Below are 63150 nucleotides of genomic sequence, written 5' to 3'. Positions count from 1 at the left end.
AGTTGGAGAGTTAAATAAGTCATTATGTCATAAAAATTTATTATTATTTTATCACATCAAATATATTTAAATTGCATGGGCATTTTGAATATAACGTTTTAAAAAATCATCATTATTTTTTTATTTCATCAAATATATTTATGCAATTTGTAAGCGTCTATTTATTATTTGATCTATATGGTTTATATCATATTTAAATTAACATTTAACTCCTAAATTAATAGTTAGGCCAATAGACTGATTTAATTAATATAATATTCTATTTTGAATTTAAATTTTCAATGATAGTTTGGTGTGGTAATTTGATTTAATAAATACTCCACACCCACGGCAGAAAATCCGGTTCATCAAAGTTCGGTCCTTCGGAGTTTGCTGCAGAACAAAGATCCGCAGCCCATTAAGTCGCCGCTACCAAATAAGCCACCGCAGCAAAGGTATCCATCCCCTCCGAAGCCAAACTAAACCACCGCAGATGAGAGCTACTTTCTGCATCAAAAGAAAATCTGAGTTTACAAGCATTTTTCATTATTATTTCTTCCCTCTGTCTGTCATTAATTATTAATTTATTAATTTGCCATTGGTCTTTTTTGAAAAAATAATAAAATTCTTGAGTGGCATGTAATTTCTTTTAGTATTATCATTAAAATATAGGATAATATAATTTTTTCTATCTATACTTTTTTTTTTTTTGCTTACTTTGGTGTTTGAACTTAACAACTAGATCCATTGGTTCCTAAAATTAGATTGTTTCAAAAGTTGATGATGTGAACAGAGTTTTTGAAACATTACTAGATTAGTTGGTTGAACTGATTAGATCGAGAATGAATCGGTATGCTAATCCAAATAAAAGGGTTAAATTGAAGAAATTATTCAAAACCGGTGAAAATCAAAAATTGGTATAAAAAATAGTAGTTGGACCGGTTTAATTTTTTTTAATTATGAATTTTTAATCATTTATTTAATTTTCGTTGCTTTAGCAATAGAATCGATCAAACCAATTGAATTGAGAATCAATAGTCTGATCGGTTCAACCACCGATCCAATTATTAGAACACTACACGTGACACTCTAAGATTGTACCAAGTCATCACCTAAAAATTTATATATATTTTTTAATTTTTCAAATGATGATGTGGGACACGGTCTTCACATCGTCAAACTTTTATATTTTTCATGTTCAGTGATTAAAATGAATCTAGTTGTCAAGTTTAGGTACCAAATTGAATAAAAAATAAAGGTACTAAAGTGAACGTAATTGCTAAGTTTAAGGAAAAAAATTATATTATACCTTAAAATAAATATACAAGTATATTATAATGAGAGGTTAACTTGAACCATAAATGATTTATGTTATTTGGAACTTTTTAATAGTTTTTTTTATAACATTAATATCATTATAAATTGTTATTATATGATCTGCTCTTTTTGATACAATGCCTAAAACTACACATAACCTCTCCCAACAACCCTTAAATAGGAGGATAATACGTTTCAACGCACTCGAACCCATGTCCTCCTGTATTGACAACAATGCCAATATTAGAGGTGCTCATGGGCCAGGCGGCCCGGCCCGGCCCGACGGCCCGCCCGAAATATGGGAGGGTTTGGGTAAAAATATAGGCCCGACATATGGGCTTGGGCAAAAAAATGAGGCCCGATTAAAAAAACGGGCCGGGCCTCGGGCACCACTTTTGTGGCCCGGGCCCGGCCCGGCCCAAATATAATAAATTTTTTTATTTTTTATATTTTAAAATACTTTTTAAAATTTTTTTAAAATACTTTTTTTAATTTTTTTTAATTTTAAAATATTTTTAAAATACTTTTTTTAATTTTTGTTTTAATTTTTAAAATAAATTTTTGGTATTTATTTAAAAACGGGCCGGGCCGGGCCGGGCTTATGAATTTTTTTCCTGGGCCGGGCCTAGGCAAAATTCTAGGCCCATATTTCGGGCCGGATCAAAATTTTTTCCCGGCCCGGCCCATGAGCACCTCTAGCCAATATCAATCAAACTAAAACTTTTTAATAGTTTAAATCATGTATTTGTGTTGAAAATAATCTAAGTACAAAAGCATGATTTATACTCACATGTTTTAAAATTAAACCTTTAACAAAAATTATAAACGTGTATTCCTCAACTAAAGGAAGACCGTCATCCTGATCAAAAGATAACTTAGTGAGCAATATAATCAGTTTCGAGATTAATTTCGCCATCGAAAATGTCCAGCAGATTCTGATGGATTCAAGGGTGCAGAGGAAGGTGTCTTTGAGAAAGATTCTTAAATAACCCCAATAATTTCTTGGCTGTCTGTTTTAATAACTACTCCCATCGTACTTTGATAATGTTGATTGTATTTCAAGTTCACGTTAGAAACAATGCAAAATAATTATTGAAACGACATAAACAGATAGAAAGGTAAAATATGATTGCTTTTCTATAAATGGGGTTTGAAGTTTCAAATGGAAAAGAGGAACATTATTTGCTTTGTTTTTGGTGCCTTTATGTACCAGTCGTAGATGCAAGAATCCTCCAGTTTTCAGCTTTTCAAGGTTCAATTCTTTAACATTTTTTTTCTTTAGCATTAATTGGACTGCGTTTTCTTCAATTACGATCGGGATTTTAAATTACTCTTTCAATTTTATTAAGGCTGTAATTAAGCTAAAAAGAATTTAAATATTGGTAAATTTGAGTTTAAGTTTGATTCAAAATTCGGAGCTCGAGACTCAGTTCAAGTTCAATCGAATATATACTTTTAAGTTTTAGCTCGAGCTCGATTAAGTTCATACCTTTTTAAGTTCGATAGCTGAACTTAGGTTAATAATATATATTAAAAGTAATAACATAATTTAATAATAAAAAATTATTTAAAATATATATTAAAAATGAAAAGTTCAATGAAACTCACAAGTTGTTTAAGTCAAGTATATTATCAAGCTCAAATTTGACTCAAGTAAACGAATTCAAATCGATTTGAAAATTTGTATATTATTTCTTGGAACTTTAGTACATTGAAAAAAATATTTCCCACGAAAAATATCACAATTCAGAATAAATAAATAATAAAATAACAATACATAATAAATACAATATTAAACTGACCCTAAGACTCTAAGAAGCCAAAGAAAAACTCCAAAAGAAGTGGAAATGAGAGACAACTCTTTTTGTACCTAGTAACACAAGAAATAAAAATGTGTTAGAATGCATAATAGAATAAGAAAAACTAAAACTAAAAGAAAATCTAATGCTAGAATCAAAGAAAATAAACTACCTAGTTAAAAAAAACATTGAAAAAATAGAAAATAACTTTAATTTTTTGTTTAAGGTGTTCCTAATGTGTTAAAATCAAGGTAAATAAAAATTTTATTTAGAAATTTTCGACACAAAATTTCACCCACAAATTATTTTTCAAATTTTCACTTGCTCAAATTCTATGATACAGGAGGGGTAGAAGAAGATGATCGCATTCAAGTTGTTCGACTCAAGAAAAAAATATTTGGATCTAACCCGAAAAGAAAAACCCAAACAAATTTAGGAAAACAAGAAAAACAAATAAAATAAAAAAATTTAAGAATAAATAATAAATATTCAAAATAATAACTAAATAAAGAAAAAATAAAATAAAGAGTGGAGATGGATCGAATAAACCAATTGATATGATAGATAGATAAATGTCCAATTAAACCTTTTGAGGTATAATCCCAACAAACTCAATTAATGCTAATCAACTCTCCAAGAAATAATCCTTAACAAATAGAAGGATAAAGTATGAATTCTTACGACTCCTTGAAGAAATTCAAGAATAAAATTGCTTCTAAAAATCACAAGAAAATAATTTTGCACAAAAGAAACTGACTCTCGAAGTTGAAAATTTCATTAATGAAAAACAATTGTGTCTCTAAACAGTGAAGATGCCTTTATATAAGCTAACTAGGTACATTCAAATTAAACTTTCAAGTATATTTAAACTCTAATTAATCTAAATAAGAAGTAATTTTAAACTAAAAATATCTAAAATTCGGAATAAATAAATGATAAAAAACATAATAAATACGATATTTGATCATATATAGTAAAAATTAAGCCTAAAAATTGAACTCAATATGATTTAAACTCGAATTAAAAGCTTGGAACTCGTAATTTTCATAATAATCCAATCTAGAAATTTTGCTTGCGCAATCTTCACTAAAATAGTTATAACTTGAGCTCCCGAACTCGGAATTAAGTGATTCAAAGTGTGTTTTGAAGTTAAAAGATAGATCTTTGAATGCTATGGATACATCTCAATATATAAATACCCAGATACCATCCAAAAAGTCATCGCAAGTCGATTGATTTTTCAAACTTGAAAATTGGCAGTTTCGGTAAATGAAATTGAATAAATTTCACCGCATCTGTGCATGTATCAACTCAAGTTGCTTGAGCTCGGCTTAGTTCGATAGTTACATAATTGACTTCAACTTTTTTTGAGTCAAACTCAATTAATTTGCAAATACCGGTGTCTCATTTACACTCCTAGTGTAATTGAGCCGAGCCTAAATACTGGTAAGCTCAAGCTCGAAACAAATTTTGGAGCTTTATATTCAACTCAAACTCAATTAAACATCTAATTTTAAGCTCATATGTATTCAAGCTTAAACTTAACTTGATAACTAGGCTTAGGGTTAATAATATATATTAAGAGCAATAACATAATTTAATTGTCATCACTGAATTTTGCCCGGTTAGGGTTTTGGGCCGGGTTGGTCTCGTATGGGCCCTATGATTGGGCCCATTAGGATTTAATTTTGGACTTGTTTTAGCCTATTTTTAATTTTTGTTTTAAATATTAATACAATAGTAATAATAAAATTTTGAAAAAAAACAAAAATACAAATTACATTTTAGCCCCTAAACTTTTCAAAAATTACATTTTGACCCCTATTTTTTTAAATTTACATATTAACCCATAATAATTTGTAAATTACATTTGGGCCCCTAAACTTTCTATAAATTACATTTAGGCCCTATATTTTCCTAAAATTGCACTTTTACCCTAGAAATTTCGCATCTTCTGCAGTTTGGCCCTTCTCGACTTGTCAAATCGCCGCAATCAGCAGCCGAGCGTGCTCCTCCCACCTCCAGCTACTCCAGCAGCCTCCCTAGGCCATGATTGCTCCACTGCCACCTGAAAACAAAGAAGAAGAAGACAAAATTGAAAGATTTAAAAGAAGAAAATGAGAGGCCCAATAACAACAGCCCAACAGCCAAAAAAAGAAAAAAAATAATAAAAGAAGGCCCAAACAGCCCATAACTTTGGGTTTTGGTAAATTCTTGAACTTTTAATTTTGTCTAAATATTTAAATGTTGTCTCGTTTTTAATAAAATTGCATATTTTTAAGTATTTTTTATTTTGTATTTATGTTTTTTAATTTTATTTTATTTTATTCGTTAAATTCGAACAATTTTGATGCATGAGGCCACGAACCGATTTAGCATTAAGTCATTGATTTCATCGCTATGTTGGGTAAATATCGATGGCTCGTGTTAAATACGGGATGCCCTTTTAAAAAAAACGAAGATATTCAAAAATTTTCGTGTTTTAAAAGAATCACGATAAAAGATTAAGTTGAATCGATTTAACACTAATTCGATGATTTCATAGCCATGTATGGGTGAATATCATTGATTCGTGTCAAATACAGTACCTTTAAAAAAACTAATCGTGTTTCAAAAATTTTCATGTTTTCAAAATTTATCGTGTTTCAAAAATAATAATAAAATTTCCCGTGTTTTATATTCGTTTTTAAAAAAGAAAACATCGTGTTTCGTAATTTATCAAAATTTTTGTGTTTTTAAAACAAAATTTTGTGTTTCAAAAATTTTCGCGTTTTCAAAAAAATTTCCCGTGTTTTCAAAAATTCCCGTATTTCAAAAATTTTCTTGTTTTCAGAAAAAAATTCCGTGTTTTCAAAAATTTCGGTCTTTCAAAAAATTTCGTGTTTTCAAAAAAATTTCGTGTTTCAAAAATCCTCGTTTTTTCAAAAATTCCAGTATTTCAAAAAATTTCATGTTTTCAAAATTTTTGGTGATAAAAAAATCGTGTTTTCAAAGAAAATTTTGTGTTTCAAAAATCCTCTTGTTTTCAAAAATTCCGGTGTTTTAAAAATTTTCGTGTTTTCAAAAAAATTTTGTGTTTTAAAAATTTTCATGTTTTCAAAAAATTCTCATGTTTTAAAAATTTCCGTGTTTTCAAAAATTTTCGTGTTTTTAAGAATTTTCGTGTCTCTAAAATTCTCGTGTTTTAAAAATTTTTCGTGTTTTCAAAGAAAATAATTGTTTAAAAAATCTTCGTGTTTTAAAACAAAATTCTCGTATTTTGATCAGATCGCGATTAACTATTAAATTGAACTTGTATGTTTGAAAATTAAGACAACACGCGTTTAACGAGATACCAATTTTGGGCGTTACGAGGGTGCTAATACCTTCCTCGCGCGTAACCGACTCCCGAACTCTAATTTTCTCTGGATTTTCACGTAGACCTAAAATTACTTTTTTTTTAGAAAAAAATTTAAAAAATAAAATTTTCTTCTAAAAAGAGAATTTATTAGGTGTCCGATCACACCTAGAAAAAGGATCGGTGACGACTCCTTTTTCAAATAAAATCGAGACACTGTTTTTAAATTTTCAATAATTACTTCGACCAGCGCCCGTGCTAAAATTTTTAGGTCGCTACATTAATATAATAAAAATACGTAAAATATAAATTAAAAATAAAAAGCTTGATAAGGCTTGGGAGCCTTTTGAGTCAAGTATTATTAAGCTTGAATTTGATTTGATCAATAGCTCGAGATACTTGAGCCCAGTTCAATAATTACCAAATTGAATTCAATTTTTTTCGAGTCAAATTCAAGCAATTTACGAGCTTCAATTGCTTATTTACACCCCTAATTTGTATGGTATAAATTAGGGTTTTTTTGTAACATAACATAAAAAATGTTTAAAACATGTGGATAAAATTACAATCAAATTTGTATTAAATTGGACATGTTAGGAAAAAAAACCTTGTCAATAAAAATTATGAGAGTTTTTTTTAATATAAGAATATTCAGATTATTCGATTAGTAAATACACATATTAGCATGTTTTTTAGTTTTGTTTATGCATGTAATTTAGTTTTACAAGTGATTTTTGGGATGATTTTGTTGTTGTCCTCTTTAGTTTGGTGAATGCTCGATTCTTTTGTCGATTTTTGCTCACTGCTTTGGACCATTCGGGGTTGATTTTCTTATTGTATTAAGTGCTTGCAATCACTCTAGGTATGCCGTGCTTGAGTTGTGATAAAGCCAATTGTCAATGTGTCATAATATTCTATTGATACTGAGGTTAAAGCTTTTGCTATATTAATGGAGTTTGTCCTTCATCGTCTATGATGGATATTTGCTATTTTTTTTCATGAATTGTATGATTCCATTCATTGAATGAATTAATGAATTTATCTTTACAAAAACAATATACAGTAAAATTTAAATTTTAATATCTCTGCAACTTTTATTTCACCCTCAAATTATGATTTCCATTATTAAAAGAAATTGGCCCCTAACAATGTGGTCAAGGGTTTGATCTCAATTAATGGGAATAGAATGTATTTTCGTGACTAGCCATTTATCTTTTTGAAAAACTCTTACGACGAAGAGATTAATCACTATTACGAATGGTATAATAAAGATTCTTGGGTTACTTAATATTTTTACGGGAACACCTTGGTATAATGGATTGAAGTGAAATTCACACCGTACATTAATTTAAAAACTCATTTAATTCACGTCCCACGTTGAAAAAAATTGAAAATTAAGTTTAATCGAAGTATTTAATTCGATTTATACATTATTTATTTAATTTGTTTTGATTTTCGATTTTCGATTTTACAAACTAAAAATTGACAATTATATTGACTGTCATAAAATAATTTATATTTGGTTGTTGAAGAGTCTAAATCATTATTGTATGTAAGTTTTAAAACACCAAGGACCACCTCATTCATATTTATTGAGCCCTTGGCATGTGTATTTTCAGGGAAACTGAAAATGTTTTGGATTAGAGTATCATTCATGGGGTTATTATTTCTATATTTTTATTTTTATTTTTATCTTTATGTTTGTATATGAAGATTAATTATTTTAATATTTGTGATCGATCATTTTTTAATTATCGTATTCAAGGTTTAAATTTGAGTTATTATTTTAAAATATAACAGTTTTCGATACTTGTTACAAGAATTCTTTTAAGAGTAGAGATTATTTATATAGTGAAATTTAAACTTAAAATTTATTGATAATTATAAATCAAAGTATATAATTTTAATGGTATGTTTTGAATAATTATTATAACGAGCGAAATAATTTTGTGAAAGTCAAAACTTTTATTTGACAACTAAGGGGAGGAGAAAATTCTTGGTTTTATCGTTGTTGTGCTACCAAGAAACATGTTATTATGACTTTTGATCATTAATACAATTTCGTGTAAATACAAGATTGGATTGGATGTCATGAATGTTTCTTTTAAACAACAAACCCGAAACACCTATGATAATTATTTCTATCATTTTGTTGGGTTAAAATAAACAAAATCGATTAAATTAATCCAATCGATTTAGTTAATTTTGGTTTGAACGGTTTTTTTAATTATGATTTTAGTTTTGTTGATTATTTCAATTAATGATCAATTTTTGAATTTTCAAATTCACTCGATCGAAATAGAAAGAATTAGTTTAATATTTTAATTTTTAAAAGATAAACTTATATTTTTCAAGCTCAATTAACTAAAGTCTATTAACCAACCGATTTAGAATTGGTTTAGTTATGTCGATTTTTGAGCTTTAATTCAGGTCAATTTTTATATATTATGGTGTGTTAAGTCGACTTGATTAAAGAAAAAATAAATACTTGAAAAGCCGAATGCTGTCCCCTACTATCTCAAACTATATTACCATTTCTAAAAATAAACTAAAAATAAAAATTAGAACAGTTAGATGGTGTCCACCATGATTGCCGATGATCCCCAAGGATGGCCCAAGTTTCAACTCAAGAATGTCAAGACATAACTTCTTGTCGGATTCCAAAATAATCCGTTGTCATTGATTATCGTATAATAACTTTAAAGCAAGCCGTAAAGCATAGGCTTCAGTCGCCAATACCAAAGAGGAAGCGCATTGGTTCCAACAATTACTCGCAATTAATCTTTAGTATGCCTTCGGAAGGAAAGACCCAAACCGAGTCTCGAGAGGATCCAACCGGAGTCAAAGGTTAGATTTACCTAGAAAAATGATGAATAATTTGACTAAAAGGGAAGAAATAAAGGTTTCTTTTGAACTTTTATTTTCATGTTTCAGCTTTTTGGTTGTTGGCTGTTGGTTAGGTGTAAAACCTCCAGCCGTCATGGAGCAATTTAATCAACATTTCACTATTTAGTACTTACCCATAAAAAGTGCAAGACTTATTATTAATTAATTATGTGGGAATATTAATAGGTTAAATTGTGGTTTAGTCCTTCCACTATGTTCAAAATTTAAATTTAGTCTTTATCTTTTAATTTTACACAATTTGATCATCCAATTTTATAATTTCATTATCTAATTGAAATAGTTAACATTGCCGAATTATTCCCGTTAAAATACTAAGATGGATTTTTTTTTCTTTAAAATACTCCTTCCAACTCATCCTGTCGGGTTTCTTTTTTGGGGAGAAAAAATCAGATTGATATTTGGTTTTTACTAGGGGCGGCAGCGGTAGACAGGTTTGGACCCAATGGATAATTCTTACTTTAGCCTCTTTAAAAATTACAAAATTTTAAATTAATCTAATGGTAAAACAACATTTTAGCCTATCCTAAAATTTAAAGTTTAATTCTTGTCCCTTCAAAAATAGAAGTGTATAGTTCAATCCCGCGAGAAATTGTGAAACTTTACATTAATACAATGGGAAAATTATGGCTTTTTATAAAATGACTCAAAACTTTTGATTATTTATAAAAATGACATACTTTGAAAATTATGTACATAAATGACCCCTTTAAAAATATATTTTTTTTGTGCCGCCGTTACCATTGGCGGTACTAGACTGAAGTATAATTATATAAAACGTTTAGAGACCTGATGAAGCAATTATCTTTTTTAGATTAGATGAAAAGGCGATGACACCATTCCACCTACCCACACCAATTATATGCTAGTAAACTTTTGGTCTATTTACATGTTAGAATTGTCCCCTTTTGAAATTAAATTTAAATAGCCCTTAAAAAATATAAGAATAACAAAAACAAACCATTTTCAAATTTTATTATTATTTAAAAAAAACAATAAACTTAAAAAACTATTCAAATTACCCAAATATATCCAAAAAAATTTCCTCAAGTGTTAAATAAGAATTTTTGACTTGAGAAAAATTCTCGAGGGATATATTTAGGTAATTTAAATAAGAATTTTATATATATTTTTTAAGTTTATTGTTTTTAAAAAATAATAATAATTGAAAATGATTTATTTTTATATTTTTAAAGGTTATTTAAATTTAGTTTTAAAAGGGATAGACTTAATATGCAAATAGACCAGGAGTATAAAAGCATTTAATTGGTGTGGCCAAGGAGATGACGCCACCCCTTTTCATCCGATTTAAAAGGGTAATTGCTTCATCAGGTCCCTGAATATTTTATATAATTATACTTCAGTCTAATGCTGCCAATAGCAATAAGACACCCGAACAATTATTCTTTTAAAAAAATTGGAGGTGGTGACGCCATTTACTATTCAAAACGGGTTATTTTCGTACATAATTATTAAAATGAGTTATTTTTATAAATAATCAAAATTTTTAGATCATTTTTATAAAAAAAAATCAAAAATTACAATTAAAGCCTCTCCAGAATTTTATAATTCAAATGCAGGGAGGAAAAAAATTTATGGTTTGTGGCTGTATCATATATATTTACTTAAATTTTAGTTACAGTGAAGGTGGTTCAAAGTTAAAAGAATTTGTTGAATTAAAGGTTTGATTTAAGTATTAAAATTCAAAAACAATATTTAAATGTTAGGTAAAATATGCACAATCTCATCCACTCCTTGCTATATTTTAAAGCCAAAAACCTTTCTCCACCTCAACTCAAAGTGGCATAAGAATAGTATATTAATAATAATAATAATTATTATTAACATATCTTTGCCTTCACCTTTTAGTTTCCTTTATCAAAATTAGATATGGGGTAGTTGCATGAAGATTTTTTTTTGTTTAAGGTTTAGATTTTTATACAAATTAAGCAAATAAAATTAAATAAAATTACAAACATCATTTTCACACCCGCAACACATACAACGAGGGACCAACAAAAAGGATGGACCTATTTTATTTGTTTCCCATTTTGCCCTTCTTGTTTGTATTTATTTATTGTGTATTTTAATTTGCTTTTTTTTTAAGTTTATAAGGAATATTCTTTCAATACGATTATATTTGTAATTTCTTTAGTACTTTCTAAATTTATTTTAATGTTTTTGTTTGGAGTTTGTGGTTGTCACTTTTAATAATGTCATTTTCAAAGTTAGAATCTCATTTTTTTCAGAGTGTAATTCTTTGTTGAGTAATAGTTTGAGTAAGTCTTGAATGTGCCCCTCGAAAGCTTGATGCAAATAAACTAATTTTTTTCGACGTCTACGAGCTATAGATTCTTGTTTAATTATGGTCATTGAATAAAAGAAATTTTAATGAATAACTAATTCTTTCTTTTAGTTATTCTTTTCCAGTCTATTAATAACAAAACGAATTCTTCCAATGTATAAAATAAAATTTCCAATGACTTTTGGTACTCTAACCGTTCCAACCACGATTTTTCTTTTTTCTAGGCATTTCATTTCGCCTTGAAATAAGAAATTGTATTGATACTAGGTATCAAAAAAAATATTAACTAAAATAAATGAGTAAATAGAAATGGATAAATAAATAGTGGGTTCCATCGTTTCTATGGTTACCTCTTAAACGGTGAGGTCCTTTCTATACACCGGAGCTCATTCCTTCATTTAATTGGTAACTTGTACAGTTCACACTCTTTGACTCTACTCATAAATTTTCCAGTAATAGATCTTTCACAACAAGATCTATCTTATACAGTAACGGTATGTAAGGATGAGGATTAATTGGGCAGCTAACCCTGTTAGTTCGTTCTTTGCAAGACTCGAAGCATAATCTTTTTGCTTTTTAAATAGGATTTTCCCCGCTTAATGGATAAGCATTTGCTACCAATGGGGAATTTTTTCTCATCTTAAATTCCAAGATTGGATTTGCGCCAATGGGAACCATAAATTTCATACACAATAGAAGGATATGGTAGATCTATTTTTTTTAGATAGTGAACGGACAAACGTCATTCTATTCACTGGTACGGATTGTTGATACTGAAAAAGTTGTTTCTTTTTTCTCAACCCATGATCTGAACAAGTTGCACATACACCCTAGTACATGTTCCTCGGCGCTAAGGACATCCCCCAATAGCAGGGGATTTCGTGACATTTCTAATTGGCTGTCTTGCATTTCTAATAAGTTGTTTAATAGTTGGCATACTGAATCATATACATAATAGATTGGTTTAGATCGATCCTAACTAGATGATTCTGAATTATTTCTTTTTTTATTTAATAGATTAATAAAATATTAACCCCTTAGGCTTAAGTTAAGAAAGAAAGGAAGAAGATGGATTAAATCAATCTTAATTAAATTGTGGATTGGTGTTAAATCATTGCTATTGCTATTTGTTTTTTAACTTATTTAACCGCTACAAGATCCACAATTCCATGAGCTTGGGCTTCTGTTGCTAACATAAAAACATCTCTTTCCATGTCTTCAGATACAACCCATAGGGGCTTGCCCGTTCTTTGTACATAAACCCTTGTGAGGCTTTTGCGAAGTTTCAATAGTTCTTCCACTTCCAGGATAAGTTCTCTTGTTTGTGCCTCATAAAAAGAACTAGCAGGTTGACGGATCATTACCCTGATGATATAATATAATAAAAGGTTCTTCTAACTCACACAATAAGGCGAGAAGAATAGCTAAAAATAGCTAAAGAATAATAAGAAAAAAAAAGGATAGAATTGAACAACCATACAGATATTTTTTGTGCTTTGCATACGGCTTTACAATGGAATTCTCTTTTTTCTTTCATCGAAAAAAGAAAAAGAGAAAATATAGAGAGCGTCTATTAGACCCAGATTACTAAATAATCCAATTACCACCCTTCTTTTTTTATTCTTTTTTTTTCGAAAAAGTTCAAAAATACTATGATGGCTCTGTTGCTTTATATATTTATTTGGCTTGTAATTCAGCAATCTCAAAGTTTTTTTTCAAAAAAAAAAGAAAAGAAAAAAATAGTCTTTTTTTCATACTCTTTTATTTTATAACATAAATATTGTTATATGAAAAGAAAAAAAAGTTTGTGACGCTGAGATGGGCCCACGAAAGCTAATATAAAATTGGAAATGCCCTTTCTCTCATAGTACTACACTTTCGATTTCTCTCATACTACACTTTCGATACATAACCTAATGTTTAAAAAAAAGAAATAAAAAAACTTTCATATCTTCGAAGTGCCATGCTATTATTACTTACTAATTCATATTTCATATGGCGAAGGCATAGTCTTCTTTTTTCTTTCCATCAAATAAAAAAACTCATTGGCGCCGAGCATGAGGGAACGCTAGACGTTTGGGAATTTCTCCTCCGGCCAGGAGAAAAGATCCCATTGAAGCAGCCAATCCCATGCATATTGTATGCACATCTGGTTGCACGATTTGCATAGTATTATAAATAGCTACTCCGGATATTACCCATCTGCCAGGAGAGTTTATAAAAAAATACAGATCTTTGGTATCATTCTCTATATTGAGATACCATAAGACCAATAAGTTGATTCGAGATCTCGCTATCAACCTCTTGGCCCAAAAAGAGTAATCTTTCTCTATAAAGTCGGTTGATTAGGATAAAATTGTATCCCTTAGTAGTCGTACAGGCACCTTTTGATGCATACGGTTCAACAGAAATTGCAAAAAAAATCAATGTGTAGATTCCAGCCATCCTTCGTTTTTTTTTCTAGTGTGCCTTTTCTAACTTCTAATTTCTAACGAAGGGATTTTTTCTTACATTTTTTAAATAAAATGAAATTCAAAATGAAATTAAAGAAAGATAAGTTTTGTCCCGTTTTCCTATATTCTATAATATAGAAAAAATCGCTAAACTTGTCGCACAAACTTTTTATTGATCTATATTTTTTCATTGGGATTCAATCCAAATCACTATGTCATTTTCTTGTTCCTGAATGGGTTTCATCAATTTTTTATTAAATTTTTTTAGGTTTATGCTCTACTCCAAGTAAAGATCCGCCCAATTTTGATTTGCGCATATAGGACAAATGCCCTAATACCACATCTTTTTGCTATGATTTTATTTCCTTTTTTAATTTAATTTAATTCTATTTTCTTTCATGTTTTCCACCAAATATTCAACGTATTTTTCATATTATTCGATTGATTAATAGTTTGAAATCATTCTTATTTCTATTTTGAATTTGTAAATAAAAAATATTTATGATTATGATATTGGTGGCAATTATAAATGTATTACCAATTGAGTTTTTTTCTAAATGGAGCCTGGATGCTTCATTTTTTAGGTCCAACCAAGCCAACCATAAATCATTCTAATTGAAAATATTGATATGGATACCCTCCCAAAATGAAATGGATCCCTAATTGCACTTCATTACACTTCACGCTATAAATTTTTGATAATTCAATCAGTCTTTTTTGGGTGAAACAGAGGATATCTCGATCGGACGAAAGAACGAGGGAATTCCATATGACCCAATATATTTGACAAGTCGCACTATACGTCAACCCAAACTGCATCTTCCTTTCTCGGATTTCGAAAAGGAACTTTTGGAACACCAATAAGCATTAAAGGAAAGAAAAATAATTAAATACTATATTTCACGTTGATCTGGAAGCGTAATAATGGTCTTAATAATATTGGCCTCATATTTTATACATAGATAAAATAAGGACATAAAATAAGGAAAGACAGAATGAATGAATGAGAATTCTTACCAATAGGTCCTTTGAATGATGAACAAATAGGGATGCGTTCATTCATAAAAAATAGGATCAACCCCCATTGTGTATTGATACTTATCGAGTTAGAACAGATCTGCTTCTTTTTTTCTTGTGAGACGAATTCTTCCCTTAATTACTATTGGAATAGAACAAATATTAATCCTTTCTCCGAAAGAATCCACAGAAAAGGGGAGGTATTCGAATGCAATAAAGTTACATAATGTCTTTTTTTTTGTTGATAAAGGGGTATTTCCATGGGTTTGCCCTGGTATCGTGTTCATACTATCGTATTGAATGATCCCGGCCGCTTGCTTTCTGTTCATATAATGCATACAGCTCTGGTTACTGGTTGGGCCAATTCAATGGCTTTATATGAATTAGTCGTTTTTTATCCTTTCGATCCCGTTCTTGATCCAATATGGAGACAAGGTATGTTCGTTATACCCTTCATGACTCGTTTAGGAATAACCATTTCATGGGACGGTTGGAGTATTACAGGGGCTATAACAAATCCGGGTATTTAGAGTTACGAAGGTGTGGCCGGAGCACATATTGTGTTTTCTGGCTTGTGCTTCTTAGCAGCTATCTGGCATTGGGTATATTAGGATCTAGAAATTTTTTGTGATGAGCGCACAGAAAAACCTTCTTTGGATTTGCCCAAGATTTTTGGAATCCATTTATTTCTCTCAAGAGTGGCTTGCTTTGGCTTTGGCACATTTCATGTAACAGGATTGTATGGTCTTGGAATATGGGTGTCGGACCCTTATGGACTAAGTGGCAAGGTCCAACCTGTAAATCCGGCGTGGGACGTGAAAGGTTTTGATCCTTTTGTTCCGGGAGGAATAGCCTCTCATCATATTGTAGCAAAGACATTGGGCATATTAGCGGATTTATTCCATCTTAGTGTCCGCCTGCCCCAACGTTTATACAAAGGATTACGTAAGGGAAATATTGAAACCGTCCTTTCCAGTAGTATAGCTGGTGTCTTTTTTGTAGCTTTTGTTGTTGTCAGAACTATGTGGTATGGTTCAGCAACTACCCCATCGAATTGTTTGGTCCTACTCGTTATCAATGGGATCAATGATACTTCCAACAAGAAATATATTGAAAGGTTAGTGCTGGGTTAGCCGAAAATCAAAGTTTATCAGAAGCTTGGTCTAAAATTCTTGAAAATTTAGCTTGTGTCTTACCACTACTACACCTAGCTGTTGTTAGATCACATTCTTTATTAAATCTATTGTTTATAGATATTAATTACTTGAGCTTTAATAAAAATTGTTAGGCATTAGACTAAAATTAATTAATAATATATTAATATTGGCAATTTCGTACTATATTGTTTTTACCAAGGGTAAAAAGTTGGATACTTTTTTAGTATTAGAGTATAAGACATTTGGACCAAAAAAAAAATAGAATAGCTTTCGCCTATTAGAGATCTAATTTGGGAATTACAAATTTAGATATTTGTAAATATTTGATTTATTTTTTTATGGTATATTTTAATTTTAAATTTCATTTATGTTTATTTAAAAAAGGAATATTTGAATCTATTGGTTACAAAAATGCATATAATTTAGATATATTAAAAATTTTAGTGGAATTGAATTTAGATTCTTTTTATGAATTGTGGTATCTAAAAAGCAATTAAAATTTTAAAATTAAGCTCGGATATTAGATAAATAATAATATTTAATTTAAATTCGAGTAATAAATACTTAAATATGGGGAGTTCAGATATTTAGGTAAATATAGAATATTGGAAGGTAATAGTTAGATATTTAAATATTAGACAAACCTATCCAATAAGCCCAAGTAATACTAATATCATTGCACTTTTTTAATATTTTATTATTTAATTTTCTCTCTCTTGCACTTTTTATCAGCTTATGTCATCGCATTTCCTTTGTACACCCACCGATTTCTATCTCTTCACTTGCATAAACTCTGAGGAAAAAGAAGAAAAATAGAGCAAGAGGAATATTTTTTTTTCAAGAAATTTTCTATTTCAATATTAAAGCTTTCCAACGATCTTGCCATCTTTTTTATTTTATTACGGTAAATTTCTTATTCTTCTGTTATTTTAATTCTTAATTTGATTTCCCTTTCTGGGTTTTTCTTTCTTCTTCTTTGACTTAATTTTATTTTGGGTTTTGGTTTTACTTTCGTTTTAGTATTTCTGGGTTTAGGGTTTGTTTACTGATCCTCTGTTTTTTTTTATTTGGCTTTCTGATTTTGTTTGATTAAAAAAGTTTAATTCTTTGGATTAAAGTTTGATTTATGGTAAAATTTTGTACTTTTTTTGTATTTGATTCATTTATTTTATCTGTTCTTAAATGGAATTGATTTTGCTTATAATTCTATTCATGGAATGCTTAAATCCATGCCTTTTGCTTTCTATTAAAAGAAAAAAAGAATGCTTTTTTCTTCTTCCAATTTTTTCCTTTATTTTATTTTGACTGTTTTAGTCTTTACCCTAAAGTTATATGAGCTATTTTTTTGAGAGTTCGTGTGCTTTTGCAGTTTTACTTTACATTAATTTCATGTTTTTTGTGTTGCTAAAAACTTTTTACCTTGTGGCTGTTTATATTAAGAAATTGAAACTTTACCCTTTAAAAGTGCTAATCATATGAATTCTTTCATCATTGTTGAATTTGACTCTGTGCTGTATCATTGTCGTATGATCAAGTTTGAAGTAAATTAAATTTCCCCATATTGTCAATTTAGTCCAATTTTCTTAATGATTAGCTTGGTAAAAGTACCATACAGGCCCCTAGTTGGATTGATTTTTGCCTCTCTACTAAAAAAAAAGGCTAAATTAGTCCCTGTAGGTTAGATCAAAGAGCAAATAGATGGAGTTTTTAACAGAAAGAATCGGTTTGCTCTTTGATTCAACCTACAATGACTAATTTGTTAATTTTTTGAGTAGAGGGGGCACAATGCAATCTAACTCCTAGTGTAAAAGCTTCCATGGTGCTTTTACCACATCAAAGATGAACTTAATCCCTTTTTGTCCCCTCTGTGTAACAGCTGTCAAAGTAGTGGAGTGGGGGGATCATCGAAGAAGCTACTTGTTTCAGTTTGTATATAGTTTGCTTATAAGATTGTAACCTTGGAGAAAAGCTTTAGCCTTTAGGATTTGGTTAGTAGTAGTGTGATTGAAAACATGGGTTATAATTGTGATTTCTGCGGAGATCAAAGGCCGGTAGTATATTGCCGGTCTGATGCTGCCTGTTTATGTTTATCATGCGATAGAAATGTCCATTCTGCTAATGCACTATCGAAACGCCATTCGAGAACATTGTTATGTGAAAGATGCAATTCGCAACCTGCTTTTGTTAGATGTGTTGAGGAAAGGGTTTCCCTCTGTCAGAACTGTGATTGGATGGGACATGGTACTTCTACCTCGAACTCAAGACATAAGAGGCAAGCGATCAATTGTTACTCCGGTTGTCCATCATCCGCGGAACTTTCTTCCATATGGCCATTTTTTCAACAACCTCCTTCAGCTGGTGAATCTAGCTGTGAGCGGGAATTAGGTCTAATGAGCATCAACGAGAACATTGCGAGTACTTCATGGGGCCCTATGGAGAACAACATTAGCCAAGATAATACTGGTATAGCTATAACTAATGATACTTGCAATTCGGATAAGGAAAGTAGCATGGGCGAGTCTTCTGCACGACTTTTGGATCAGCCATCTGGATCAAAAGACACATCATTGCCCAAGGTAAATGAAGAATTTGGAATATTTATCTCTAAATAATTTGGATAAACTGTTCTTGAGGGGTGAATGTACATAAGAGGTCCCTCTATGATAGGGATCTGATTAAATTAGTCCCCTTACTATTAAAAAGAATCAAATAAGGCCAAACTGGATTAGAATTAACATTTACTGTTTAAAAACTATCATTTACGGTTTAACAAAGTTAATATCTTGAAAGCTTTTAGGGTTTTGTTAATAAAATCTTTTGTTTGGAGTTGAACTGCAATTCAGAAAAATAATTTTCAAGACATTTTTTATATAGTAAATGTTAATTCTAGTACAATTCGGACTTATTTGATTCTTTTTAATAGTATAGGGGCTAAATTGATCCATTTAATAATAGGACTAATTTGATCTGGTGCCTATAATACAGAGACCTCCCAAGTACTTCAACCATTCTTGAGGTACTTTCAGGCCCGTGTTAACCTGAGACAGTGGATATGTATTTGCAAATATACTCTGCAATATTCCCTTAATGCTTGATGCTTCAAAGCATATCAACCTCAAGTGTTCAGTGATACTGCTCTTTCTGGCTGGAAAACCAACTTATAGTTAAAGTAACAACATTCTTTTTGGTTTAGTTCCTTCTGCAGAAGAACAACTATATACCAATTTATGCCCCTTATTTTTCTTTATTACATTTTACGATAGTTTTCTGTTCCGAAACATCTTTTTACTTGAACTTGATTTGGTTTTTGCGTAAAAGTAGAAGTTGGTTGAGATTATTGATGAAAGATAGCGATATTTTACTTTAATTATAAGAATAATGATTAAAATAACCTTCTGTTATCGGTAGCTTTAGCTTTGGGTGGTTTTAACTAAGTTCACTTATTGAAATTTCTTCATGTTTCCTTAAATTATTAGCGGAGGTAATATGTTCCTTTTTTGTGAACCTTCGCTAATTTTTACTTTATTAATGTGCAGTTATGTTGCCCTCAAACAAAGTATCCTGGACTTTCTGAGGATGATCTCTACGATGACTTCAACATGGATGAAGTTGATTTGAATCTCGAAAAGTACGAAGAACTCTTTGGGATGACACTCAATCATTCGGAAGAACTTCTTGAGAATGGTGGAATTGCTAGCTTATTTGGGACAAAAGACATGCCTGCTGCTGATTCAGACTGTCAAGTAGCAGCAGCTGCTGAGGTTCGGTTTTTCGTTTTTGTTGCACTACAATAGTGTTCATAACCTTAATTTGCATGTGCCGGGTCTTCATTTTGTATGTTGACTTGCAAATTTTCTTACGGTTGAATCTAAATACTGTCGTACAGGGCTCATCTGTTGGACTGGTCAATGCAATCCAGCCAGCATGCAGCAATGCGGCATCTGCCGATTCCATGATGAGCAATAAAACTGATTCAATCCTATATTTTACTGCCAGGCGGCCCCATCCCGGAGAGAGTAGTGCAGGAGATTACCAAGATTGCGGGGCATCGTCAATGCTTCTCATGGGAGAACCTCCTTGGTGTCCTCCATGTACCGAGACCTCCTTCACGTCAGCAACTAGAACTGATGCTGTCATGCGATACAAGGAAAAGAAGAAGACCCGAATGTAAGTATATCCATTAATTCGCAATCTTAGTGTTTCTTGCGATACAAGGAATATATATGTATTCATACAAGGAATTTGTAGGTTTGAGAAGCGAGTGAGATATGCTTCTCGCAAAGCAAGGGCTGATGTGAGGAAGCGCGTGAAAGGACGGTTTGTCAAAGCCGGTGATGCCTATGATTATGATCCATTGAGTCCAACCAGAAGCTTTTGAGAGTACAAATCTTTTTAAACCTTGGTTATTATTACCTAAAAACCAAGGCCTGGTTTACGATAAAACATCGATGGAGCCCCGACATTAGCTGGCAAGATCTGGCTGAACCACGTTGGCTGCCATGTTACCTTTTGAGCAAGTTCCCCCTGCTTAAATTCTTATTGTACTATGAAAAGGAGAATGCCTATGGATCCTCCAAAAAGCCATATTTATGCTCAATGTTCGTTATGTCTACACTTATATGCTCTTCTATAGAAGCTGCTACTGTCATAACATGCTAGAAAGCTCGACTTATGATGTCGATAAGTCGAGCCGCATGCAAAAGCATGCAGCTCTAATTTTGTTCTTCCTTTTCTGTCCATTGACATACATACACATATATATAGCATAGTTGTCTGTATGTGCAGTTTTAGAGGATTTTAATGGCTACCCTTTAAGTAAACAGTTGGCTAGTTCAGACAAGAAACATGCAGTTGTAATATTCTTATCTTATGGTGTACGTGTATAGCACAGGGTTATATTCATATATATGCATTTGGGATGAAATTTATGTGTAATTTAATACAACTTACACACACAAAAATACACATTATCTGCTATTCTTTTATCCCATGTTTATCTCTTTGAGGTGTTGCAGTTGAAAAGATAAGTTTCACGTGTCGAAATTTGTGGTTTGGGACAATATTACAAAATAAGGACATTGCAAATAAATATATATGTATTTTAGGGTCCTCTCCTTTCACTTTTTGTATTAATTTTCGGTAAAAGTATTATGGAGGTGTTGTATTAGAATTGTATTTTACCATTTTACTTAAAAAATAGATAAATTATTTTCTGTATGTTAGTTTAAAAAACATATTAGTCTTTTGTTAAAAGTTTTATCTATTTGTATTATTAAAAAGAGGTTCTTTTAATATGTTTTTAAACGTAAAAATAAATGAATTTTTTAATAAAAATATTAATTTATTTTTTTGTTTTAACATATAATAATTATTTATCTATCTTTTTAATAGGAAAAAGAAAACGCAATTTAATTTAAGTGAAAATTATCTTAGTGAAAATTCATGAAATTAGTAGAAACTGAGACATATTAGGCAGTGTTCTAGAAAAGAAGATGAAAAAACAAAGACAAGTCACTGTTTTGTCTTGAAACGGAGAGGATTTAATCGGAGAATGAACGCCACTTCTCAATGGTGTGTGCAGGTAAGATATGATGAAGGGCCAAAACTGGAGCTCCATTAAATTAAAAGCTTTCAAATGTCCATGGGTTAAAATTGGTCTCACTAATGGTGTTTTTCTCGAAACAAGACAATTTTGGACAAGTTGGGGTTAAAAGCCTCCAACTTGCCAATTTGTTTAGGGTTTTAAAGATGGGGTAACCATGGAAGAAAAACTGGTACAAATATGACATAAAAATATGGAGCGATGTAATACGAAAAAAAAGGTTAAGGGTATAATAAAAAATGGAAAAGAATTAATTGAGTCTTTAAAAAATGTACTTATTAAGTTGTTGATGTCATATTTTTTTTAACGAAAATCGTTAATTGATTAATTTGACCGTTAACGGAATTAACGTGATTAACAACAATCAGTAGAAGATGACACATGTAAATAATATGTTGATATGGTTGTCTATATTAGTAAAATCAAAAGAAAATATTTCTTTATAGCATGTCACATGTCATCTCTTGATAATTATTATTAATCACATTATTGCAATTAATGATCAAGACGGTTCATTAAACGCATGTTAATCAAATGCCTAATTAATTATTTTGTTTTAGTCATTAAAAGCCGATTTTTTTCAAATTTTATTAAAACTCTTTTTGAGCCTTAATATATATAAGTTAATATTTGATACACTGACAATGTATTTTTATTATTTTACAAACAATTTTAAAATATTTATCATGTGTTTTTTTATTTTTAATATTTAATATTTTACTATACCCTTATAAGTCACTTATCATCTTATTGATCTTGCTTATAGAGTCTAAAAATTCTACTAATGTGTATTAAATATTTTCCCCATATATATATACACATGAGTAAAACACGATTATATGTAGTAAAATATAACAATATAATATCGAAATATTGATGTGAACTTATTGATTTTGCTTTTTCTCTTTTAAGCAATGTATTTAATTATATTTATTTTTTCATTTTGGTATTTAAATTTTTTTATTTAACTTTTATACTTGAACTATTATTTTAGTTCCAGTTTACCCCAAAATTTTAAAATATCCAATAAAAACATAATTGATGACACATATTTAAATAAAACAAGATAAAATTGCTAGTTTATGTATTAAAATGAAACCCAAAAAAGTTAAGTATGAAAATGAAAAAAATTATAATTGAAGGACCAGTGACTAAGATTTTTTTTTTTTGTTATCAATAAACTCTACTGTCATCTACTGTCACTGGGTTGTACAAAGCAATTGGGATTCTGACAATTAATGTGAAATTTAAATCCTTTCACTCCACTTGCCTCATCCTAAACATAAGTACTAAAAAATATGTATTTGTATCATAAAAAAAAAATCAAAATTGGAAACTTTTATAGGTCTGCAACAGCTGAAAGAAAGAGGATCTAATATACAAATGTAAAAAAAATTAAAGCTTTTTTATTAAGCTTAAAGACATAAAAAGGACCAAACTGAAGTAAAAGACAAATTTGCTGATATAAAGTAACCATGATAAAGAGCCGCAAAACCTGGAACACTTAACCACAGTTTGATTTTTAGAGTTAGGGTTGCTATATAAATAGTGAAAGGATCTTGTGGCAACTATTGCCAGACCTTGAAAAAGCTTACAATTTTTTTTATATAATTTCTGTTAGAAAAAAACCCAGTTCACTTTTCAGTTCTTGGTACCTTGGCTGACCATTTTTGTGTAAGTTTATTAGTTTCTTTCCATAAACAAAGCTCAAATCTTTCTGCTGTTTTGGAGGGTTTTTAAAGGGGGAAAAGATGGTCTTTTTTTTTTTTTCCTTTTTTCCAATAATGAAAGTTATTAACTTTACGGGGTTTATTTTTTTATGTTATGGATGATGAATATGTTTAGATCTCATTCACCATGTTCTAGATCTTGGTTGTTTAGCATTTTGATTAGACAGTTTTGAATGTTGTTCAATTTCATCCCTATTTGGGTTCTTTTTTGCTTGCTTTTGTAAATGTTTCATCTTTCTAGTCCTTTTGAGCTTTTTTTACTTTATGGAATATAAGTGGTGTATAACTCTTTTTCTTTTTTTAAGAAGCCTATCTTATTTCTTGGCCATAAACTATTAACAAGATGCCATTTAAAAAAGAAAAAAAAACCATCTTTATCAATGTTCCACTGATATCACATCCACCAGTTGAATTGCAGGTTACCAGGGTTTAGCCATTGCTTTTCATTTGAAGCTCTCCTCCCCATTGTTTTTAAGGTGATATTATATTATTTGTGTCTTGTTCTATGATTTGTTGTTCTCTGAGGTTATTTTCAAGTATGTTCTGGAATTAAAGATTTGATTATAGCTTTTGCATTGATTTATTTATGTTTGTATGGTGTTCTAATGTATGTTTTATGTTTTTTCAGGTCATATATTTATTATATATTATCAGCACAAAAAGAAAAAAATGGGTCTCTCAAGTCTTCCAGCTCCATCAGAAGGAGTGTTATGTATACTCTTGGTAAACACAGCTTTATCTATATCTATAGTTAAAGGCATAATCCGATCGATCCTTCACGTTGTCGGTATCCATCTCCCACCACCATCATCGGATTACACTGAAAATCTCTCGGAATCATTCGATTTCCACCTTAATACTCCTGAAAGTTACATTGAGGAATTCCGGAGTAGGACCCCAACAATTCATTTCGGTGCTGTTGTATGTAGCTGCAAACGGCCTCAGCACGACTGTCAGGTTTGTCTGACTCAGTTTGAGCCAAAATCCGAGATTAACCACTTGTCGTGTGGCCATCTCTTTCACAAGGTGTGTTTGGAAAAATGGTTGGATTATTGGAATATTACATGCCCTCTTTGCAGGACTCCCTTGTTGCCTGAAGAAGAAGCTTCTTGCTTTTTGTAAGAAGATTATTATCAAGTATATTATTATGCAGAGTTGAGGAATTCCCGTGTACAGCGCGGTATATAAAAGTATACTGTTATCTTTATCGAGTGTTGTCGTTACCCGCAAGTTTGTACCTTGCTGTGGTGATTTGTGTTATTTGAATCAATGCACATATTGTTGTCTGGGTTAATGATATGTTATTATATGCAGTCTCACACTTGTTTCCTGATCATCCATATATATATATATAGTTCATTGAGATTTTGTTTAATTTTTTGCCTTTTTATGCAATGGGAAAGAGTGAAAATTGAGTTAGTAAGTTGCCGGGACTAAAATATGTTTGACAGGATCTGCCTTGTGATGAACTTAGCTGTTCTATATATTAGGTTTTTTGATGTTTTTAAGGTATATTTGTCTGGCCTTTCATCTTAGAGCATGTTTTAAGTTTGTATTATGTACTCTATGACTGTACAGATATATATTCTTTTTGTACAAAGAAGTATAGGGGTAAAGGTTTCAGATGATGAGACTTGAATCTCAATGTCATTGTTAAAAGTGATCATATGAACGAACTGTGTTCAACCCTGGTTCGATACTAAAATTAAGGGTTCATATAACTTTTAGTCCTTGAATTTGATAATCAAGTCCATTTTGGTATTTGTACTCTTTATCCATTTTGATGCTTGATCTTGACAATTAGATCCATTTTGATCTTTATACCTGCTGGAATTTATCAAGATTTGATGATGCGGTACAATCTTGGAGTGTCACGTCATCAAACTTTTACTTTTCTTTTCAAGTTCAGGATTAAAATGAATTTAATTGTCAAGTTTGAGTACCAAAGTAAAAATACAAATACAAGTGTCAATGCCAAGTTCATTGACCAAAATGGATCTAGTTGCCAAATTTGGGTACTAAAGTGAAAAAAAGTACTGATACCAAAATGAATGCAGGGACTAAAATAGATTTAGTTGCCAAGTTCAGGTACCAAAAAAAAAAAGTACAGGTACAAAAATAGAATTAATTGCCAGCTACTGAAAGTAAATATTAACCCTAAAAGTAACCAGATTGAAAAGGTTGCCCAAGATAATATATACAACAGTAACAGCCATACAAATACAACATACCAACTCTCTGCTTGTATTACAGAACATGAACCTGTGATTTTGTCCCTATATTCATTCAACAAATGGCTTTATGAAACGTCTGTTTCTAACTCAATGGGCATCACCTGCAGTTTTGGCATTAACTCATGTTTTAATTTTAATGGAAAAAAACATTTAAGACTGGTTCAAACTTCAAATCATGTTAACATCAAAGTGGCGTCTAGACATTGGACTCATGACAGAAAAGCAAATCTCCATTGGATCTAGCTCTGACCATTGCACCTGAGTTTTTATTGCATGCACCCATAATAAACTAAACCAAGAGGTTGAAGAAGAAGAATACAATATTGATTGGTTAGCTTGAAAGACACCATTAAAATGAATGCTTTTCTTTATGTGGTCCCTGTTCTGTGATCATCATTCATGCATTTTCCTTGCGGGATTAAAAATAGTCAATGGAATCTCAACAAGATTTTTTTTATTATTTTTGTTGAGATAATTGCGGGATTGACTAAGATTCTGATTCATCATCAAGTTTAATTAATGGCCAAGTTGCATTTATGCATAAATACATTGTATCTTAATTAGAATTATGAGAAGGTTTAAATCATTTTTGGGGCCTATACTTGACAGTTTTTTTCACATTGGGGCTTGAATTTTTTTTGTCTAAGTGAATTGTTGAAAACCATCAAGTTCGCCTCAATATGAGAACAATTATCAAGTTCAAGAACTAACTTGGACTAAAAAGAAGTTCAAGCCCCAATTCGAACTTTAATGAGGGTCTAATTTAGATAAAAAAAGGTTTAGGCTCTAATATGAAAAACTTTGCTAAGTTTAGACCCCAAATAGTGATTTAACCTTTATGAGAAAGATAAAACTTGTCTCACAAACGTTAACCCTTGTGTTGCATATGTTGGAAACTAGTATGCTGATTACGTAGGACCATGAAATTGGTAAGGCATGTCATAGGGGAAACTTGGGCTTAAACCTTATAGATAACATTGTTGTGAGGCGCAATCACAAATCTTAAAATAATGAATTTTTATGAAACACAAAACGAACATGAAAAATACCTTAGTTTCACCAAAAAGAAACTTCGGTCTTTGGTTAATTGCATCACAAGGCAAGACAGTAATACAAGACAACATATCAAAACAGTTGATAAGTTAGTGTTAGAGCCTCAAAATGATGTTAATCAAACATTGATGGTCATTATTCTAATACCAGTCCAGAGTTGAAAAAATGCCATTCAATGACAAAAACCACCAGGCAAGACTATGGCTAAAAGATAAGCGTAGATGGACATACCTAAATGTCGGACATCGTATATTGGGGGATTAACTGGTTGCAGTATTGCAGGTGTTAACACCTTCTTTACAATCATCAGTTAGATCATTGAAAGTTTCAATCTGTTTCTTCCCTCTAAAGAAAACTTCTGTATCAACAGAGGCCCTCATGTAACCATCGAAATCAACTGGAATTCCGTAATTAAGTTCTTTTGTCAGTGAATACCACTCACTATTTTCGTCCCAAAGATCCTTATAGTCTTCGAGGAAATGAGTGGAATATTTGTCTTTCAAAGGATCAAAGAAAGATATGTTGGGTTCATTTGTTGCAACGTACACGTTTCTCCCGTCTTCGATCTTGCCCTGCAAGGTTGAGATAAGGGTATTTGGTGAGGTATCTTGTGCAAGATTAGGCCATAAGTCCGAGTTCCTTGCCTTATCCCCTCTCACGATGTGAACAGAGTCATAATCCCAGATCAACCTTGATGCAATCGCTGACACTATATCCATTAACCTTCTTGATTTCCATATCAGATGCCACGGCCTTCGAATGACAGATTCTGTTTCTCCTTCGCAAACACGGTACCAGTAATTATCTGGCTCCACGGAACCGAACTTTCTCATAATCAAAGAGTCCTTCACCTCGGAAAGTTGCATTGGTGTCACCCTAGAATCCTCGACAAGATACAGAGTCAAGCCGTCTTGTCTTTGCCATTCGTTCCAATCTTCCCAAAACTGTTGTTGATCCAACACTGATGCTGTCTCCTTTAGATGCTCAAAATCGAAGTAAAACCTAAAGTCCTTGCCTTCCTCGTCCTCGTTTGACAAAGTGTAAATCGAAGACAAACAAAGCGTCAAATCCATAACCAAAGTGCGATTCAAATACTGCGCTTCACCCAACGCACACAAGAAACTCCACAAATAATGGTTCATGTTCTTGCACCTATCTCCACCACCCGCATAAATCAAGTACTTCCCACGGCTAAATGCAATTTCAGACTCTACCACCGGAAGTGAATCATTTATTGGTTCCCCAACAACAGGCAACGGCACACCACCTTGCTCAAACCCGGGCTTTTGATTCTTACGCTTCTTCTTCCTTGCATTCACGCCTGAATGATAATCCCCGATGCTCACCACACTAAGTTTACATTTCTTTGATCTTTTAATAACAAAGCGTCTATAGTCCTTAAAAAAAGCAACTGTCTTCCCTTCCTTAGGCCTAAACCGCCACGCCATATCACAAGTATTCTCCTTAGGGCCAGGAGCCGGTTTCCCAAACTGATAAAAGTGTATATCCTCGAAACGCTCAATTACCACCTTCATCATCAAATGGACCACTTCCGGATCCTTACAATCAATCGGTTCTTTCCAATCACCCTCACATCGTGACAAGCTAATTTCATCTGTACTCCCCTCCTTGGTTTCTACTACATCTTTCGCATTGATAAAAGTGGCAAATGCAGTCTGGTTGGAAACCATAAAATCCTCTCCGGTTCTAACAACAGTGTTATCCGATCGAAACGTGGCATTCGACGAGGAAGTGAGGAAAGTTTCGATCTTTGTTGAAGGGTGAAAAATAGGGTTCTTTGGCTCATAAGTAGCAGCAATAATAGTGAAAACTAGTACACCTATTACGAATAGAGTGAAACAAAGATGGCCAATCATATGTAAAGCATTTTGCCCTAAATTCTCTGGCCTAAAGCTTCCAGTCCTAGATAACCCAGAACGACCCAACATCCTTCTATGAACTAAAAGCCCTTGCAATGAATCAAATCAGCTAAGTAAGATCAAAACAGAAATACCAAGATCGTTAAAGTGCAAGAATTCAGTTAAAAGCTAACGCTTTACAAATCTGGGTTCATAGTTTTCATCAAACTTAAAATGCAGCAATTTGTGAACTTTACTTACCTTAGAGAAAAAACAGTGAAGAAATTGAAAACCAAAAAGAGTATGAGCTGTGGGGTTTGTTGAGATTCTTTATCATCAATTCCAGTGACCATAACGGTGTGTCATAGTATGAAAGTGGTGGGAAATGTCCATGTTGATTTTGATGAGTACACGTGGATTTATAGGGTTACGTGACGAGTAAGATTTGTGGGCAGGTTATGTGGTTTGTTAGTTCGTATTCTTTCTTTGCAATTTTATTTTAAAAATTATTATTTCAAAATTAAACATTGGAATACAAAAATGTTTTTAACTAATTATACAAATTGCTTGAGTTTTAAAGAATTAAAAAAGAAAAACTAATTAACTATTGGGTTTCTGTTGATTCATGTAAAACACATTGCCATGCGTACTATGTAATATTTATAAATTTTAATTTTAATTTTTACTATTTAAATTTCAAAATTCAAATTCGATAGTTTAAATTTCTTTAGTTAAATTGATTACTTTGATATTTTAAATTAAAAATATTCGATAACAATGTAACTAAAAAAAATTAGTATTGTAATGAACCTATATTTAACAAAATAATTTTCATAGTGTTATTAGATAAACCAAAATTTTAAAATCTAAAAAGTAGTGGAATAAAATTCCTAAAAATAAAAATATAAAGATTAAATTCTAAATTTACAAAGAATGCAGGGACTTATTGCATATTTTTACCTTTAAGTTTAACATGAAATTGGAGCATTCTCATTGCATACAACAAAGCCACGTAAAAAAGCTCATCCATTTAGCTAAAATAGTAGGGGCGGGGGGGTGTTAAAAATCAGATTTACAACTATTAATTACTTTTACAGGATAATAAGTTAACCGACATTAATTAAAGGTTCATGGCTATAATGAAGTAGCAAATCATACACTAAACCAACAATGCAACAGGTTTTCAATAAATAACTTCCCATCCAGAACTCTTTTTAAGGATTTGTTCTAAATTTGTGGCGCTCATTTGGGTGAGAATCTGTCTTAGAGGGGATATTGTATCCATGGAGAAGATCACGGATTTTGGCATATGTCAGAATCTGCGAAGGGTCGCCACCGTTACTGCTCTGTGAAGTGTGTGAACTCTCTTGCAGCTTTATCTTTTCAAACAAATACTTCTTCTCAGCCTCGGCTTCACTCAAGCGGAGTTTGAGATAACTGCTAGTATACTCTTCCTCTGATTTGTCGGATTTGGCGTGAGCAATTCTTTGAAGCCTCTCGGCTTCTTGTTTTGCTTCGTTGGCTTTGAGTTGGAACATATCCGCTTCTGCATGTTTAAGCCTAACTATTTTCTCTAGTTCTTCTATCTGTAGCTTCTTTTTCTGTCTCTCCAGCTTCAGTTCTGCTACTTCTTTGGCCTTGTCTTCGAGCTCTCGTTCACAAGCATTGAGAGCTAAGCGAGCTTTTTTGAACATCCTCATTTTCTCATCGGCCACCATTTCCATCTTCTTTATGGCCTCCTGCACTACATCTGCTATTCTATTGCATGCTTCTTGTGGTGCTATCAACCCACCACCTTCCCCATTTTCCAGGCTTGTTGAAGAATCTGTATCAAGCTCTATAGAGAGGAGTAACGATGATTCAAAACGTGCAGAAAAATGATATCATGCAACATAAAGTTACTGGTTAAGAAAACAAAAAAGGTTTAAAAGATCAAATGTCATAAAACTTTCATAGATAATTTGCAAGATAAATAATTACACCATTCTGTACCTTGGAAAAACATTAATATCGATCTGCCAGCCATGGACTCGGCTAGTCCACCCCTCAATTTTTCTAACAGATCCTCACACTTCAAAAAGAGTTTCTTCCCTCTGGGATCATCACTTCCACGGAAAATCCTACTAACAAAATCAAGTTCTCTCATGAGAGCCTCTCTATCCCAGGCTGGAACACAATGTTGAAAGACATCTTTAACCCAACCCAACAGCTCAGATGTTCGATTGCAAGCTCGGCAGTGGAAAAGCATTTCAGTAGGACCTGTTCCACTTTTAGCAGAAGGACCCATACAAATTTGACCATCACGAATAGCACAATCCGTATGAGTCCAATGGGAACAGAAATCACAACCAATCCAACGGCAGGTATTTACTTCAAAATCGAACTTGTTGCAGATAACACACATACAAAGATTGCAAAATCCATTCCTATTGGCACATATTTCACAGCTGCAATCATCTGCAGGTAGTTGGCTTTGGCATGCAATATTTCTGCATCTTTTGTACACAAAAACCTCGATGAGAGAAGTTTGTGATAGACTGATGTTAGGATGCAGGAAGGCCTGGATTCCCATATTTATTGCAACGAGTATTTCGAGTTGTGCCCGGTGAGCTCTAATCAAAGTCTTTGCTGTTAAATCAGATCTGCTTTGAACAAGCTTCTGAATAATTAAAAACTCCTCTCGGTTTTGCGAACCACCATTGCCTTCCAGAATAGTCTTGAGTTGATTCTTTAGCTCTTCTAGAAACTCATCAGGTAGGTGATGCATCTTTTCAGATATAACATCAACTCTTTCTCTAGCAATGTCTCGAAGAGTTATCTTATCAGCATTAGAGACACGACGAATGACAGACTGCTCAGTGCAATCATTTTCAGTTTTCCCATTTACCATTTTCTTTGCTGTGATAGCATCAGCAGTAGGCCAAGTCTCTCGTGAGCTAGCACTCTCAGTAGGAGACTCATGAATGTTATCCAAGTTAAATCTGGGCTCTTGGGCATTAGGCGACGTGTGAGGATCTAAGGAGATTAAGGACAACGAAGTTTGTAAGCTCCCTGGTTGTTGTTGTTGTTGGCGTGGGGGTAGCATCTTCGACATATGCTGGTGGTTAATATTAGAACCAGATGAAGTCCCCATCAATAAAATCTCGATCACTCTGCAAATAAAAGCAACTCTGGTGTATCATCACTCATCATCTAGCACAACTTAGAATACATTATGATATAAACTCTGGCTTCTTTCTATTCAAGTTCCTCGTTGATTTTTGTTCGATATAAAGACTTCATTAACAATTATTGTTCCACATAAAACTATGGTCATAAATTTCAACACGAAAAAAGCTATCCTAAAACATTCCGTGCTACAGATAATCGATTCTCTGGTCTCAGTCCTAGTGCAACCACCCCCCCACCCAAAAAAAAGGACCAATTTTACGAAGGTTTTATCCATATTGACTTCACGATCAGAATTTAATTAACCAAAAATTTGATCCAAAATTCCAAATCCATATCAACATTTTAAAACCAACCCAAAATTCGTTCCTTCCAAAACAAAAATTCTTCAGATCTCGTACAGTCAAATTACACGAAATAAATGGTCAAAGCCCTAATCTGACTGAGTCAAACCCCAGCTAGAAATCAACAATTCGAAATTCAATCAACTAAGAAAGCCTTAAATAATCAAAAACCCTAAAATTAAAACCATGACCCATCTCACTTCGCTAATCAAATGAGGCCAAAAACTCAAAATTAAATTAAACTCGTGAAACAAAACCCTGAAAAATTAAAAGAGTGCAAATGAAGGAAAGAAAATACCTTTAACACAGACAGGTCGAAAGGTCCGATCGGCAAAGAACGGAGACGAGGTAGACCAGGGTCAAAGTGTCGTTCGAGGAAATGGAATTTTATTTTTATTTTTGAATCAAAGGGTTATATGATTGTTTTCATTATTATGTAACGCTGCTCTCGCGTTGTTTCGTGGAAGCCTTATTTCTAATAACAAAATAAAAGAAAGTCAATTTGAAAATAAAATAAAAATGTAGTACAAGACGTGTACATGGCCGGTAGCTCAATTTAATTTAAATAATAACATTATTTTAAATTTATTTAAAAATATAAAAAAAGTATTTTTAATCATTTATCAATTTTTGCACAAGGAAACGATTTTTTGGGCAAACTAGGCCGGCCATAAATAGCCCTAAGCTTGAATTTGTTTTGAAATCGAGACGTGACTCAGTTTCACTCGTGGACAGCTATAAGACAAGGATTGTGGTTTTGAAAATCGACTAATGCTCAAACAATAGACTATGAGACGGTCTGAAAATCAGAGAATTTGAATAAAAATATAAGCTTAAAAAATAAATTTAGATAAAAAAATTAAGATTTATATAAAAAAAAGGCTAAAGTTCGGGTAAGCTTTTTCGGCCAGGCCTGAATGTGAAAAAAAACAGCAGTTTTTTTTATTACTTTTTTTGTTATTTTCTTGTTATTTATTCACTATTTTGCTGTTATTGTTTAGATATTATATAACTCTTATTTTATTATTAGTATTTTAGAAGTATTTGCTTGTTAAGTTGCACATATTTTAATGTTATTTAATTAATGTTAGTTAAGTATACATATATATTTTTTAATTTATTTTTAATTTGTTCGAAAATATTTATTTTAATATTTTTAATATTTTTGATTTATTATTATTTTTTAAAATTATATAAAAATAATATAAAAATTTAATATAGACAAACCGGACTCGAGTTTTAGAAATTTTATCCGGACCAAATTTGAACAAAATATTAAGATAATTTTTCGAGCCGAATCCAAGCCTAGCAAATAAGTTTAAAATTTTAGTTAGGCCCAGACAAGCCCATAGACACCTCCACAAATAAGTTAGGTCACCAATTTTTTATTTAATCAATCTAACCGATTTAATTGTTGATTTAATTTTAATTAAATAATTTTTTTTTAATTTCATAAAAATTAAAAATATTAAAAAATATAAAACTTGGTCCAATTGAATTTTTTATTCTAGTTCATACCGATTTATAGGTTAATCGATTATCTATCTTATTTTAGACTTGTGTACCAACTAATTACCAATTTGATTTCAACAACTATTATGGAGAATGTAGTAGAAATTATATTATTAAGTAAAAATACAATTAATTCAATATTAAATTGATAAAAAAAGTTTATATTTTAATACATTATTATTATTTAATATATTGTCAATGAAAACAAATAAAAAAAATTACAAGCTTCAATTTGTTGATGATATGCACTCCTTAAATTAGAGGATAAATTATATTTGATAGTCACCTAAATATTAATAATATTTTTTATCATTCAACTGTAAAAAGTTATAAGATAATCATTTAAATTATTTGATTTTTTTTCAATCACATGCTATTAAATAGTTAAAGGAAAAAATGGTGCGAAAACTTTTAAATATTAGCATAATAACAAATTTAACTCTTAACCTTTACACGTTTTGTCAGTTTAGTATTAATTTAAAAAAAAATAGTCCTAAATGTTTACACATTACTTAATTTATCCTATTTTGTCTTCTAATTAACCGTGCTCGATGCCCTTCAATTTTGCCCAGTTGCCGTCACGAACTTCCCACTACCTCTGGCACGCAAACCTCCTTTTTATTTGAAACTAGTATGGTCTAGTCACACTTTGACTGGGATTGGTTATTAAAAAATTGAAAATTAAAATATATTCTAAGTAAGGTTTTCAAAACTGGGTTAGTTGTTAAACTGGATAGGTCATTGGTTATCACGGTTCGGTTAAACAAATCATTAGAAAAACATAAAAAAATAATAAATCGGTTCAACTGGCAAGTACTAGTTCACGAGTCAACCGGTTTGATGTCTCTTTCTGGATCGATACATTGATCGGTCTAGTTCAAACAACCATGAATCTAAGTCTCTATACTTCATACATTTGGATTTTAGTCGTACTTTTACTTTTAAGAATTTAATCCTTTTAATTTTTTTATTTAAAAAATCTTCTTTCAAATTATATATAACCACCTAATATTTTAGTTGAAAAGTTAACGATATTAACTATTTGAACTAATTAATAACATTATAAAAATATAGAGATCAAATTATGTTATTAGAAGGACCAAAATTGAAAAATAATCATTTTTATAAAAATATATTATGCCACATGTCAACATGATGACATTCATTTTATACATAAGTATATAGATTTAAAAAAAATATATAACCATGAGGTATAGTGTGATAGTTGCTTATTTTATCTTTTAATTATATGATAAGATATTTGATTCTCGAAAGAAAAATTATTATTTTGGTCATTTTCAATTTCACAAAGTATTAAAAATAATAATTTTTATTTTATAAATTTCACATATTTTTATTTTTTTTAAAATAGTTTTTTTTTAGAATTAGATTTAAATTGATAAATTTTATAAATATTAACAGCTAAATTAATTAAAATTTTAAAATTAAAAATCAAATGTATAAATATTAAAAAATTAAATTTATTATTACACTAAAAATAAACAGCCTAGACTTTCGTTAATAATTTGCAACTTAGTCACCCAAAAAAAACATCCAACTTAGTCACCAAAAATTTCAAATATCAAAATGTTAATCGCCAAATAAAAATTTAATATCAAAATGTTAGTGATAAATAAAAAACTTTTATATAGTTGAATGCTAACCCAAACTAATGAATGCGATTTTTTTTTTCACCATATTCGATCTAATGGATATTTGAGAAAAAAAAATATTTTATCTTTACCTAGAATTTATAAAACCCTATACAACTCCTTTCCCCTTCTTTGCTTTTCAAAACCACGGGAATGCCTTTGGAGTTAAATTTTACAAAATTTTCAATCTGATTTTCTGCAAATTTAATCTTCAAGTGGTTGTGGTCGGTGGCTTTTGAAGTGAAATTTTGCAATTTCAGTCTTCTTCTTTGTGTGTTATTCGACTGGTATGTTCTCTTTTTCTTTTTACTTGTTCTGCTTCTCTTTTGTTATTTTCCATAGATTCTTTGTTTCACAAAATGGGTTTAGATTGATTTTGTTTCAATCTCTTTGCTGTTTTTTTCCCATAGACTCTTAGTTTCACAATTATTTTATTGTGAATACAGCGAAAAACAGTATGTTAGAATTCATTTCAGCTAAGATTTTGCTTTCAGTTTTGCATATTCTTACTCCTTGTTTATATAACCGAATATATTAAAACAAAAACTTAATCTGAGGTTCGAATACTTGAGATTTAGTTTCTATCGACCTTTTCTTTTATCAAACATATAAATGATTCTTTGGAGTTATTTTATACGTAATTTTTGTGTTAAAATACATCCATGATGGCAATTATAAGTAAAGGCTAAAAATTACCAATCTCAGAGAAAGAGGAAAGAACTAATTCGTTACTCGGACTCGGCAGTTTCGACGGATTCCGACACGGGATACGGATCAGATCCGGCAAAAAACGGTGGACACGGTGGTGGGTGATAACTGAAGAGAAAAAGAAAAACAAAACGAACTTTGATTCGCAGAGATGAAAGAGAAGAGATAGATATGGTCGAAGAAAGATAGAGAGAACGAAAGCGTTTGAAACAAATGAATAAAAAAATAGGATACAATAAATGCCATACACTATATTCTCTTCTCTTTTGAAGGGAGAATAATATATAAAAATAATGTCAGGCACAATTTTCGGGAAAGGTCAGCAGTGTGGGAGAAAAAAAGAAGAAAAAAAAATGTCTCTAAAATTTTCATATATAAATTGATTCTAGATAATTATAAATACAATTAATTATTTTAATTTATAAATAAATTAAAAATATTTTAAATATCATAAAAAAATTCTAATAAAATATTAAACCAAACTGCCGGGTAACGAAGTGTATGATTACTTCTTTCTCTTTAAGATAGCTTGGAACTACAAGATAGGTAGTTTTTAGCCTTTACTTATTATAATGCCATCATGGTTGCTAATTTGAACAGATGGTGGATGTATTTTAACACAAAAATTACTTATAAAATAACCTGCACTTTACCAGGATAAAAATGGCTAAAGAGCATTTCTGGTCTCAAGAGAATGTTCAAAAGAGTCTGATTTTTATCCTTTTCCTTTCATTCTTCTGTTGGTCCTCATTTAATTTCATCACTTTTTTACTTACGACTAGATAAAAGCTGGATCCTAAGATATGAGAAAGTTCCTTTCATTGAATAAGATTAATCATACATGAGAAGCTAAAGCTCATTATATGTACCTCAAGTTCACCCTTTGATGACCCTAGTCCTACCAGTAATCAAAAGAACATATATAGTTGGGGTCTAGAGAAGAAGAGAAAGAAGTATACCTTTCTAGTAATGGATTAAAGTTAGATGATGCACTTGCACTGGAACAAAGTTATTTTCTGGGATCATTCAGACTTTGGTACTTATATTTGCTTTTATTGTCTACTTAGATTTATATATTGCTTACTTATGTCTTTGAATTTATATAGTTATTGAATTTTTTGCAAAGAAAGCTAACAAAGTTAAGCCGTCATGTGCAGAGGTTTATGTTCCAAATCGAACATGTAAAGATGGGAGTGTTGTGAATGAGAAGACGGCTGAAGTTGTGTTATTCGATTTTTTTTCTATCTTTTTCATTTATAAATTTAATCCGTTAAAATGAAACTAGCTTAACAGTTGAAGCAGGCAAAAAACTGCCCTGCCCTGCTCTGTTGTTATCTCTACTATTTATTATAGTAAATAATTTAATTTAGAACCCATAGTATTTTGGTAAATTTTTATTATATTTATATTATCTAACTGAAAAAAAAACCCACAAAACCCTTGAAAAAAGCTGCCTTCCATTTGATATAACAAAAAGAAAGAAAAAATGCCTCCAAACCTTACTAAACCCAACAGTGGCTTCACTTCAAAGCCATCGCCTCTCTGTACTTTTGTATCCCTCATAATCCTCCTTATTATAGGTTTCTACACTCTCCATTATCCACCTGGAAATCCCAAAAAAGTCCTTTTCCAGCAAATATTCCTCTCTTCTGCCTCCAACTCCACCATCGCCTCCTACCTGCGTTCCCTCACTTCCCACCCTCATCTCGCTGGCACAAAGCCTTCCCTTGAAACCATACACTATGTCAAAACCCACTTTCAAAACCTTGGCTTGGAAACGCATACGGTGCCGTTTCAGACCCTTTTGTCTTACCCCGTTCATGCTTCAGTTTCAATGCATTTCGGCAACAGCACCGTGTTAAACTTGCCTTTAAACGAAATGGGTATTCCTAGTTATCCATCTTCAGGCTTGATACAACCCTACCATGCATTTTCTCCGTCGGGAACGGTGCATGGTAAGGTTGTTTTTGCGAACCACGGGAGGGAAGATGACTATCGCACGCTTGGGCTGATGGGGGTTAATGTTAATGGCTGCATAGTGATAATTAGAAAAGGTGGTGGTTTGAGTAGAGGGGCCGTAGTGAAAATAGCTGAAAAAAAAGGCGCTTTGGGGGTGCTAATGTATGCTGAAGGGGATGTTTCAAAGGGTAGCTTTGGGTCTGGAGTTGAAAGAGGGACAGTTATGGAGGGAGTTGGTGACCCCTTAACTCCTGGATGGGGTGCGGATGAAGATGGGGAGAGGTTGAAGTTGGAGGACAAGAAGGTTTTGGAGAGGTTTCCTGGAATTCCATCTCTGCCCTTACCTTTTGAGTCTGCTCAACTTATTTTAGATTCTCTTGAGGGACCTTTGGCACCTCAGGAATGGAGGGATTCCGGACGATCTAATTTATCTCATGTTGGATCGGGTTTGGTTATGGTGAATTTTACTTACCAGGTTGGTTTGGCTGGCTGGTAGATTGTTGATGCTAATTTTTTTTGCTTTATTTGTTGTTACTGCATACTTTTGTTTGTTTTATTTCTGTACATAACTTTTGTGCTTGATGTTAGTGTTAAAAGTTGGTCAAATTGGATTTGCAAAGATTGACAATTGAATTTGGTTTGATTTCAATGTTAAATCTGTCTGTAAAAAGAGTTTCTTTTGCTGGATACTATTATCTTGACCTGCATTTTTTAGTCAAAAAGCTAGTTTGGTAAATTAGAGTGGTTATTGGCGCTTTTTTTTAAGAAACCGGAATGATCTAACTTTGACAAGTGAATAGCCCCTTATGATCTAATTTTGGGGGTTCCCGCATCTTTTTCTTTCACTTCCCATGTTGGGTAGTAATGATTGACTGGAAAATAAAGTTTTTATGTGTTATATGCAATGAATTTAGATCAATCAGCTCAAATTTGAACCCTTAATCTACTTCATAATGCTCTTCATCATTTAGGATTTTCATTCATTTCTAGAAGGGAAAATGCTTGGGGTGATATCAACTTTACTTTATCAATGCCTGACCTTGGACTTCACACAATTGGAACTGGATTGATCTATTTTGGCGTAAGAGAACTCCCCTCTCAACTGCAACTGATACATTTTTGCTATGTTTGAATGGAACCCATGGAGGTGACGTAATTAAAAAAAACTTTTTTGTTTTTACCTAGTAGTTTCCTAGTAAATTTGCATGGTATTTGCTATCTTTGTTATATGCTTTTCCTTAGCTATACACTGAAGATGTTGGGGTTAAGCTTACTTTTCTTTCTGCTCTGCTTTTTTTAGACAGCATTGTTAATGCATGACTGGACGGAAATTATATTTCATGATAGGATATCCATGCTGATGAAAGCTAGTTTTTACTTATTTCATTTCTTTCTAGAACCGAAGTCTATTTATTATTATTCTTTGTGGAAAGTGGAAAAGCAGTTACCTTTTATATCCTATTCTCTAAAAAGCTCTTTTACATCTATATCTATCCTGGTTCTACCTTTTGGTTTATTTTTCTAGGGGAGAAAAAGTTGGCTACAATTTATAATGTAGTCGCTGTCATAAGAGGATTGGAGGAGCCAGATCGTTATGTTTTGATGGGGAATCATAGAGATGCTTGGACATATGGTGCTGTTGACCCCAATAGTGGGACTGCAACACTCCTTGATATTGCTCGAAGATATGCCCTTTTGATGCGAAAGGGTTGGAATCCTCGGAGGACAATCATTTTTTGCAGTTGGGATGCTGAAGAATTTGGAATGGTAGGTAATGTTCCATCCTTTGTTTAAAAATGCCATGCATGTGGAGCAAAACACCGAAATCTAGATCAAATGAAATTCATTCTAATCACCAGCATTGAAGTTTTAAACTCCAAAAGCTGGGTTAGAGGGCTGACAATGACATAGTCCCATTAGGGTATATTTATGGAAATTCATGAATAAATATTTGTTAAACGAATATATAGCAACAACCATTTAACCTCACTTGTGGAGTTTAAAATTTTCACTGTGCTTGTATAGAATGATAATCCATCTAACAAATTATCTGTTTTATGCTGACATGAGTTAAGGGAAAATCATTTGGTTAAATGTAGATGTAATGAATATAGTGTTCTGGTTTCAAGAGTAGGCATTTTGCAACAGCGATGAACAAGTTTCGAAAATCATCAAGTTGATAAAGCTTATGTTTTATAATAATTTTGCCCCTTTGATTCACCAAAGTTATTTTTATCTGTTGCTATTTTGTTTTTAGATCGGTTCCACGGAGTGGGTTGAGCAGAACCTTGTAAATCTTGGTGCTAAAGCTGTGGCATATCTTAACGTAGATTGTGCGGTGCAAGGGCCTGGGTTTTTTGCTGGCGCAACTCCTCAGCTAGATACTCTTATTTTTGAGGTCACAAAGAAGGTAGACAGAAGAAATATGCAAAAAGACTTAATTACTTGTAAGGACTTTGTTTTATGATATCTTTCAACTGATTTTTATAGTAATTTCAGGTCCAGGATCAGGATTCAGAGGTTGTAGCTACAATATATGAAAAATGGAAAACCATGAACGGAAACAATGTATGGCCACAATCTTTATTTCTCTATGAGTTCATTTATTTAGCTTGTAGGTGCAACATGATATACATCGAATCCATACATGTAGGTTGTCCTTTACCATTCACACGAGTTTAATTGTTTGATTATGTATTTTCTTGGGATTTCTTGTATACTCTGATAAGGTTGCTTGGGCCTTATCATGTGGCAAGCTTCTGTTATTTCATGTTTTTGTTTAGTTCATTTGGGGACGTCAGATACAAATATTAGGCATGGTGGACATTTATTTCCAGACAAAGCCTGCTAGCCTGTAGTTACGTCTGGCCTATTTAATGGTCCTTAAAATTGTTCCTATATAAATTTAAAATGACATAAAAGAGACCTACTATAAAGGAAAATGCTGCTATTTGTTCCCTTGAAGACCCATCAGTTTTTCAATATGATTGTACTTCGTTTTTTTGTTCTCTGATATAAAATTAAAGGTGTTCCGATAGAGCTTGATTGAGACTGACTTGGTTGTTTTGCAGATTCAAAGACTCAGTGGCGTGGATTCTGATTTTGCACCATTCTTGCAACATGCTGGGGTTCCTTCTGTCGACATATATTATGGAAGAGGTATGTCGTTATCCCTATATTAATAGTCTTTTGTTGAAAGTTTGAACATGATGCATCTGTAGCAGTTCATAAATCTTTAGTGCTACAATTTATGCTATATGAATCTTCTTTTCCTTTTATCCAGATTTCCCTGTATATCATACTGCATTCGATTCTTTCAACTGGATGATAAACAACGCAGATCCATTCTTTTGGCGTCATGTGGCTGGTTAGCTTTCTTTTCCTCAAATATAACCTTGATGAATTTCGAACTCTCACCCAATAATGAAACTCTATTTTAAACATTTTAATCAACTTGTCAAGATAACACTGCTTTGTTGTTTGACATGTTAGTGGCTGGAGTTTGGGGTCTTCTAGGCCTTCACCTTGCTGATGATCCCGTTCTACCTCTTGATTACCTCTCCTATGCTAAACAGTTGCAGGTATGGGGTTATTCTCTCCTTATGTTTGTGGATATTGTCAAGTGTTCCCAACCATTTCCACTATTACTGTTCTTCTACAAGGTTTTGGTGGGCTGTTGATTGTTAACCCTTGGTTACAATAATGTTGTCAAGGCTATCCGGGGTTCTATTGAGTTGAATGTTAGCTTTTGGTCTAGAATAACTCAAAATTGTTAATCCTTCTGCTTTCACTCGAAAATATTCTCTCTATTTTTTCAAGATTAGGTGACTTAATTTCTTTTCCTAGCCGGCCCTTGAACTTTGTCAATATTAATGTTTCTAAGGAGCTAACTACCAAGGTCAAGTTAGATCATGAAACTATTTTCTGACCATCTCATGTAGGAGTATAAAGATGCCTTCAGCAGAGTTTTGGATGGTAACATATCCCTCACCCCCCTAGCCACATCGATTCAAGAATTTACATCTGCAGCAAAACAAGCTAGCGAAGAAACAAAGGTAAAATGGCAAGAAAGTTAATTGGAATTCTATGAATTTTAAAGGGGGAAAGATATTTCAAGTAGTCATTCCTTATAGACTAATGCAGTGACATCTTCCATTGTGGATTGCAGAAACTAATGGAGCAAGAATTTACCAATGATCTTTTAGCTTTGAAGATCCGAGCATTGAATGATAGGTTGATGCTTGCCGAAAGAGGCTTCCTAGATACAGATGGAATTAAAGGAAGGGAGTGGTTCAAGCATCTTGTAAGTGTTTTCTTTTCGAAAATTGCTGTTAGGACAGAGGTTTTACATACCGATATGGCGATGTGATTTGCTTCTTTGACATCTGGCATGCTTATTTAACTTCTGTTGCAAGTTGGTACTGTGCGGATTCATGCTTATACCAGTATGGTAATGTGATTTGCTTCTTTGACATATGGTGTACTTGTGTAACTCGGGTTGCATGTTGGTATAGTGCTGATTCATATCACTCAATGTTTCCAACTCATATTTCACCTCGAAACATTATCATCATCAGGGAGTCGCATATTTCAGTTTGCTATTAGTACGGAGGCTTTAACATATCGGTATGGTAATATGATTTGCTTCCTTGGTGTATGGCGTACTTACATAACTTGTTTTGCAAGTTGATATAGTGCTGATTCATATCACACGAAGTTTCTAACTCATATTTATGACCTTGGAACATCGTCGTCATCATTATCATCATCATGCATCAGAGTTTACTGGAATGGAGTCGTGTATTTCAGTTTTGCTTGTGAATTAATCTCATATTTCATCATCTTCTTCTTCTTCTTTTTTTTTGTATTCGTTTCAGATTTATGGACCTCGCAGCAACTACGAGAGTGGATTGGAGTTCTTCCCTGGAATATCTGATGCCATGGCTGAATCGAAGAACATGAGCCAAAAGGACTGGCATGCAGCAATTAAACACGAAATCTGGAGAGTTGCTAGAGCCATCCAAAGAGCCGCAGCTGCACTCAAAGGAGAACTTGTCTGAAAAAAAACTGATAGCTGCAAGAGTGGAAGTTGAAAATTAGACAAAGAGAGAGAGAGAGAGAGAGAGAGAGGCATAAACTTGTACATATATATGTTTTCTGTTACATTTATCCATGTCGGTAGCCATTACCGAGCGTTTGCAAATTGTACTCAGTGGCGTTGATTATGAATGTAGAAACTCTTCATTATAATTGATGGTTGTTGAAATCATATAGGAATGGTTGGTTGGACCGGTTGGATCAAAAATTGATGGTTAGACCAGTTTTGAGCAAGGGGAAGAATTAGGGGTGAGCGTTAAAACCAATTTGACTATTTACCTGACCAATTTTGGTTAAGTCGCGTAAAGGATATTATTAATTATTTTAAATATATTTATTTTAAAATCTATATTATAATTAGAGTTTGAGTCAATTAAATAAATAATTCAGTTAGGAAAATCATAAAAATATCATTTTGGTATTTAAAATAAATTATATTATATGAGAGTATTTTAGTCTTTTAAATTGGTTATAGTAGAATTTAAACTCACACCTTGTGTATCGTTCAATTAAAGTTCTATTTTAATCTTTTTATATATTTTAATTTTATTATTTTCATGAATTGTATATATTAATAATGTTGTATGTTAAAAAAATAAGAGAATAAATTATATTAGGATGATCTTAAAATCTAAAATTTTTAGGTACTAATAATATAATGTCATCATCCATTTTTTAAAAATGTAAAAGTCTTATTATACACATCAGTATTTAATATCTTCTCTAATTTAATGTAACTTTAATTAAATTACTTAACAAATTAAAAAAATAAATAAATAAACAAACATATTTTCTTCTTTTATAATCGTTAAAACATTTTATTTTTTTGTAAATTTAATCATCTTTTATTTCTTTGCTCTCAAATCATTTTTTATTCTTATGAGCTCCATCCTTTTATTATTATTAATTTCCAAAGGGAATTTTTCTTTTTCTTTTTTAATTTTCTATTTCTGGAGTTCTAATCAAATTTTAGAAATTGATAAAACCACCAATGGTGGTTATAGTTTTTCAGATTTCGATTTTTTACTAGTTTTTATCTAGATTTTTAATGGTTGATTTTAGTTTTTTTTTTTTATAAATTTGTGCTTATAATTTTTATCAATTTTTTAATTTTTAATTATTGATTTAAGCATTTTAAAATTTTATTTATTATTATAACACATAGTTTCAAGTTTCTTCTCCTAAAATTTTAATTATTCTAATTAAAATTAAAATAAATTAGAGATTATATTATATGTGATTAAGTGTAAAATAATATTTATAGATGTTTAAAAATTGATAATGTGGTATTATTTTATTAGTAACAATTTGAGCCCGTCTACTTACCCATAGTGCTTGAATTATTTTAATCTGTAGGGAATTTTATATTCGAATTCTCAACATGATGAGAGTGGTATTGATCAAAAATTAAGAAGATGCATTCACTCCCACTCATTATCTGGAGGTACTGATAACGACAAAAGAGGAATCATTTTCAGATGAATTCCTTATGTATTTCAACTGCGAAATATCCACTGATTTTTCCATTTCTATTTGGTAGAGTACACTTTCTCTCAACATCATTTGGTCCTCACGTAAGCATCGGTACAAACTTGGAGCAAAGCAAAACCCTAGTTAATTCACGAATCAGATTAGAAACCAGGTTTTATAAATTTTTAATGTATATATTCTTTTATATTCAAATTTATATGAATTTAAAATCAAAATGATTAATTCCACCAGCAAAAACATTGGTTTCATCTACCAACAAAACATGTTTTATTTTCTATACCACCAAACTACCCATCAAACAGTCACATTATTGGTTCTAATGTAAAACAAAAACAGTAAACAACATAAAAAGATCTCCGGCCGTGAATGTTTTCATTCATGTTTTTATATCGAATTTGTTAAATTATCGGTTCGATAAAAAATTTATTAAAAATTAAAAAAAAATTTAATTCAATCAATTTATATTGATTCTTGATCTAATCGATACTCTGACCGGTTCTCGATTCTTGATCGATCAACTAATCCGATCCGATTCATATATTTTGTATATTGTGATGCATAAGAAGCAAGCTTACAAGCAGAGAGACAAAATCTCAAGTGAAACCCACAAAAACAATGTCACTAAACTACAATATATAGCACTCTTGCTTGTCTTAAAAGGAACCCACTATGGGTTCTTGTAGAATGAATTATTGGCTTTAATTTTCATCACCAAAAACTATAACGTTGAAGTGAATTAGTGATTTTGATATAATTCTATTAATTTTAGATTCTTAATTACAAACCCCCCCCCCCAAAAAAAAAAAGAGAAAATGGAACTTAATTAGTTGATGTAGGAAATAACATCGAATTTGGGTTCGAAAAATGAAACCCAGTATTGACAACCTCTTTTCTTTACCCTACTAGAGATGAAGTGAAGTATCAACATGATCATAAATCTCAAACGTTTTTGATGGTCTTGAAGTGTCATTAGCCCTAGTTGTTGTTGTTGATGATGATGTTGGGATTGCCATGGTTCGCCTACCGTACAAGCTCAATCCAAGAGAAAGCAATGAGGATTCCTGACGGGTTTGTTGTTGCCTATACAACAACCCGTTAGGTTGGTATCGCGTGCTTGCAGATTCGGATTCGGATAACAGTTTCATAAGCTCTTTCTCCTCTCTTTTTTCTCTATCTTTTTGTAGCTGCTTAAACCTTCGTTGCAAAAGAGCAATTGAGGAACTAACCATAATAGAATCACCACCACCTTGCCTACCCATTCTCAAAGAACCCTTTTTTTTTTAATGGAAATTTGATTGTTATGTTGTATGTATTTATAGGTGATCATCATTTTGCCTATTGAACACATCAATCATGTATATATATTGAAATGATTTTGGGGGTTGATTTGGAAATTATATTAAAAAGAGAATAAGCTGTTGAGCAGCTAAATACAAGAAGAATGAGCTAATAAAGGGTATAGTTTAAATAATAGCTTCTTCAATGGAAGATAAGTGTGAGGGGTAAAGTCCAAAATGCCATTGGGAAGTAGTATTTGGAAGGAAGCTTGGGGGGGAATAAATGGTTAGGTCATGCATTGTTTGATATTTTTTTAAAAAAATTGGGTAAATTACAACTAAGGAGTTTATGTTTTGATTATTCAATTTTAAAAAATTATAAAATAGTCTTGAACTATTTGAAAGTTTTCATTTAAGTCATTTGGTTGTTAAAATCGCTGCTATATGACATTCTCCGTTCACGCAAACTCTCATTCCCTTCTCTTCTATCGTTTAGTTTCTGTTTATGAAACAACTTTGAAGGTAATGAATCTACGCACCAAAATACAAACAGTTTTCTTCTTTGATCTCTGACATTGATTGCCAGATCGACTTTCTTTTACTTGTCAATAGATACTGATCCACCGTACCTATCGTCGAACCGTTGCTTGGAGCCCACTAGCCAGACTTTTTTTTAAAAAAAAAACTTAGAAGCCCAGTGACTTAAATAAAAAATATTCGAATAGTTTAGTAGGTTAAATGAAAACTTTTGAATAATTTCGTGACTATTTAGTAACTTTTTTGAAGTTTGGTGATCAAAATGTAAACTTACTAATAGTTTAGTGACATTGAGAGTATTTACCTAAGAAAGTTTAATTATAATTATTGGTTAATTATGCTATTAGTTCCTATCTATATGTAAGTTTTGGATTTAGTCCTATACTTTAATTTAGTCAAATTTAGTGACCTTACTTTTTTCATTTTAAAATTTTAGTAACGAATCCATTTGTGGTTAAATTTTGCTATTAGTTTTGTAGATATAGTCTATGTTTTCCAATTTAAATCTATTAAGTGATTTTGTTTTAAAGAATATGTGAAAATTGCAAGTTGACATGGTATTACACATGCAATAATATGTTTCATGTATAAGACTTCGAAAATAATAGAACTTAATGAATTTAACAACTACAGTTTGATTAAGATTGAGATTTCAATGATTGAAAAGTGTGGTGACTAAAAATAACCAAATTAAAATTTAAGGACCAAATCCATAACTTAAGCATGATATAGGACTAATAACAAAATTTAACCATAATTATATATCTTCCTAGAAGATGCAATCACTGCCACGTTCGCTAGCAAGTATACTTGATGGGTCCCTCTATTATAAGGGCTGAATCAAATTAATCCCTCTACTATTAATTAGATCAATTTAATTCCTATACTACTAAAAAAATCAAATAAGGCCAAATTTCAACAGTGAATGTTAACTATATTCTAAATTGACCTCATTTGATTCTTTTCAATAGCACATGGATTAAATTGATCCGGTTAGCAATAAAGGGACTAATTTGATCCAGTCCGTATACAAGAGGGACTTCCTAAGCACATTCACCTATATGCATGTATGTATACTATTTCTTGACCCTGTTTACATGTGAATAGCTTTGATTATTTTAAGGTCTTGGCTTTGGGAGTATTGAAAAGGACAAGAGTATCATAAGGAATAATTTCAGAGTTAAATGATGTTTGTGAAGAAAAAAACCCTTACATATACCCTACCATGCAATGAATTTTTAATAGCTGTGGGCTATAGATGTGATAGCAAATGAACCTTGGGTTTTTATAGTTCAGGTGATAACGATGTATTTGCTACACATTATAAAGCTGAAGCCACAAATGTAGTCAACAAATGATTCAAACGGGCTCAACCATCGCCATCCAAAATTTACCCAATGGTTAAATATATCATATGTTCATGTATTCTTTACAAATTTAAATTTTAGAATTTAGTATTTGTACTTTTATTTTTAAAAATTAGTCCTTATATTCCTCAACTTTTAAATTTTTTATTCAATTGTTAACATTGTTAAATTTGTCGATTTGAGATTTTGAAATAAAAGAATAAAAAAAATCGCTTGATAGTAATATAACTAAAGAAATGATGTTGTAATAAACTTGAATTTAACAAAACAATTTTAACAGAATTAATAATTGGACTTGAATTTTAAAATTTAGAAAGTAAAAGAATTAAATTTCTTGTAATAAGGACAATTTCAAATTTACGATGAGAGAAACTTATGAGATATTTTAACTTTACTCAAGAGGTGGTAGTGTTTTTTTATGGGAGTCTTTAATTAATAGATAAATTACACTCAAAGTCATTAAACTATTAAAAATTTTACATTTTGGCCACTAGATTTAAAAAAGTTTCATAATGGTCATTGAATTATTTGAAAGTTTTTATTTGTGTCATTAAACTATTAGAAAGTTTTTATGTAAGTCACTAGATTGTTAATTATTTTTCTTTAAATCTAGCTAATGAACTCCAAATGACGATTCAGCAATCGATACGATAGATTGACAAGTAGAACATGCCTTAAATTCAAGTTGTTCTGAATCTTTTTAGAATTACCTTATCATTGCTTAAAAGTTAAAATATACTGTAAATCCCTGTCCAAAAATTTAATCATTTTACCTTCCAAATTTCAAAATTTAAGTCAAATGGTTAATATTATGAAATTTGTTGTGACATTTAAAAAAAAGATACTTTTAGTAACAATGTCACTAAAAAAGATACATAATGAACCTAAATTTAACAAAATAATTTTAACTATGTTAAAAATTAAACTTAAATTTTAAAATATAAAAAATAAAATGACTAAATTTTAAATTTACGAAGAATACAAAAACTTATATCATATTTTAACCTTAAAAGGTATGGGACCATCTTTAATTAATTTCACTTCAGTGAAACTATTGCTTTCAAACACACACACATACATGTATATATACACGTATACATACTCTGCTTCACAAAACAAGAGTGGTGATACAATTATAAAATCAAACATATAACAAATATATATTTAGGGAAAGCTTTGTATGCTTAACAGAGTTCTTGAAGGAAGAACTATCAACAACTTAAAAAAAACAGTTCAGCATTTTTCCCCCGAATTTTTGCTCCCTGAACAATAGGAAAAAAAAAGCTACATTATACATACATAGCATCACGGTTCGAGCTTCAAGGAAACAACGCGCGATTGTCTGTTCCGTTTTGCCACCTTGAGAAAGACTAACGAAAGGCATGAAGGTGCCCACCACGGCCTGCGAACTTTTTGCTCTCCCTTTAGACAAGCCACTGAAGAATACAATTCATAAATATGTATATCAATAAAGGACAATAGCTACGAGGTGTCGAAGAATACAGGCAAGAAAAAATGTTTTCTTGATCGGAAAGCAATTGAATATCGTTAAACCAACTGGACATGATATACAAAATATCTAAACCAATCACTCAGTGTATTCCTATTTTATCAATTCATATGCAAAAGGCAAAGCTGCTATGACATAAGTTGGGTACGGGAAGTGATTTACGAGAGTGGGTAAAATATTCATGCTTTATAGGTACATATGATGCACAATGAAATGACCCGAAGCTAGACAACTACTGCGTGCGGCAAGAAAAGCTATATATATACCTTTTATTCGTCTAAGTTCCTTGCATAGAGTGATGAAGTCTCCCCATTTCATATGGCATCGTCTTATAAACCGAAGAATCTGTTCAGTTGTAAACATAGACATGCCTTCTAGGTATTCCCCATTGACACCGTTTTCTTTGAAAATCAGACGATAGCTACCGAGATTTATCTCTTCCAACCACATCCCGACATCCTGCCAGAAGTGAAAGATCACAACACAAGAGCATGTTATTGAATCAAATGTACTTACCGAATGTTTTTCTGTCAAACATCAAAAGAACATGTTACAAAATGTTCCCCAACGGCTTCAAGAACTTTTGGCTTAGACAACATCGTAATTTGGTTACACACTTGCAGCATAATTACGTATATTGGCTGAATTATACAACGACAAAGTGCATTTGTGGCTTAGTTGATTCATCGAAAACATATAGTTGTAGAATTCCTAATCATTTAACAAGCACATAGAAGTCTTCTAAGGAGAATGAATATACATGTATATACATAGCTAATCCACCTCGAAAACAGTTAATTATGGGTAAAAGTACCATAAAGGCCTCTGTACTAGGCCCCTATTAAGAATTGGCACTTGTACCATAAAGGCCCTCGATTAAAAAAATGGGCAAACTGGTCTTCGTACATTTAATCAAAGAGAAAATTAGTTTTTTATGTTAAAATTTTCGTTCTATTTTTATTGTTAAAAACTTGCATCTCTGACAGAATAACTAGACAATGGCACGTGACGTGCCATGTGTACGTCATGTTAACATATAAATACTAGTTTTTAACAGTAGAAATGGTTGGAAATTTTAACCTTGGGACCATTTTGCTCTTTTATCTAACGTATAAGGACTAATTTTCCCATTTTCCTAATCATTTGATGGGCACATACAAGTCTTCCAAGGAGAATGAATATATATTGACATAGCTAGTCCATCTCTAAAACAGTTAATTATGGCATCTCACGCAAGTCAATAGTATGTGTCATAACTTGAAAATAAACAGCTCATCATCAATGATGAATACCCATCTTCTGCACCTGCTGGTATTTACTGTCATCTTCTTGAAAAAGTCTACCTGAATTGGAATTTAGTAAAGAGGCAAATCCAAGATCCCAACCTTACTCAGAAATCCACAGGTGGGAAAAGAACTTTCCTTTTTCTTTCTTTCTCTTTTTCATTTCTTCTCTACACTCATTAAATTGACAACTTGTATGAAACCAGGGGGTACTTTATCAGAAATGTTGAAACAACAGATGCCGAGTTAAGGAGAAATTAAGAAATTTGTCATACAATTTCTGCAGATTGCAGGTATCTAAACCATATAGACAGTATGGACTTGTAGTTATGGTTGGACAGCCACAGATCTACGAAATTTCAACTTATCCACTCAACCGGCCTCATCATTACCTACATGAACAACTTTTTAATAATGATGTTCATTGTTGCAAATGCAAGCTTTGTGACAGACTAAAAACAATTGTAGAGAAGATTCATTACGAGTTACAATAATGTTACAAAACCACAATCTAGTAATCAAGTAACATACCTGCGGGGCAGGTGGAATAACCGTGAAAGAGGCAAAAATGACAACCTTGAACAAGCATTGTTAGAAGAAATACGCCTTAGCAATGAACAACAAAAGCACCTCAGAGACTCTTTCGGGCGAGGCATATTTGATTAGGCTAACACCTAGTTTGCCGAGGAACATGTTTTTTTTATTATAACTACAGGTGGTCTAAGACTACTCATGTTCGGGCAGGTTGGCATTCAAATAAAACCCTCTCAATAATAATGACTCGAGGATTCGAACTTGGTCCAAATGTTTACCAGCACTTGGTTCTGCTTTTCTTGTGCCTTATAGCTGAAGCAATATAAGGATTCTAGCACCTAATGCATGCCTTATGCCCCAAACTAAACAAGAGTGAAGAATCAAAATCAACTAAATCAAGGCAAAAAAAAACTCAATCAAGGCCTATTTTTGATTTGATCATAAGGGTCAATTCAGTTCACTTTAACAGTTCCCTACAATCAAAACATGGAAAAGAACAGTACAATTTGAGCTATGTTCAGTGAAGAAATGTCAGAGTCAAAATTCCCAACTGAAAATTTTACTAAGCATAATTAGCAAAAATTCCGCCATTTTACAAAAATATCACATGAAGAAAAAAAAACACTCGAGATCTGAAATTTACAGCAAAAAAAAAATCCAAATATAATAAGAAGTAAATATAAATACAAAAAGATAAAATATTACCTCAACAGTCCAAATGAAGAAATCGAGTGGCTCAGGCGTTTGTTCTTTGCTCATCTTTTTCTATTAGCTCGACCCAGTTTACCTGTTATATTTATCACCAATTTCCCATCAAAATTTACCGCCAATTTAAATTGAAAATCAAATTAAATCCCAGAAAAACAAAAAAAAAATGTCTATTTGATCCCTGGAAATCGGATAAGAAAAAAAAGAAGAAAACTGGAGAACAACAGGTTTTAGGGTCAGACTGACAGTTGTTGAGATCTCAGTTCTCCTTCTCCTTTCTCTTTCCTTTTATTTTCTTTATTATTTTATTTTCTCGGGAAGCAAACAACATAGAAAAAGAAAGAAAAAAAAAACGTACCTTTGCGAGAAAATGAAAGAGTAAGAGAGAGAGAAAAAGAGAATTTTTAGGGTTTGGATTTCTTTTTGCTACATTTGAGAAATATTGAGATTGAAATTATTTGAGAGAGAAAGATGAGAAGAAATGAAAACTAAAATATATATATTTATAATACAATATTAAATAATTGTTATTTGATATAGAGTCCTTTAATTTTATATGTCAATCAACATTTGTCTTTAATTATTATTAATAATTTTTTTAAAATTAAATAAATAATAAAATAATTTTTAATCTCATCTATAAAAAAGGTTAGAATTATATAAAAATCTTAAAATTAATCCTTATTTATTATTTCTTGTCTCATGCATTCAATTTTCAATCTAAAAATTAAATTATATTTTGTTATCTTTACTTAAAAAAATGAATAAATTAATTCATATGTACTAGTTTAAAGAACAAACAAAATTCATCTATTAAAAATTCATCTATTTTTACTATTAAAAATCGATTCTTGTATATCTGTATGCCTCACGGGGAACGCCACGTTTAATTAGCTGGATATTCTCTCCACTATGTCATTTTTTTATTAGTGAAAGTGGATGAAAAGAATCTATTTATAATATATATAAAAAATAGTTTATAAATGTATATATATTTTTAAAAAATAGTAACCAAAGTGAATCAAAAATGAATGGGACCATCCTATCCATGTCTAGATTATGAAAGTACAAGGAGGAGATTACCATGTAATAAGTGGGGCCCAGTAGAGACCCATGATCTAAAATAAAAAAAGTGGATGGTGATGATGCGATAGATTCCAAAAGCCCCCCCAAAAAACGGTCATTGGAGTCAACGGTAGTATGCGTATTATTTTGAATTTTTATTAAATTATATATTATTAACAATTTTAAATTATTTAATATCCAATTAAAATTAAAGTAATTCTTAGGACTACCAATTGATTTGGCTCCTTCTTCCTGAGTAAAATTCCACCCTGTAAATTTATATTTATGCATGGAGAAATATTAAAATCGATAAAAAATAAAATTAATTTGATTAAAAGTATTCATGAACCGGATTAAATTTGAGATAGAGGAATAATTGGAGGTTGTTTACTGATAATTGGTACCGGCCTGCCTCCAAGCACAACACTCCACTAACAACAAACAAACCAAACACCATTTAACCGTTTTTGCATCGTAGGTCCCTAATATTTTATGCACCAAGAGTTTCATTAGTTCAAGTATTCTTGGCAGATCCTTTACTGTTATAACAGTGGTTTTTTTCATGGATTGATATTGGTGCGATTCCTATAATTTAAGTGATATTATTTACATAAATTTTAGTAATAAAATTAATAAACAATTAGCTCTATTTAGTCTATAGATTGCCCATCAACCATCAAAGGTAATTTTGGTTTATGGAGTAAATAAGGGTCAAAATAAAATTTTAAAGTTTGGGCCTTGGGGGGAAAAGGTAAAATATTTATTTAAAAATGGTTAAATTGAATACTTTGCAATTAGGGGACTATAATTTTTGGGCTATGGCCCAACCTGTCCCAAACTATGCTCATGTTTACCAAATCATCCTAAAATGGATGAAAAAAATTAAAGTTTGCTAACTTTATTGACATGACATACATGTGGATTGTCAAGTAAATGTCATGTAAGCAATTAATTAATTTTTTAAAATTAAAAAATTAAAAAATTATTTTTTTAGAAAAAAAATAAAAATTAATTAATTGCTGATGTGGCATACACGTGGATTGCAAAATTAACAAACGTTAATTTTTTCATCTATTTTTTAGTGATTTGACAAAATGTAAATTCGAGAGTCAAAATAGACAGAAAAATTAGATGAAAGGATAAAATGATTCTTTTGTAAGGTTAACGGGTCAAAAAGTCACTATACCTTTTATTTATGTTGAATTCTTGCATTCAAAAAGTCAATTTTATTTTTATTTCATCAACATGACCGCATTTGCATTCAGATGTATATTTAATTATTGATTTTAATTTTACTAGTAACCGATCACATTACTGTCATCATTTTTACTCTTACTAAAATTAATCTATACTATTTTTTAATCTTTTGGTTAAGTTGATATCGACCTCAACTGAGTCACCAACTCGGTTAGAAAAATTACGAATATGCCCTTTCGTAATTAAGATAAGTTATATTATTTAAGGATATTTTAATTTTTTTAATTCAAAAAACCAATAAAAACATGCATAAAGTGGGGTTTAAAGCTAAATTGATTGTATTCGTAAAACTTTAATTTACCACTCAACTAATGTTTATTTTGTTAGTTTTACATTTTAATTTTATTATGCACACTTCATTACTTTCATCATTTGTGTATATGTTAATAATATATTTGATTGAGTTGGTATCACAAATTAACTCGACACAAGCTTAAGATTGATGACAACACAATGATAAACAATTTAATCTGTTTTTTTAATTTTAATATCGTTTATATTTCATGTGTTATTATTAATTAATTTTAAATTATACGTTTTATTATTTATTATATATTATTTTTAAACCCAAAATTATATTCTATATTTATAAATTTCATAGATAAAATTTTTAAAATTATGTATGGAGTCAAAATTTTAAGAAATGGGCACATGGGATAAAATAGGGAAGCAATTTTCATGGTAGTCAATTTGTTATAATTTGACAATGTTCTTAAAGTTGGTTTTGATAAAAATAAGTGGACCCTCATGTTTGATTTTATTCAAGATTTCAGCACCCCACTTTCTCCATTCCGTCAACCACTGCTCATATTTTTTTTAATTAAAACACCTTCATAAATAAATTTTTTAATTTCACCACTAACTTTAAAATGTAAATTTATTTATTTGATATAATAAACAAAAGAAGAGTTAAATTTTGGAATAAAGTAACATTAGTCATTGAATATGATTTTTTTTTACGTTAGTTTGAGAATTTAGTAGTTTTTTGGATTTCATCCTTGAACTTAAATTTTATGATAATATGATAATTTAAGATATGCTTAAAATTCTTTTACAATTCTTTAATAACTTTTGGGTTTAAAAAAAAAATTATATAATTTTTAAAATTTTTAAGTGATGATTTGATATAATATCATAATTCATTATGATATTTTAATGAAATTCAAATTTAATGATCAAATTAAAAAAAAATTACCAAATTCTAAAACTAATACAAATAAAAACAATCAATGACCAAACTAAAAAAATTATCAAATTTAAGAATTAATGTTACTATATTCTTTAAAATTAAAATTTAAGCTTTAAAATCATGAAGAGAGCATGTTTGAAATTATCAGACTCAGGCACCATGCAACTATAATTCAACTTTACCAACTCGAACTCCAAAATGACTAAAAGCCAAAAACAATTTAAGCTCGAATAACCTAAAGAATAATTTTATCCAAACTCCAATGTAAAATTTAGGTAAAAATTTCATGAAAGTCTTTGTATTAAAAGAAAATTTATGTTTTGCTCTTTTTACGTAAAAAAAAAAGAGTAAACATGAAAGTCTTTATGTTTTTCATTGAAAATTCTATCAATTTTTACTGTTAAAAATCGACCTATGTATGTCAAAATGAGGTGCACGTGACATACTATGTGTCATTACTTGACTATTTTGTCAACAATCTCGCTTTTTAACCGTAAAAATGAATAAAAGTTTTAATAAAAAAATTTAATTTGCCTTTTAACTTAATGTAGAGGAAACAATTTACTTATTTTTTGAATAAAAAGATTAAAATACAATCTAACTGTTAATGTAAGAGGCTTTCATAATACTTTTATCGTTAAATTCAACATGATTGAGCCCAAAAACAGAGTAACAAACCCAACGTACCCCAAACTCGAAATCACCTGAAATTTTAAAATTAAAATTGACCTTGAATCAACAAATGTTAAAAGCTGGAAATAACAGGGGTCATTTTTATTTTTGGAAATTTAGGGTTGTAAAAGGCGTAAAATATTGTTCCTCACCAATATTACATCCTCAAAAAAAAAAAACATAAGGAGTTAAATGTTTTTTGCATTGGGGACTACCATGACATGTGTGAAAATGTTTGTACAGTCAAATCTAAAATGTTGTGTAAGAATTGTAAATCAAATTCCAAACTAACCATGCTTCTTTTTTTTTGCTTCAATGACTTTATGTTTCTGTTTAAGCTTTTGCTTCTGTTGCAGCATGAAGAAGTTCGTCTGGAGTTGCAGCCGGGTCTAAATCCCAACAACGATCGGGCAAATCACCATTGGATTGTCCTTCGAGTAACCAAGCCGGAACCTGATGTGAAAACCGAAACATCTCCTTCCTTGGGATCCATCTGATGGCATCTTTGTTTGTGTCCTTTTGATACACTGTTTTGAAGCCGGTTAATTTGATTAGGGGAGTAACCCAAACTCCAAGTTCTTCGTTGTAATCCTCGAGCACCTCCACCATCTCGTATTGGTGTCTCACATCGGCAGGAGTTGATCGGTTCCAGTCAGGTGACCAATTCCGATAAACAGCCCAAACATCTCCACCTTTAGGGAAAACTCGAACGCAGCCTCCTCTTCCAGCTTTTTGTCCTCTCAGAAGATGAGAGAAAATGTTTACTTGATCGATAATGTCGGAACTAAATGCCCTGAAGTGTCCACAAGATTTGGTAAACCCCGAATCGATCCAATTCACTGACCCAAATTCGTTATCAGTTTTGGAGCTCAAGTAAGTGATGTGAATCTTAAACGGTTTTACAGAGATAACCTGGCGAATCAAACAATACAAACGAGGCATACCGTCGTCTTCATCATAAAGGGCCCATATTTGCTTTGGTTTGAAGCATTCTTCTGATCTATCTTTGTCAAAATCATGAAAGTCCGAGTCAGGGACTGTGATTGAGACTGGTACACCTTTATCTGATGCCGATTGATTAATGAAAACACCCAAATTTGTCCTCTTGAGAGCCTTTCCAGCTGGTGCTAGTGATTGACCATTTTCAGTGCCTGATTTAACTACCGAAGCTGCAGCAGCTGCCTTTGAAGCCAACTTAATCTCTTCCAGTTTCTTCCGAATTTCTGTCCTCGCCTTGTCGATTAACATTTTTCTAGTATCAAATGCCGGTGTCAACATGCATCGCCTACTTGCGGGTTCACTAGGGTTGGAAAGCTTTGGATCAGGCTCGTTTCCATTCCCATTTGCTAATCCGGCTTCTGAAGATTTTAATCCCTTGTCTTCAAATCCATTTCTATATTCAGAATCCACAATAACCTTCCTTTTCTTTTCGAGGTTACCGGTCTTAGTTTCATTGTAGCCATTGAACAAATTTGTAGTTGATTGAGGGGCAAAGTTTTTCGAGGGTTTCACCTTCGACCCTGCTACTCTAACATCACCATTGCCCTGATAAACGGCATCAGTGGAAATGGTTGATACTCCATTATGACTCACAACCCCAGTAGAAGTTCCAGAGAATGAGCTCCATTGAAACGACATGTTAGAAACATACTCGTACCCTTGCCCAGGATGATAACCTGAGACCCCATTTCCAGGGAAAAAAGTAGGATTTGTCGGGACATACGTGATCCCATTTCCATGACTTCCATATCCATTACTTGGCACGTATGACCAAGGACAATAAGGGAAAGAACCATTCACAGGGGCTGATCCAGTTTCAACAGCAATGAACGTACCACGGCAGTTCTTACATGAAAGTCTCTTGTTTACATATTTCCGAAGATATTCGTACTGAACTTTACAAGAAGTGCAAACAGTCCAAAAAGTGTCAAGTCGTCCTTGCGAGGTTGCATTCGAACGGACCCCAGCAACAGCATATGTTGAAGTTTGAACCATTCCCGAATGCATCTGTTTGTTTCTCTTGAATCTATCAGACAACAAAGTCCACGCCTCGGATACAAGTTTGAATGCCCCATCGGCTCCCACACATTTATTCTTATCAGGATGGAGTGACACAGCCAACTTTTTGTATTGTTTCTTCACTGCCTCTTTATCAGCTGAAGGCTTTAACCCGAGAATCGAATAATAATCAGTCTCACCATTACATTTAGCCTCGGAGGCAACATAAACTTCGAAAGTGGACACCATTTGCGATATACCTTCCAATTCAGGGTACAACGATTTAGCCTTCAATGCATAGCTCTTAGCACCTGTAAAGTCTCTTTCACAAAACCGTTTCTCAGCGATCTCTTTCGCTTTAAGAGCTTCCTCTTTGTTCGTTTCCATTTCCGATAAAAAATTTAAGACGAAATTCAAAACCGAACTCAAAAAACATAAGTTGTCATATGCTTCCCAACATGCTTAACCATTAAAAAAGCCGAATTGTCATATTCAACCATCTAGTCTTTTTTCTGCATATGGTCAACAAAGACAACAGTTACATCTTTCCCAAAATCAAGCTTCGTTTTTTCTAAGTAAAAACACTAATTCATCAAATCATGCAAAATTCAAAAACTCTTAGTAAACCCTAATTACTTAGATTTGGATTTAACTCTTTTAAGCTAAATCAATCAAAATTAACCACATCCAAGCATTATGGAACACTGGGTTGTACCTTATCTAAGAACCCAAAAAGAAATGTAAAACTTGGGAGGTTTAATTTCCCATAATTTCCTTAATTAAAATAAACCCTTTTTTACAAAAAAAACGCAGCTAAACTTACAAATCTCGAAAACCCAGATCACAGTAATTTCGAAGCTAAATGACAAACAATCAAACGGATCCAAGTTCGACGGGTCCAAAAATAGTTCAATCAAGTAATTTGACCCAAAATTTCAACTAAGGAATCAAGAATTATTACAAAATTAAAGCGTTAATAAACAAATATTTCCACATAAATTTACTTAAAAATAAGGAAAATGAACTCACGGAGATTTGAGTAAAAATGGAAGCGAAGCAAGCCCGGATCGCCACGTGCTCTTTATAGCTTGAAAGAAGAACAAGATTTTGAGCTAATTTCTGGATCTCAGTACCGATAAAAAGGGAAACAAAATATCATTTTTTCCCTTTTTTTGTGTGTGTGTTGTAGAGAGTACACTGAACTAAGTGAAAAGGAAACAAATTAGGGATTCAAATAAGGAAATTTTTAGGGATTGAAAAAAATCGGCGGCGAGGAATAGGGTTTCCGCCGATCGCCGATCAGCAAAAATGAAGATAGGGTTGAATTAATATTATTATTAATAAAAATGATAATTTTCATGAAAAGTAAACGATGTTAATACTATTTAATGGTGAGTGCTATTTTGCACAGTCTGTATTTATTATTTATTTTATTTATATTTTTAATAAAAGAAAAAGAAAAAGACATAATTAAGTATTGTAATAATTATAATATTAGTAATAATGCAAAATTTGCATTACTATATATTTTAATTTTATCAACATATTAAAATAATCATAATTTTTTTGAAAGGCAAAAAGACATAATTAAGTATTGTAATAATTATGCTGTTAGTAATAATAGAAAATTACTATTTATTTGAGTTATATTTTCGTTTTAAAAAAATTATAATTTTTATTAAAAGGGGAAAAATATAAAAAATATTTTTATTATGGAAAATTGTCTTTTTTGAATAAATTATGGAAAATGTTTGGTAGCTGGAAAATGTACTATTATCTTTTTGTAAATTTAAAGTATTAAATAATAATTCCATTGAAAGAAAATAAAATAAAAAAGTAAGAAATATTTTTCTTTTCTTTTTGGTAATATTTGGTACGTAGAAGAAAAGCAAAATAATATTCCTTTCTCCCATACCTATTTCATTGCTTAATATTCAATTTTCTTTTTACAAACACTCCGTATCAAAATGTATAAAATTTAAATTTAAAATTTTACTTAAAAAATATCAAATTTCATATCGCATTCACTCGAATATCCTTTTAATCTTTAAAGTTGATAATTAGGGCTATAGCCTTGCTATTTTGTAATTCCCATTTAATTTATTTTGTTGGATATTCCTTCAAGTTAAAACTGTTTATGGACCGGTTCGAATCGAAATTTAATTTAAAAAGAAAATTTGGTTTGAGTTCCATCCATTCAAATCACCCATTTTATTGTTTAAATTTTTTTTAAATTCGAGATTGAGTTTAACCGTTAAATTTTTTTAATTTATAACTAGTAAAATGAGATGAGCCAAACCCGCTTGATATAGAAAAATATATATTCATATTTAAAATAAAGTAAGTTGGGGCAAGAGGACTACTCAATTAATGAACACCTTTATCGTTAAATCTGAAATCATTCCTAGTTGAATCTTTAAATGAAACAAACTTTTTTATATAGCATGTTTTCTCCAACTACAAAATTAAAACTCAAAACTCACTTAAAAGAGCATTAAACTCTTTATCACCCAACTGTATTGGTGAAGTGAGATTTTCTTTTTTTGAGAATAATATAATTTTTGGTCAAGTCCACTTTGATACTTATATGTTTTTTCGTGTCTATTCTGGTCTTTGAACATGACAATTAAATCCATTTGAGCCCATGAATTTTGATTCTATCAAGATTTGATGATCTGACTATTGTTACTGGAATAAAACTAGATCAAACGAACCAAGAACTAATCAATATAACGGTTCGAACAAAGAGATTGAACTAATTGATCCGAAAACTGCTTAAAATTAGTAAAAATAAAAATATCAATAATTGAACTGATTTAGTAATTTTGTTTATATTTTTATAAAATTTCATTATGTATTTAATTATTATTGGTCTGACGATCGAACCGATCAAACTAATTGGATTGAGAATCGATAGTTTGACATGTTCAACCACTAGTCCAATTATTAAAATACTGAATATGATATTCTGAGATAGTACCACATCATCACCTGAAAATAAAATATTTTTTTTTTATTTTCAAGTGATGATATGCACAATCTCATAATATCATGTCATCAAACTTTAATATTTTTCAAGGTCAAGGACCAAAATAGACTTAATTGTCAAATTCAAGTGTCAAAGTAGAAAAAAAAATTCATGTATCAAAATGAACTAAATTGCCAAATAGGCAAAAAAATTATATTATCCTAGTTTTAAAAAAAAATTGAGAAAGAATATTAATTTTCTCCCTTAAATGACATTTCAACTGAATTTTTATGCAAATTATTGAGTGTGCCCACGAAATATATGACATTAATAAGCCTAACTTATCTTAAACTAAGCCTAACTTATCTTAAACTAGTTTTAACAACAAATAACATTATCTTCACAAATAATTATAACTATTATTTTCATTTTTTTAAAATTGAAAAATAAGTAGGAAGGTGACGAATCATATTCAAACGTTGATAGGCTTACAAAGGAACATCAGCGACGCCGCCGACGGCGGTGAGGTTTCACGACGTTATCACCACCATTGGTTCTGTCAACGCCGCCGTTGAGTCTCTCGTAGCAATCAACGCAAAACAAAGACAACGAGAGCTGGAACTCGTCGCTAGTCCAAGGAGCAGCAGCGGCCGCCGTCGTCACTATGGTGCTGGCTCGTCCAAGTCGACTCAGCACAGCCATGTAGAGGCGTCTGTAGCCGCCTAGCGCGACGATGATGGGACGCGAGCCGGAAGGCGGCGGGGAAACGTGGCGGAAACAGAGGTGTTCCCAGAGGGAGTCGTTTCGAGCGACGCTGCACCAGAGACGGCAAACGCAGGCAGCAACGCCGAGGGAACGGGCGTCGAGGCGTTTGAGGATCTCGACGACGATGTCTTCGTGGTCGTTGATGAAGAATTTGGTTCTCTTCTTCTCAATGATCTCTAAGGCTCCTTCTTGGTAACGTTCTTCCACCATTGCTTAGCAAAGAAGAGAGAGCTTTAAGGGAAAAAGCAAAAAAAAAAGAAAAAAGAAACAAGGGTGGCATATATATATGTGTGTGTGTGTGTGTGTGTTTGTGTGTAGGAGGCGAAGCAACGTATACTTTTAAGGATTTGTCTTTGAAATATATATATATACAAACACATACGAAGATTTTTTGGATTAATTTCAAATTAGTCCTAAAATAATAATAGAGTTTTATTTTGATATCTAAACTTCAAAACATTATAATTAAATCCTCGAAGCATCAGTATGATATTAACCAAATTTTTTGGTCAACTAAGCCATTAACTTGGATGTTAAATGTTAGATAATATAGAAAGTATTTAAAATAAGTTGATCAAATTATAAGAACATGAAGATTGTGGGTTTAAAGATGATTCAATGCGTAATATCTTCAAATTTTATTTTAAGTACATATTATAAAATTGTAAATTTGAATATGAATGTAACATTTTATTAGAGTACAACCTACTTATAATTAGATTAAATTGGTCAATTCATCATTAAATGGTAATAGAAGACAAACAGTGCATTTGTATAAATATTTTTTCAAGTCATTAAAATAGGAATAATCCCTATTTAGAGTGTCTGATAGGTAGTTTACTCTAATTCTAGAGTGACTGACATGATAATGCACAATTAGTCTTTCCTTACAATTTAACAGTGAAGTGATCAATTCGATCAATTTCAATTTTGAGGTGACCAAATTAACAAAAAAAATTGACTAATCAAAATAGGAATGACCCATATTTAGGGTGACTAACTAAGTAATCTATCCATTAAATAAAAATATAGAGATTAAATCTACAACTTTCATAAAGTACAAATACTAATAGCAAAATTTAACTAAAAAAAAATTAATACAGGGTGTGCATGAATTGGCAGCTAAATTGTGCATATATGCTGATTTTATTTTTTAACTTAAGGAAATAGGTCGTTTTTTTACTTTATTTTCCCAACAGCTTTTTAAATGTTAGCAACGGTAAAAAATTTTAAAGGCCAACAATAATTTTTCCCCTATAAATACTAAATCATTTTCCACTCTCTTCAAATCCAACTCTATCAATTCTCTTAAGTTTAGTTCGAAATTTTCCTATACACTTGTT

General features: G+C 31.4%; 8 protein-coding genes and 2 pseudogenes across 14 annotated transcripts; 4 read left to right on the top strand and 6 right to left on the bottom strand.

The window, feature by feature from the left end:
- Positions 1–12718: 12718 nt before the first annotated feature.
- On the bottom strand, positions 12719–14962 carry LOC121219395 (ATP-dependent Clp protease proteolytic subunit-like; annotated as a pseudogene).
- Positions 14963–15371: 409 nt separating this feature from the next.
- LOC121219129 (photosystem II CP47 reaction center protein-like) lies at positions 15372–16201 on the top strand (annotated as a pseudogene).
- Positions 16202–16972: 771 nt separating this feature from the next.
- On the top strand, positions 16973–21192 carry LOC107954019 (zinc finger protein CONSTANS-LIKE 9). The gene is made up of 5 exons (XM_016889467.2): positions 16973–17172; positions 18145–18844; positions 19805–20029; positions 20155–20435; positions 20517–21192. Exons 2-5 carry the CDS (start codon positions 18281–18283, stop codon positions 20644–20646), a joined length of 1200 nt encoding a protein of 399 aa, XP_016744956.2. The 5' UTR covers positions 16973–17172; positions 18145–18280; the 3' UTR covers positions 20647–21192.
- Positions 21193–23393: 2201 nt separating this feature from the next.
- LOC107954021 (probable E3 ubiquitin-protein ligase XERICO) lies at positions 23394–24975 on the top strand. 3 transcript variants are annotated; one of them, XM_016889470.2, is made up of 3 exons: positions 23394–23544; positions 24008–24076; positions 24229–24975. In XM_016889470.2, the coding sequence occupies exon 3, from the start codon at positions 24270–24272 to the stop codon at positions 24720–24722; it is 453 nt and encodes a 150-aa protein (XP_016744959.1). In that variant the 5' UTR covers positions 23394–23544; positions 24008–24076; positions 24229–24269; the 3' UTR covers positions 24723–24975. The 3 variants fall into 3 exon arrangements, with proteins under 3 accessions (XP_016744959.1, XP_016744961.1, XP_016744960.1); XM_016889472.2 differs by having other exon boundaries at positions 23403–23544; positions 24019–24076; XM_016889471.2 differs by having other exon boundaries at positions 23431–24076.
- A 695-nt stretch (positions 24976–25670) lies between these two features.
- Positions 25671–29154, bottom strand: LOC107954020 (uncharacterized). Of its 3 annotated transcripts, none has more exons than XM_016889468.2 (2): positions 27119–29135; positions 25671–25935 (listed from the first exon to the last, which is right to left on the bottom strand). In XM_016889468.2, exon 1 carries the CDS (start codon positions 28834–28836, stop codon positions 27148–27150), a length of 1689 nt encoding a protein of 562 aa, XP_016744957.2. In that variant the 5' UTR covers positions 28837–29135; the 3' UTR covers positions 25671–25935; positions 27119–27147. The 3 variants fall into 3 exon arrangements, with proteins under 3 accessions (XP_016744957.2, XP_016744958.2, XP_040953418.1); XM_016889469.2 differs by lacking the exon at positions 25671–25935 and having other exon boundaries at positions 27002–28847; positions 29008–29154; XM_041097484.1 differs by lacking the exon at positions 25671–25935 and having other exon boundaries at positions 27002–28856; positions 29008–29142.
- A 605-nt stretch (positions 29155–29759) lies between these two features.
- Positions 29760–32787, bottom strand: LOC107954023 (OBERON-like protein). Its single transcript, XM_016889474.2, has 3 exons — positions 32557–32787; positions 30739–31898; positions 29760–30583 (listed from the first exon to the last, which is right to left on the bottom strand). The coding sequence occupies exons 2-3, from the start codon at positions 31877–31879 to the stop codon at positions 29961–29963; spliced, it is 1764 nt and encodes a 587-aa protein (XP_016744963.1). The 5' UTR covers positions 31880–31898; positions 32557–32787; the 3' UTR covers positions 29760–29960.
- Positions 32788–35392: 2605 nt separating this feature from the next.
- On the top strand, positions 35393–43358 carry LOC107954024 (probable glutamate carboxypeptidase AMP1). Of its 2 annotated transcripts, none has more exons than XM_041097482.1 (11): positions 35393–35709; positions 37288–38565; positions 39615–39856; positions 40347–40499; positions 40589–40657; positions 41161–41248; positions 41373–41456; positions 41582–41670; positions 42031–42144; positions 42258–42392; positions 42967–43358. In XM_041097482.1, the coding sequence occupies exons 2-11, from the start codon at positions 37617–37619 to the stop codon at positions 43147–43149; spliced, it is 2106 nt and encodes a 701-aa protein (XP_040953416.1). In that variant the 5' UTR covers positions 35393–35709; positions 37288–37616; the 3' UTR covers positions 43150–43358. The 2 variants fall into 2 exon arrangements, with proteins under 2 accessions (XP_040953416.1, XP_040953417.1); XM_041097483.1 differs by having other exon boundaries at positions 35463–35709; positions 36128–38565.
- A 5607-nt stretch (positions 43359–48965) lies between these two features.
- LOC107954025 (uncharacterized) lies at positions 48966–52389 on the bottom strand. 2 transcript variants are annotated; one of them, XM_016889476.2, is made up of 4 exons: positions 52252–52389; positions 51891–51972; positions 49635–49827; positions 48966–49294 (listed from the first exon to the last, which is right to left on the bottom strand). In XM_016889476.2, the coding sequence occupies exons 2-4, from the start codon at positions 51942–51944 to the stop codon at positions 49164–49166; spliced, it is 378 nt and encodes a 125-aa protein (XP_016744965.1). In that variant the 5' UTR covers positions 51945–51972; positions 52252–52389; the 3' UTR covers positions 48966–49163. The 2 variants fall into 2 exon arrangements, with proteins under 2 accessions (XP_016744965.1, XP_016744966.1); XM_016889477.2 differs by lacking the exon at positions 52252–52389 and adding an exon at positions 52140–52251.
- Positions 52390–56157: 3768 nt separating this feature from the next.
- Positions 56158–59467, bottom strand: LOC107954026 (uncharacterized). Its single transcript, XM_016889478.2, has 2 exons — positions 59104–59467; positions 56158–58586 (listed from the first exon to the last, which is right to left on the bottom strand). Exon 2 carries the CDS (start codon positions 58459–58461, stop codon positions 56410–56412), a length of 2052 nt encoding a protein of 683 aa, XP_016744967.1. The 5' UTR covers positions 58462–58586; positions 59104–59467; the 3' UTR covers positions 56158–56409.
- Positions 59104–62245, bottom strand: LOC107933992 (F-box protein SNE). Its single transcript, XM_041097481.1, has one exon. The coding sequence runs from the start codon at positions 62015–62017 to the stop codon at positions 61544–61546; it is 474 nt and encodes a 157-aa protein (XP_040953415.1). The 5' UTR covers positions 62018–62245; the 3' UTR covers positions 59104–61543.
- Between the last annotated feature and the right edge of the window lie 905 nt (positions 62246–63150).

The sequence above is a fragment of the Gossypium hirsutum genome, chromosome D07 (assembly GCF_007990345.1).
Source record: "Gossypium hirsutum isolate 1008001.06 chromosome D07, Gossypium_hirsutum_v2.1, whole genome shotgun sequence".
NCBI lineage: Eukaryota > Viridiplantae > Streptophyta > Magnoliopsida > Malvales > Malvaceae > Gossypium > Gossypium hirsutum.
The sequence above is the reverse complement of the archived record's forward strand: the minus strand, read 5'-3'. Positions and strand labels throughout refer to the sequence as shown.

Bases quoted from the DNA above. Each gene is read 5' to 3' on its own strand.
- LOC107954019 (XM_016889467.2), top strand. From the start codon at position 18,281: ATGGGTTATAATTGTGATTTCTGCGGAGATCAAAGGCCGGTAGTATAT. The intron at 18,845-19,804 runs GTAAATGAAGAA...ATTAATGTGCAG, and splicing joins AAGACACATCATTGCCCAAG to TTATGTTGCCCTCAAACAAA. The intron at 20,030-20,154 runs GTTCGGTTTTTC...ACTGTCGTACAG, and splicing joins AAGTAGCAGCAGCTGCTGAG to GGCTCATCTGTTGGACTGGT.
- LOC107954021 (XM_016889470.2), top strand. From the start codon at position 24,270: ATGGGTCTCTCAAGTCTTCCAGCTCCATCAGAAGGAGTGTTATGTATA.
- LOC107954020 (XM_016889469.2), bottom strand. From the start codon at position 28,836: ATGTTGGGTCGTTCTGGGTTATCTAGGACTGGAAGCTTTAGGCCAGAG.
- LOC107954023 (XM_016889474.2), bottom strand. From the start codon at position 31,879: ATGGGGACTTCATCTGGTTCTAATATTAACCACCAGCATATGTCGAAG. The intron at 30,584-30,738 runs GTACAGAATGGT...TCCTCTCTATAG, and splicing joins GATATTAATGTTTTTCCAAG to AGCTTGATACAGATTCTTCA.
- LOC107954024 (XM_041097482.1), top strand. From the start codon at position 37,617: ATGCCTCCAAACCTTACTAAACCCAACAGTGGCTTCACTTCAAAGCCA. The intron at 41,457-41,581 runs GTTAGCTTTCTT...TTGACATGTTAG, and splicing joins CTTTTGGCGTCATGTGGCTG to TGGCTGGAGTTTGGGGTCTT. The intron at 42,393-42,966 runs GTAAGTGTTTTC...TATTCGTTTCAG, and splicing joins GGGAGTGGTTCAAGCATCTT to ATTTATGGACCTCGCAGCAA.
- LOC107954025 (XM_016889476.2), bottom strand. From the start codon at position 51,944: ATGAGCAAAGAACAAACGCCTGAGCCACTCGATTTCTTCATTTGGACT. The intron at 49,828-51,890 runs GTAATATTTTAT...CACTTCTGGCAG, and splicing joins TCTTCATTTGGACTGTTGAG to GATGTCGGGATGTGGTTGGA. The intron at 49,295-49,634 runs GTATATATATAG...TGTATTCTTCAG, and splicing joins GGAACTTAGACGAATAAAAG to TGGCTTGTCTAAAGGGAGAG.
- LOC107954026 (XM_016889478.2), bottom strand. From the start codon at position 58,461: ATGGAAACGAACAAAGAGGAAGCTCTTAAAGCGAAAGAGATCGCTGAG.
- LOC107933992 (XM_041097481.1), bottom strand. From the start codon at position 62,017: ATGGTGGAAGAACGTTACCAAGAAGGAGCCTTAGAGATCATTGAGAAG.